The sequence below is a fragment of the Poecilia formosa genome, unplaced genomic scaffold (genome assembly GCF_000485575.1).
Source record: "Poecilia formosa unplaced genomic scaffold, Poecilia_formosa-5.1.2 Scaffold169, whole genome shotgun sequence".
In the NCBI taxonomy this organism is placed as follows: Eukaryota; Metazoa; Chordata; class Actinopteri; order Cyprinodontiformes; family Poeciliidae; genus Poecilia; species Poecilia formosa.
The window spans coordinates 415,796-487,884 of NW_006800108.1; positions in this window are offsets into that span (position 1 = coordinate 415,796).

Consider the following 72,089-nt stretch of genomic DNA (forward strand, 5'->3'; position numbering starts at 1 on the left):
CAAAAACATCCTTTTGATTCCACATGTGAAGCTACTGAACACAATTCTTCGGCACAAAGCCCACGTCTCATGAATCCTCCCCACCACCCGAGTAAAATTGGTGAAATTTTGCCAGGTGGGATACAAAATGGCTGCCATAAAAATGGCTCCAGATGGAGTTGTGACATCCAGGCCAATATGGTGAGGGACACGTTTCCCCAACTTGAGGGGGGTTTATGGGGACCTGGCCAAGTCTCCATTAGACTGTAATGAGCTCCAAAGCCCTCCAGTCTCATAAATAATACATGTGTAGATTGAAGGCTGCTCATGTTCAATTCAGCTTTCACACAGAAACTTTTCACATACTAGTGGAAGTATGTAATCATTCTTTTGCAGGGTGGGGGAGTTAAATTATATTTAAGGATACAGGGCACCTTGTATAAATCATCTTGCAGTATATACCCATGGTTGGCAAGCACCTGCTTGTATAAACCTGTTTCATACCTCAATGCTGGCCAAAACTGGTGATAAAATTTTGAATAGCACAACACAAGTCCCAAGTCATTGACGGGGTAGTCATTAGGTGATTTCCATTTTCCTTTGTATCCTTCATTATTTCTGGTAATCCTGGCAGACAACAAAAAAGCCTTAAAATCAGTTTTTAGGAAGGCGTCCCGAGTCCAGCATGTCACTCTCTGCTGAAGTTGTTAATCAGGGAAGTCTGGGGATTTTTGTGTGCACCTCCCTACCATCCTCCTCAACATGCATGATGGAGCCCTCATTCGGGCTTGTCAGTCATGGTGCTAGTTATCTTAATCTTTACTTATTATTGATCTGACTGGATACCAGCAGTTTCAGGCGAGTAGCTACTTTCTTGTAACTTTCGTCTGACATGCAAAGACCAAAACAAACACGTGAGCACGATTTCTTGTCTTTCCCAAAAAAAGCTGCTGTGAGATATTAAATTATGCTTATAAAGTGTCATCAAAAAAAAAATATCCACAATTCTTTTATTTTTGTGATTCAGAAGAAAAATTATCACGAAAAAGAAAACTTTTTCAGGTTGAGTAAATACATAATTCAGTTTTCAAATAATTTTATCATCTGAAACACTGAATGTGTTTCAGGCAAAACACAACCTAAAAAGTCAAGAAAAACTTAAGTTTTTAGTTTGCTTTCTTAATATATTCATGTTTTACATGTCTTTCTTGAGAGCAACCAAAATCAAATTCAGAGTTTTTGTCCACAAACTTTGATTTGTCCGTTTTTATTCTGAAACAGGACATTATAGAGTCCCTATTTGAAAAGTCCCTTCACACTTATTGCTTTGAAAAATCCGAAGTCGTTGCGTTTTGCACAAAATGTCAGGGGAGAAAATTGATGCGATGCTGATTCCATTGTTGAAAGCAATTATTTACGTATGTGAAGACACATCCTCTGCAGATTCTCCGTTTTTGTCGTGACCTCCTGTAAACAGATCTTTTAATGTAGCCAGTCTGCCTGGTGTTGCTAACCATTTGACAGCATTTATGAGTGCTGCTGCAAATGGGATTTGTGGACTTTGTTTCCAACTTGATAAACACCAGCTGGTGGTACTAAAACACCCACAAAGGTAGTTTAAGAATGCCCAAATTACTTAATGTGTATTTTTTTCCCAATTTGTGGGAGTCTGAGTAGCTGGTATAAAAAGGTACACATTTAAGGAGGAACACGGGCAAATTTCAAACAAAATAACGTTTGAACTAACAACCGTCTCGTAAGACAGTAGCAACCACCATAGCACGATAAATCCCAATTTAGCCAACTAGCAGTTTCTTCAGTTCCAAAAACAGAAAGAAGGCACATTGTGAAAACTGGAGATTTTTTTCCATTTCTGGAATTATAAAAGCAAATATCTGTAATTGGCTTCTGTTATTGCTGTGGAGGACAATTTTTTCCTTTTCAAAATTTACTAGACAAATCTATAGTACAGTGACAACAGCAATTTTTGAGTTGTGACAATTCAGACAGTTTTGTTGATAGATCTGTAATTAATTAATCTACAAGTAAGACGGAAACTGAGAAATTTGTCATATTTTCCCACTTTATACATGAATGACTTAATATATCATACAAGAAGTTGCACAATATTTCCAAAAGTTGTGGCCCACTTTCCTTTATTAATGAACTTGAATAACATTTTAATGTGCTTTTAAAATTGGGATTTTAAAAGCACATTGTGACCAAAATTGTAATATTTTAAGAGCATTTTATGGCCAAAACCTTTGGCATTGAAACCATAAAGTGTTTTGTGTCAGGTGGCTAAGTTAAAGTAAATACAAACACAAATATAACCTCATTTCAAATGTTTTGATGAGTACATTATTGAAATAAAAATCAACCATTGTTTACGTCCTCCATCTTTAGCCACATTTAGAGCAAAGACAACACTAAGTAAATTTCTTCTGGTAGTAACTATTAAGAAAATCAAAGAGGAGTCTCGATCTTGACGTCATGTCCACCACCAAGCATCAGAAAAGTCATTGCAGTACGGCGTTTGGCCCAGTAATTTGGCTGCCATTGATAAAATAGGTGAAGAAGAGGAATTTGCTGTGGTTGAGGATGAAGGACAAGCAAGCACCAACGACATTTATCAGCCCGTGGTAACTCGTATTACCACAGCGGCAGCAGGCTTGTCAAGAGGGATTATCAAGTTCAGTGAGACAAGGAGTTCCTGTGGCTGTGAGATAAAAATGTAAAAATTTTCTGTAGAAAAGCTAAAATGAACCAAGGATTTGTCCCAAGGTCTCTAAATCAGTGATGAATAATCACAAGATATGTCAGAGTCACATTGATGCTTTGAAGGCAGCCAACCAGAGAGTAGGATAATGACATAAAGCAGACACCAACAGAGAGATAGCGCAACACCAAGGTGCCTTATCAGGGTTTTACTGGAATTTTACATATTAAAGTAACTTTAAACCCCGTTTTCATCAGCAGCAGATTATTTTGGAGTGTTTTTTTTTTTAATAATGACTTGTCCAGTTCACTCAGTTTTAATGGGGGTGGGGGGAAAAGCACAGCTTTTACAGAAAAACCACAAAATAAGATGTTTATTAAAATAATTCAGCTAGAAATTTACTTTATCCTAGCATTTTCTTAACAACTGATGTGTTGATATGTAATTCACATCCAAGATATTTTACATTAGACATAAATTTGGAAGAAATGATGTTTGTTTCTTCTAACATATTTCAATTCTTCAATCATGTTCCTCTCATCATGAAATCTGATCTTTCCCTTTGTATTACGCATAGATCTCTTCTCTTATTCTATTATCCTTTTTCCACATGTTATGCACCTCCCTTACACATGTGATCTATGCATATGCAGTATGGTACGCATCATGACTTTATTTTAAAGAAAACTGTAACTTTCTCAAATGTTCTCAGTCTGCCTAAAAGATGGCTGCTGGTCCTCTTGTCACTTTGCCTATTTATTTTTTACTTTTGTGGTTTTTGATCGTTTCACATCTGACTTTTTTCTGAGGGCAAAGACAGCTGTGTCCCATTAGTCATTTTATGCCATCCACGCTCAATTCATATCCACCCCAGGGATTTTTGTACCTCCTTTGATAAATGATTATTTAAAGTAATTTTCTGCAATATGCTTCTAGTCTTCTGTTAGGAACTGTGGTTATAGGACTCAGAAGTATATTCTTTTCTAGCTCTACTTGCTGGTTTGAAAAATATCCCTAAAATTATTTCTAAAATCCTCACATAATTCTTGTCACCTTTCTTTACACCGACTTCTGATTCCCTTGATGGCTAAAAGCTTCGACATCGAAGTTTCCCTTTTATAATGAGTGTCACGCTGCGCGACTGAGATCGGATCTCTCCTCTTTATTGGCAGACACAAAGGAGGTCGGAGTAAAAATGACTTTATTCATTCTCAAACACAACAACATTATCTCGTTATTGCCGTAATGTAGTTACAGAGGGAAAGGAGTGGATATGAAAGCTTTGCGGATAGCTCATTTGAACATCTGACCATATGCTGTGGCACTGGGGACTTCTGCCACATGCCCTCTTGTCTCAAATCTTTCCGGCTGCCTTCTGTAAACAATAATTATGAAGTTATCTCATGGTTTGCAGTTTAACTGTGCTCAGTGATTATATCTTCAACCCATCAGGAACAATTGGGGAAAACAATTAGTTGGCTTTGTAAGCACTGTCTGGATTAAGACACAGGTAGACTGTCTCGACTAAACTTGTGGGACGATAGTGGCGACATGTGGAGCGGCTTGATCCGCGCTCTGTCGATGTGTCATAGGGTTAGATACTCCACCCACCTTGCCTGCTGGTGGTGCCGCTGCTGCATGGCAACTTCATTTCTGTCAGACCGAAGCTGTAGCTACTACCCAGTATCTTATCCCCATCAGCGTGTGCGTGAATGGGTGAATGACTGACTCTAGTGGGAAACTTTCGGGTCCTCGAGACTTCATGAAATGCTATATAAGTGCAAGTCATTTTCCATTTATAGGTATGAGGCAAGGCTCATGTATATTACTCTTTATGTTTATATATGAAATAGTCACTTGAAAATACAGTCAGGTTAACATACTCAGGTTAACTTTGATGTTGAAATTTGCTTGAAGATCTCAAACATTTTGATGCGTCAAAAAAGCAAAACCAAAACGAGATCTATAAAGATGCATTGTAGTAGCTCGCAAGTTATTTTTCTTTTGTCTTTTGTGGAGAATTTATCCGTTCTCCATGATGAGTTCTTGATGTATGAGGTTGAAGAAGAGTCAGTGAGTTGAATTCATGAAGTCCATTTATTAATACCAAAATACAGCTGGTCCATTTCTCATGCCACCTAAAGGGGGCGCTCCCTAATGTGTCATTTCCTCCAACCCATAGCCCTCACTTGCATTTCCTAATATGTCATTTCTTTTTAGGTTTAGCTTAGCAACTAGCTAAAAGGAAAACACAGAATTATTTATTCTCAACACTTTCAAGACAGGTGAAAGTCTGTTCATTTTTCTTTCTTTTCAAATGACTTTTTACCTCTGACCACTATATTTAAATGAGTTAATTTTCAAGACCAACTTGAGGTTTTGAGACAAATTTGATTAAACTTCCTTCAGGCATTTAGGTTACATGCTAATCTCAGGAGCAGGACGGACTGCCCTACAACTTTTGACAGCTGTGCCTCCGGCTATGACCGTCACTGCGACAGATCCAGGAAATTAATGGAGACATGAAAAAAAGAAAAAAAAAGTGAAATTGAAGATGTCCATGATGCGCCACTGAAAACAAATGATGAAAAGTCATTTTCTGATGGCTCCTCTTAAACATGTCCCATTAGCAGCAGAAACCTAATATTCCAGCCTTTTCCCCCTTTCTCTGGGGGGGTTAAGAGGTTCACAAAGAGCATGATTGGTCAATCGAGAGACAAGGATGGAGAAGAGACAGAGAGAGAGAGAGAGGGGGAAAGAAAAGATAAGGAAGGCCTGGAGTTAAAAGACCTTTATATTACTTCATCTGCCTCATTACATACATGGTTTACTCATTTCGCCACAGTGAATAATGAATTACTCTTGAGACTTCAATTATTAGTGTCCTTAGGAACAACCAGTCGAATCTCTTGTGAATAATATGTTTCAGTCGGGCTTGTGTTGAAACCTTTTCCCATTTTAGTAAGTGGAGTTCAGATGTTTTGTGTGATGGTTCTGTTATTGTCAGGCAGCCCATTCAGAGGGCTTGGACGGGATTCAGCCACCAGCCAACTAAGCCGGTTTAAAATTTGAATAAATTGATCTAATTAAGTTTTTATGAGGTAAAAACTGAAATATTTGGTAAGTGCACAAATCAAACATAATTAATATTTGTTCTTCCATTAAGTTTATTGTCTCTGAAGTAGTCCGTTTCTGTGCTTTTTACTTTTAAAATCATGCAACATGACGCATTTTAAATAATGCCTTTCACATGGAAGTAAATTAAAACCATCAATAACAAGAACTCAATGCTGCCATTGTATTTCAGCCATTACAGGCAAATTTTTAGCAATTTCTCTAAAACAGCCAAGAAAGTTACGTCACTTCAATTATTTAACTGCAAGGTGCATAAATTTTGTCCGAATAGGGCAATCTGGACTTTTAACTGCTGGCTGCATGTACATACAGTGGTTTGAAATAGCATTCATAAATTCTTAAAATTTATGACATAGTTAAATATATTTTAGTGGGAATTTATGTGATAGGTTGACAAAATGGCGCGTAATTGTCAAGAGGAAGAAAATGGGCGCATGGTTTTGCAAACAAACATCTGAAAACAAGTGAAGTCAAATAAACTGCAGTAACACCATTGCCTTCAGAAGTCAAGAATTAACAAATAGAGTGAAGTGTGCAGTTAGCAAATAGCACGACAGCCAAGGAACACACCAAAAGGGTCATAGATCCAGTTGTACAGAATTTAAAAGCAGGGTTTAGTTATAAAACAATATTCCAAGCTCAGAGCATTTCCTCAGCCAGCCACCATCTGAATATGGAAAGCATATGGCACAACTACACACCTACAAAAACCTAAACTGACAAGCTGGGAAAGGAGAGATTGAGAAGCAGCCAAGAGGCCTAGTTTAAGCCAAGTGGTAAAATCTGTCTGCAAGACAACTATTGCTCATGCACTCCACTAATCTGCCCTTTCTGGAAGAGTTGCAAGAAAAGAAAGTTGTTGTGGAAAGAAATCCAGAAGGAGTTTCACTTGCAGTTTCCACATACAGGACACTGCAAACTTGAGACCCGTGCAGGACAACCAGTCGCAAGTGGTTGTCCTTCCTTCGGGACATCACCCATCTACATCTACATCTACGTACAGCAGAGTGGTTTTGTTCAAAGATGCGCATCTCCAGTCTTTGCCCTGCAACTTTTCAATGCATCCCTGTTCCACTGAGCCTGAATAAAATGAATGGCACGCTGCCAGTCCTCTGCAGAGCTCAATGACACGCCAATGAGAGAATTAAGCCATATGATTCAGGTGTCTTGCAGCAGGCATGCTTTTAAAAGTAGTAGGATTGTAAATCTGGAGGACAGGGCTTGTATACTCCCAGTTTCCAAGTCTTGTATACTCACTTTGACTTGCCAGTCAAACTGAAAAACAAAGTCCAATTGCAAAACTGTGGCCAGATTTGACAATGGATGCTCAAAGTTTAGCTCCATCCAAGATGAAAGACCTTCATCTAATTGGAACAGAAGATTGAGCAATGATTTCCATTTATGGAAATGTAGAAAAACTCAAACATTTCTACCTGGTGCAATGAAAATATGCTGGCTAAATTCAAATGTACGTCACATTTTTTAAGCCATTTCCTAATTTCCTGGCCTTTCAAAATTGTAGTAATATTGCCACGGTGAACACCACCTGTCCCCCAATGATGGCTGGAGATGAGCCTCCACCCTCACAACCCTGCAAGATAGAAATTCTGCCTCACCTTACAGGATATTGTATACAAATTATGTTGTACCAATTCAGTTATTGTTTCATGTCATCCAGAGAAAACATCTCGTCTCGAGATGAATCCAACAAATCAAACTGCAAAGTAGATCTTCACTTCGTCTGAACTTTATTTAGAGCTGGGATCATGTTTTATGCAACACAATTTATTACCGTTGGTTCATTTAAACCATTTAACCATTCCTGTTGAAACTTCCATCTCCATTTAAAAAAAAAAGAAAAATTAAAATTAAACATTTCATTTCATAAAACGGCTTCATCAGAACCAATGAATCCGAGAACATCAGTGAATTTATATTCATAATTAGTGTGAGTGCCTGCAGAGCACAAATGGATTCTCAATGGAAGTTTCTCTAAGTGCAGCAAAGAGCAGAATCCTAATGTTTGTGTGCACGTGATTCGTCTGACTGCTGCACACTCAACAGTAACTGGAGAGCTAAATGTATTGAACTAGGCAGAGTGCAGAGACGGAGTGAAAGAGAGATGCTCTAATTGCAGAATGCAGTTGTTCATCCTAAATGACTGGAACATCCTAATCACTTATCACTGATTACACTTCTCCCTCTCGGTCTGACTAGTTGATGGTAATTTTTTTCTCTTCTTCTTCTTTCTGGCTGATATCTCAAACTGGTAATTTACTATTAGCTTGCTGGCAAGCTGCTCGGCCCTCGGTTTTGCTGCCCGACTGACCACTGGGCCACATAACAAATCTGCTCGGTGGCCAACTTCATAAGCAGCTGCTCGCCGGTTTGATTAAAAGGATATTTATGGAGTGCAAAGGGGAATCTTAACCTGAATTGTATTACCTTTCGTCTGAGTGAGAGGGAGTGAATCACCAAGCTAACATTTTCATTCTGACTGGATGGAAGCGAGGGGGTATAATGGCTGTAATAATGAGTAGAAATGCAACAGGAAAATGAAAATGGAAGATTTGATTACTTGCTTTGGCAACTGAGAATGGCATAATGTGTGTAATAACATCAGAGGGTCTAACAGCAATAAGAGTGAGGTAATGCAGGTTAGCACACTGGCTAAAAGGTGTAATTAGAATAAAAGGACAGATGCTAAAATATATTAATTTCTGACGACTGTTGATGTGAAAACCAGCAGGATATCACACTACTTGGAGTCACTCGATAGTCTAGACTGGTAGACAGTTCAGAAGATCTGGGAAGGATCTATCAACAAAAATTTAAAATAATAAGACAACTATAAATTACAGGGTTTATGCAGTCTTGAAAGGTTCGTAACTTTTTTTTTTTTTTTAACCTATTTTCCAGTTCTGGATAATTATATAAAAAGAAAATATAGCACTAAAAATGTTACATTTTTCCAGACATCATCTCTCACTTCATTTTTTTAAAAATAAATCTTTATTTGCAAAACTGCTGCAGTGATTTGTAATGAGATAGATTTTTTTTTTTTTTTAATTTGCCACATTATACTTCAGGTTTCACACGTCACTCAGCAGTTTTTTAGGTTTTAAATGACCTCCTAGTAAAAACCCTCTAGGCGAAAAAGGTGTGGTTTTCTTTCTGTTTTATCTAAACAACAACAAAACTGCATGTTTACTGACAGAAATAAGTTATTAAAATTCACCAGCTGTGCTTTGATGGATATACATGTAGTGTAGGATAAGTTCATTCTGACCAATTCAACGGTTGGATACTTTGAAGTAGAAGGAATCTAGCATGAAAAAAGTTGCTTATTGGCTCTTTGGCATTCTGTCAAATCGGTAGCCAACTTCAGGTAACGGATAATTTCCGTAATCTGAATTCCATGCAAACATGAACAGATTGTTCAAGTCACAGGAAAGTATTTCTATGACATTAGGTTTCTGACCATGTAAACGCACTCCACTGTGAGATCTGACTGGCTTGGCTGCTAGCTAGAAAGTAGCAGCAGCAGCAGCAGCTAAGGTCCCCTTCACATAGAGAAGATGATCCAAATTGTTCACATAGGTTGGAACAGGCTGCTTGGATGTCTGAAAATGACTATATTTCAGAGCCTTGGTGTGATGGGATCATAGTTTTTAGCTAAAAACAGAAGGATGTTTCAATTTCATAATTCCTTGTCCAAGTCATGTCCAACAACTTAAATATCTGATTTGAATTGTTGGACAGGATGGACGCTCTGCGGTGTGCTGCACTCTGTACAGAAACTCCTTCTATTCTTCTGAGAAGCTGATGAACTTTCCTCCTCCATGATGATGGAGGTACAAAAACCTCCCATGCAAACATTTTTCTGCAAATTTTAAAGAGCCACAGTTCAGACGCGATACCCCTGGCTGTAAAGGACAACAGTAAGAGGGGTTAGGAAGCTGCAGGAGGGGAAAAAAAAATCCTATTTGACAAGAACTAAAAATGTAGTAAGATTTTGATTGCATTCACTTTAAAATTTGATTTTCTATATTTGCCCTGAACCAATAGTGTTCAAATTGCGTTGGAGGTTCTGGAGACTATATAACAGCGGCTTATGCTGCAAAACCCCACTGTTTGGTGGACTTTTATTCATTTATTTATTTATTTTACAGTAAGTGGCGCTGCATTATTGCTTCACCACATAAATAAGAGCAATAAACTGGCAACAAGAAATAATGTCACCAATTTCCTGATGTCCAGAAAGCTACTCCTGCATTCCTCACATTGAGACGTGATTAGCTTGTTAGGCTTCTTTTTTTAACACTGCCCAGAGCCTATTCTGTTCCACATAAAGAGGTAGGATCTGTGTTTGATGCACAAAAACAAACTGTTGCATGCTAGGCACTACAAAGACTTCTTGCTGTGACTTCAGCACAGCAAATGTTGTGGTCATCCAGTAAATTATAAATCAAATGTTTCACTCTAGGCCTACGTGTCAAACAGGAAAACTTGTAAAGATGTCTGACCGCAGTCTGAGCATGTATGCAGCAAGTACTGAAGTATAAAGTTAAATTAACGCAGTATGATCGGTGAAAAATTCAGATTTGAAGAAAATTCAAACAAGCCGTCATAAAGCATGCAGGCAGAATGTCCAGTGATGTTAATAATACATCACATGTACAGTATACTGCACACTCAATGAGAAAATGAGGGAGGGACTGATTTTGAGGAAATTGATTGATGCTGTTTGAAGAGGTCCAGATGGTGTGTGTGTGTGTGTGTGTGTGTGTGTGTGTGTGTGTGTGTTAAAAACAGCACTCTCTACAGAGAAACACAAACACAACTGCACACACACAACACATCCAAAAAATAAACATTATCCTTCATCTTTGTTGAGCTCACTGTAAATTGGTTCCTCAAGGACTCTGTTCAGATGTTTTGCTAAACTATGCTTTCCAAGAAATCTCATAAAAAATAAATAAATAAATAAAAAACTCACATTGCTTTTGTTGCTGGCATCAACACATCATGATCAAATGGAAAAAAACATGAAAACAAGTGAAATCAGGTAATTTACTTAAGTTTTGATATTTCAGACAATGTAAATTTGGAACAGAAAAATAAAATATAAAAAAAAAAAGTATAACAAGAAACAAGTGCCCATGCACATGCATTTTATTTATTTTTTTATCTTAGCTGGAGTAAACAAATATCCTCACAGCTAAAGACAGTGATTCAACCACACTGCTTTCCCCTAATCACAGCTGATCGTTAGTCAGAAATACTGTTTTATTAAAACTGTAAACATTGTGACTTGTTAGTTGTGGATCTAATTGACCTCCTTTGTTTTACTGAGACGGGGGTCCAGTTTTGCTCGAGATTTAAAAGAATTTAATAGAGTCTTATTGTGCAATTCTTTAATTAAACCACTGATGAGTTAAATAAACATCATGTCAGTGAGTCAAATCAGCACGTCTTTCCACTGGTACCCAACTCTATTGTGAGTGATACAGAAGCTTGTGATAAATAAGTGTTAAATGTTTAATAGGATAGAATACAGCTAATATACCAACTTATGCACACAATGTATATAATTACAAGCACAAATTAATGTGCCACTCTGCATGCATTTTCTATAATAGTAATTAATCTTTTCTTCAATCTAATGCTTGACTTATTGCTGTTTTAAAAAGAGAAAAAAATGGAGCTGCTTGCATTAAGCTGGTGCCCACGGCCCTCCAGCTGTGTGTGGCTGTTTTTTTTTTGTTTTTTTTTCTTAAATATGCAGACTGCATGTCAGTCTCCTGCTGAGGAGCTCCGTCTCCGTCTGACAGTACAAGTTATGCCTTTTAGCAAAGCAGAATTGGCCTCAATTTTGTGCTCATTTCTCTGATTTAGCGGGTTTTTAAAAGTACAAATTAGTCAGTTAGGAATCATGAGCGCACGTTTTTTCCAAGAAAGAACATGGAGTGATTAAATAAAAGGAGAATTAAAAGAAAAAAAAAAAGGTTTGCACGGAGGGGTTTCTCGTCATTGCTTTATAGCTTTTAATGAGAATATGAGGTTTGTCAAGATGATTCATCAGTGTTTTAGAAATAAAGTTCTCAGATCACAGGACTAGTGCACGCAGATGTCAACTCTATTTTCAAACACTTTAAACCTCAATGATGAAATACAAGTGTTCAAAAAAAAAAACAATACTTTATGAAGCCATAAAAGTACAAAGAGATAGACCAGTCTGATTTTTTTTTTAAAATGTGAATATATTTTACAGTTTTGACAAATCTAAAAAGGGACATATATGTTCAATATTATTCACTTTAATATCCCTAAAAAAAAAAAAAAAAGTCCAGTGACATCAGCTGTATTAGAAAGAAGCCAATAACCTGATTTTGTATAATTTTGGGACAAAAAAAAGCGTTAAACCAGGACTCAGCCTCTGAAAATGGAGGTTGGCAGAACTGCAAGCCTAGTCGGGTCCAGTTGTCCGCCTAAACTGAACATTAGTCAAGAGCCGTGGTAATGATGGAGGAGCCGCACAGCTCAGGTGGCAGAATCTATCATAAGGATCTCTACTGACAACACACTTCATAAAACTGCCTTATAGACAGAAACATGGCGGAGGCGGCATGGTGCTGTGGGGATGATTTTTTTTTTCTTGCAGGGACAGGGAAGCTGGTTACAGTGGATGGGAAAATGAATGGAGCGAAGTTAAAAAGAAAAACAAAGAATTGAGCAGAGGTTCACCTGCAAGCAGGACAACAATCCTAGAAATGCAATGGCTGAAATCACAATTAAAATTTAAAAATTCTTAATTTATCCCAAAGGTAAAGGGCCGAGTCAAAGTTGCCGATGCTCTCCATCCCATGTGACTGAAATTGATCTATTTTGCAAAGAAAAACGGAGAAATAAATCAATCTGCCCATTTGCAAAGATGCATATCTTGAACACATTATTATTATTAGTTTATTATACTGATAACCTAAATTAGTATAATCTGGATACAACGCATGTTTATTATTATTTAATAAGAGTCTTTCTGGTTACATTTTGCATGGAAGAAGATCAAACGCGTACAAACTTTGGGGAAAAAGTAATAATCAGTGCAAGTTGAAAAGGTTTCACAGAGCATTTTTCAACATGCAGCAGATGCAGACATGAGCCTTTTGGTGTTTTTTTGTTTTTGTTTGTTTGTTTTACAAATTTTTCCACCATGTCAGTCTCACAGAACCGTGTTTGTTTTATTAAACACAACATCCATATTGCTAATTTAAAAGTAGCGCTGCCCACACACACACACACTTGCCCATATGTGCCTGCCTGCCTGCATTCACCTGTTCCTTATAAAGCTAATTTAGTACAGTTCTCACTTAGCTGTATCAAATCAGCTTGTGTGTGTTCCTAATTTGTTAAAATACATAGCTGTGAGCAACATAAACTTATAAACATGGGCCCACCGGAGACCGTTTTATTGAGTTCAACGGAGAAACTTTCCGAGAGCGAAGGATCGCGCAACATAAACAGCACAACGAAAACAAATGCATGTCTGCAACTAGATACCAAACAAGCAGCCTGCCATTTTCTGTCTGTGTTCCACATTCGAAGTAATGCAATAAAGATTTTGTTTTTGAACTGCCCTAAAGCGCAGGGGAAAATATGTTTTAAACCAAGAACTAAACTAATGGTGTGCAGAAATCATTATTCATTCTTGTGGACTCACAATTACACAAATTGGTGAATTTCGATAGTAAGTTTTCAACTATATTGCAGTTAATTTCAATATATTGCATAAAATACACTATATCAAGTCTTGGAAAATTAGCTCTGGGTCTAAAGGTGAATCGGTATCAATATTCTGCCGTCGGTTCAGATTTAGCACGCAAAAAGACGCGACTGTTTTTAATTAATCCTGGTCCCAAAACCAAGAAGGCCTTCACAAAAAACACACACAAGACGTTTGCCAGTTCAGAATAAACTCGCTGGCGTTGTAAAACAAAGAGAAAACGAAAAAAAAGACTCCTGTGGAGTTGAAATGAAAACGGAAGCTGGATAATAACCTCAACTTTCAATCATGTGGAGGAGAAAAGGTAAAGGAAGTCCCGATGCGAATTTGGACTGTGCAAACTGTCGCAGGAAGATAAAACTGAGCAAAAGTGTGTCTTTGGTTTTGTTAAATTGGAACTCTTGAGATGTTGTCCGCCATGCCAAGCGGGCTCTGATATTGAAGATTTGCAGCCTGTTCTGCTCAAGTACGAACAGGGAGCCGGGGACAAACAGCTGCAGCTGCTGGTCCAGCTGCTCCTCCTGTCACATTTTTCCTTCTGTACGTTACTTCTTATTGAACCGTTTGTTGCTGATGTGGCCCACCCTACAACACTCACAGATAGCCTAAAACATCTCCTCTTCATCAGTTAAACAAAAACAAATGAAGCGGAAATCTTTCTGCAGTTTGTATTTATTTTTATTAACTTTGTAGTTTTTTTTGCCTTTAACTTTCTGATGCATAAATCTTTGGAGAGTGAAACTGGAAAGTTTATACTTATGTAAAATGTACCTTAACCTTGGTTCCTCACAAAAATATGTATTGCGATCAGTCTCCTTTTTTTTATTCCTTGTTGTGACAAAATAATAAATTGCCTATTAAAAATCTGTGACTTTTAGATAACCTCAATCATCGTTAACCTGAGTACATTTTAGTAAAATATTCAATAATTTATCTAATAATTGAATTCAAAGCATATCATTCATAAACACGTTGCACATTTTAAAAAAATAATTTGATAATCACATTTATAATAGCTTAATTTTTAGCTCAGTTTTGTTAAAACAGTCCTATAAACCCCCATGTTTAGCCCTGAGAGATATGACTCTCTACCCAGGGCGCCATTTTTTAATGGAGCAGTAGAAGCACTTGGGGAAAAAAAAAAGCTTAAAATGTCATCTTCATTCTGTGCCAAAAACAAGTTTTCTGCTTCTTTTTTGTACATCCAATCAATGTAGAGTCATGTTGTGCAAAGTGTAATACCAATCACATGTTAGAAAAATAACTTTGGTTCTTGTAAAGTGATATTACTATCAACACTAAAAATTAACGTCATTACAGGCGTTTTAACCAACATCTTCCCTTTTATCCTTAGATTTTAATAACAAAATATCAGATACTAATTATTTACTGTTATTTTCTACAAAGTTTTGGTTAAATATGTATTTTGTTTGTCCATCCATTTCTGATCAGTAGCAATGGAAAGACTTTTCCCTCCTTCAACAGAAAAAAAAACTTTACCGAACAAAAAAGTGACTGTACAGGTCATTAAGTTAAACCACATTCTCACACGCACACACACACACACACACCTTGGCGCAGGCCAGTTACTGCTCGTTAGTTGAGGTAATGTTTATATAGCATTATCCCGTCCCCCACACACACACATCCATACAAACTGTTATACATGGCTCCAACATGGGCACTCAAAAGTAAAAAACAGAGACATGGAAGGAGGGGAGCGAGCAGAGATCGAGATGTAAAGTTATATTTGAGTCAGATGTAATAGCTGTAATTATATTGGCGATATGGAAGGCCTGAGTCTGGGTCTGCAATGTGCATGTGTGTGCGCGCACGCGTGTGTGTGTGTGTGTGTGTGTCTGCATTTGAACAAAGGGCCGCTTGTGTCAGGGGCCTGCTCACTGCAGCTCTTACCGTAATGATATTCCAACGCTTGCCGTTAGCATGCGTGCATATGTCTGTGTGTGTGTGTGCGCGTGTGTGTATCTGCATGATGTTGAGTCTAGAAGGGAAATGACTACCATGCCTTGCCAGAACCCCCAGCCCCTCCTCCTCTCTCCCTGAACCACACACACACACACACACATGCACACGCACGCACAACACCACACCCCACGGTCCAGCCTTACACACATTCACACACACGCAGGGGATTAGTTGTACCTGCATTATGCAGTTTGATATTTATGTATGAGGGGAAAAAGATGGGGGTGGTCATTTCCAGACTGATTAGGTGTGTGCGTAAAAGTAAGACACAGAGAACTTGCTGTCATCTTCCACTTCTGTCATCTGCTTTTCTTTCCATCTCTTTCTTTCTCTCCTATCTTTTCGAATGGTTCTCGATCTCGTTTCCTCCCTCCCTTTTGGTTCGGTTGGTTTCTTTTTATTTATATAAACAAAACAAAACGGGTCTCTGCACCGAGTGTGACTCTGCGCATCCGTGACGTCATTAGGTATGTGCACGATCCAGATGGATTTTCCACAGGCGATCTCCACGATGGGTGGATTGAAGAAGTAGCCGAGGTAGCATGCCAACTTGCTCTCTTTCTCACACACAGAAACATGCACGCGCACACACACATATTGCTGTTATTTTATCCACAGTCATATGAATCCTTTCACAGTGCATTAAGTCCAGGGGAAATATTTCTTCTCTCCCTCTGCCCCATCTATCTGTCTCTTAAGCTTCTTAAAGAGGCTCTTCTGCACTTGCACCAACAATCTGAAACCATTTTTTTTTTTTTGCATAAAAAAGAAGAACATTCTTAGTAAAAAATAATTGTAACATGAATGTCCCTTTAACAGTGACATTTGGCCTATTAAAGAAACATTTGTATATTTTTACAGCCCATTTAGTATACATAAAACAATAAGAATAACAAAAAAAAAATACTGTAAAAATAAATATGCAAGTTAATTCCGCATCTAAAAGCAACGTATAAAATCATAAGCTGAAATCAGATGACTACAAAATAACTTGGCTAATTTGCAGATAAAATTAGTTCCACAATATAGTGACCCTAACTGAAAAGGAATCAAAGAAATCCACTGGTCTCTTAACAGCTGTTCAATTTTAGCACAAACGATGCATCAGCCAATCTCATCGCAGCAACGCAACGCATTTAAATATCTAAACAACGTTGAGAATAACTTGGTTAACAACCGAATGCAGGAGAAAAGCAATTTAAGAGACTTTGAATGTGGCATCATTGTTGGTGCCAGATGGGCTTATCTGAGTATTTTAGAATCCGCTTATCTACTGGGATTTATGTTGGCACGGCAGAAAACTGTTGAGAAAAAGACAAAAAAATAAAATTAAAATACATCTAGCAGTGTTCCTGTGGACCAAAATGCTTTGTTGACATCAGAGGACAATGTCCAGGTTTCAGACGACAGAAAGGCAATGGCTCCAGTAACAAGGCAACGCCGTCTCCTCAGCAATCGAAACTGTCACTAATTTCTAACAATGAAAAATTCTGACATTTCCTGATGTGAAGTTTCCATGAATTTGTCAGTTGGAATTTGCAATGTACTAAAGAGTATTCCTAGAAATATTTGTAAATGTGCATTTAAGCGTCACAAAACAAAACAAGTGCATCAATTTAAAGCAAATGTTCCGAACTTTTATTTTTTCCCTCAATTTTTTATTTTTATTTTTTTTTGCTGTAACCAGCCAGAAAAGCTAGCAGACAAACCTTTCCACCAGTGCAAAATCTATATTCATTAACATAAGTGCCATAAATAAGGAGAGGTGGACTTGAAGTGAGTTTAGATAAGATCAAACACAACAAGGAATTTAAGGAGGCCACTAAAAAGTGACAGAAGGGCACACACAAAGAAAAAAAGGGTGAATTTACAGAAAGCATCGAGAATGAAGAAAGAAAAAAAATGAGCACAGTATAGTAAGATAAATTTTGAATCCTAATGCCTTCTTTTACCGTAAAAAAGTGTTTTTCTCTGCGGTCGCTACATATTGTCAATATTCTGTTTCCAGTTTAAATGGTTTCAATTCTCTTTGGCAGCAAGATGTAACTCAAGAGTTGCAGTGGGCAAGTTACAGAAAACACAAATGGATACGGTGCGAGGATAAATTATGCACTACATAAACTCTCGTTTCAGCCAAGACGTTCGGTTCTTTATCATGCTTTGAATTCTTATTGATTGTTTTTTGCAGCATCTTGGTGTAGCAGAGCAGATTCTGTCAAATGACAGAAGTCACAGGCTAATTTGGGTTTTTAATTCAATTAGTTGGTAAAGCTCAACTCTAATTACAGTAAATACACTCCATGTTAAGGGAAAACAGAGTCACACAAATGGGGAAGTTGCTTTTGTGGCGCTTTTCTATTCATTAGCTAGAATTCACTTTTGAGGCTGTAGCACAGGTCACCAAAACTTTTATAGATATGCAGAGCCAGCCGAAGAATGGTTTACAATGCCTGTATCACTGTTTTACCTGACTGACGTCGTACACAAGGGTCCAGTTTATGTCATGGATTTTAAAAAATTATTTCGACCCACATGCATCGACTCTGACAGCATTTAAGAAAGCAGAATAAGTGAAAATTCAGAGTAGGTTCAGGCTAAGAATGTGGATATCTTGGGTTTCGGTTTCAGAAAGGCAGTCCAGTTACTTCCACAACTTCCTCTGTAAACCAATCCTTCTTGTTACCAGGATTGCTTGAGTAAATCCTGAGTCTTGCCTACTGTTTTGCTGAGACCTGGCACAAGAAAAGTGTCAGAAATAGCACATCCTCTTCTAGAGTAGCCTGCAGATGTTGGAGAGCAACACTCTGTCGAAATATCTGTCAGGAGAGGGTGATCAGCCTGCGATTTGATGTCTTATCATTCCTGGTTTAATACTTTTGCTTGTAATGGTTTTTTGCCATAGTCAATTTATCTCAATATAATTTCAGCCCGCACACCACTCATATGACACAATGAAGACTAATTCTTTGCGCTGCACTTTGTTTCTACGCCAGCAGCATGTCGTCAGAAAAGTTTGTACCACTTGAAGTGTTGCTGTACTGCAGAGGTGCCCATCAGGATGACCACAATCTTCAGGTCGATTTAGAGAGTGTGATGAAGTCCAATTTCCCATGTTAGGGGAGTGTGTGTGTGTCTCTGCCTGTCACTTAGGACATCAGGGGTCAATCCCTAGCAGGTGTTGTGTAAAGCTATTCTTTATTTTCATCTAGCGCAAACAGTTTAGTTTAAGGTTTGGTTTTCAGACAGGAGCGCTCCCACTGTAGGGAGGTAAATCATTGTGACTCAGACGGCTAGTGTCCAAGTAGCGGCAATCTAAAAATTATGGGTGCCGATGCTGTACAGTTTTGCATTGTTCCTTACACAAACCAACAAGACAAATAAAAGAACTCCACAGAACTGCAGGTGTCAGGGAAGCAGTAATGTAGTCTGTATCACATTTTGAGACTTTTAAGCATCGTCTTTTCATGCATTTGTGGATGTCCAGGCATAACTGGCTACAGAGATGGTTCCTTTGCAAAATAAAGGAGAGTACGTTTTATTTTAAATGACAGTTTTTCCATCTGCCCAACAAGAATTTATACCAATCCTCTCAGCAGTGTCATCTGCACCTCATTTAATTAATCTAAATATAACTTTTGATAACTGCCATGTTCAAAAATAAATGTATGTTAATTCATTCTATTCTATCCTGTATTAAAATATACTTAAACCAGTGCAAACATAGTTGACATAGTAGCTAATTGTAGTTCTCTACTCTACTGTCTACATCAATGATATTTTGTTCAAATAAAAATCATCCACTTTATACAACTTTAATTCTCTGTCAAATCACTTTCACACATTGACTTGGTATTGTGTTTTTGTTAAATATTTCTTGATGTTCTCCTTATGGCGTAATTAAGATTTCCAAGAAATGCACACTTTTGAGGCTTACTTCTTTCAGTTGGTATGGTGATCATGTTATCCATGTTCCACTGGTGAGCGCTTGTTAAGCCTGCTTTCTAAAACAAGGCCCAGGAGGCAGAAGAAACTTTTAAAAAGTTTATAAAAGAAGAATCCGAATAACAGTCCAAGTCCGGACCATAATTTGTCCAGGGTATGCGAGGAATAAGAACACTGAAGGGGAAAACAGATTACAGGTGACCTGTGGAAGTCTGTCCGGGAGATTATGAGAATATTTGATATGTTTACTGTAGCTCGAGGTGTAGTCTGCCAGGGAGGGATGGCTTGGGAGATGGCCCATGAGATGGTGCTAGGCCTGCAGGGCGTAGAAGCTAACAAACGCAGGAGGAATGGAGTAGTGAAGCATTGGAGGGCAGACAGATGATGTTGGGGGAGATAGCAGGCACTTCAGTGGTTGTAGGAAATGAACTAGAAGCTTTTGTTGTTTTGGTCTTGGTATCAGAGAACAAGGAAACGGAGCCAAGTAACAGATCTGAGGTACAACACAAAGGTAACTTTAAAACAGATGAAATCAGATCAGCACACACATAAACAAGGAAAAGAGTTACCACAATGGTAAACGGTCAGGGATCGAGCAATGGTAACCAGCTCCTTTTAACTTCCAGATATCGAGGCAGATTGATTGCAGGTGTGCAGCCACACGCCTGCCCTCTGGTGGAACAGAGAATGCTGCTCCGTTGCTCCCTCTGGTGGCAGGCTGCAAATACACAATTACAACTCCCCTGACATCCTGGCAGTTTGTACATGTCAATAGTAGATATTAAGACACTGGAGAAGAGTTTACTTGAATTTTTGAGCCATAGTCTCAAACAGAAAGCCACACACATCTCAATAATTACAGATGCATCTCATTCAAAAATTATGGATATATTTTTCAGGCCTACTTTGACTTTGGACCAACACCAGTTAATTCTGTGCCTCACTAATCTTCATCCAGACTCTGACCCTGATTTTCGTATCAAATGCATTTTTTCACCAGGCCCAGGAAAGGGGCTCCTGGCATTGTCTTTGACTCAGGGGTGGTTTAACACAAGGANAAATTAAAATTAAACATTTCATTTCATAAAACGGCTTCATCAGAACCAATGAATCCGAGAACATCAGTGAATTTATATTCATAATTAGTGTGAGTGCCTGCAGACCACAAATGGATTCTCAATGGAAGTTTCTCTAAGTGCAGCAAAGAGCAGAATCCTAATGTTTGTGTGCACGTGATTCGTCTGACTGCTGCACACTCAACAGTAACTGGAGAGCTAAATGTATTGAACTAGGCAGAGTGCAGAGACGGAGTGAAAGAGAGATGCTCTAATTGCAGAATGCAGTTGTTCATCCTAAATGACTGGAACATCCTAATCACTTATCACTGATTACACTTCTCCCTCTCGGTCTGACTAGTTGATGGTAATTTTTTTCTCTTCTTCTTCTTTCTGGCTGATATCTCAAACTGGTAATTTACTATTAGCTTGCTGGCAAGCTGCTCGGCCCTCGGTTTTGCTGCCCGACTGACCACTGGGCCACATAACAAATCTGCTCAGTGGCCAACTTTATAAGCAACTGCTCGCCGGTTTGATTAAAAGGATATTTATGGAGTGCAAAGGGGAATCTTAACCTGAATTGTATTACCTTTCGTCTGAGTGAGAGGGAGTGAATCACCAAGCTAACATTTTCATTCTGACTGGATGGAAGCGAGGGGGTATAATGGCTGTAATAATGAGTAGAAATGCAACAGGAAAACGAAAATGGAAGATTTGATTACTTGCTTTGGCAACTGAGAATGGCATAATGTGTGTAATAACATCAGAGGGTCTAACAGCAATAAGAGTGAGGTAATGCAGGTTAGCACACTGGCTAAAAGGTGTAATTAGAATAAAAGGACAGATGCTAAAATATATTAATTTCTGACGACTGTTGATGTGAAAACCAGCAGGATATCACACTGCTTGGAGTCACTCGACAGTCTAGACTGGTAGACAGATCAGAAGATCTGGGAAAGATCTATCAACAAAAATTTAAAATAATAAGACAACTATAAATTACAGGGTTTATGCAGTCTTGAAAGGTTCGTAACTTTTTTTTTTTTTTTAACCTATTTTCCAGTTCTGGATAATTATATAAAAAGAAAATATAGCACTAAAAATGTTACATTTTTCCAGACATCATCTCTCACTTCATTTTTTTAAAAATAAATCTTTATTTGCAAAACTGCTGCAGTGATTTGTAATGAGATAGATTTTTTTTTTTTTTTAATTTGCCACATTATACTTCAGGTTTCACACGTCACTCAGCAGTTTTTTAGGTTTTAAATGACCTCCTAGTAAAAACCCTCTAGGCGAAAAAGGTGTGGTTTTCTTTCTGTTTTATCTAAACAACAACAAAACTGCATGTTTACTGACAGAAATAAGTTATTAAAATTCACCAGCTGTGCTTTGATGGATATACATGTAGTGTAGGATAAGTTCATTCTGACCAATTCAACGGTTGGATACTTTGAAGTAGAAGGAATCTAGCATGAAAAAAGTTGCTTATTGGCTCTTTGGCATTCTGTCAAATCGGTAGCCAACTTCAGGTAACGGATAATTTCCGTAATCTGAATTCCATGCAAACATGAACAGATTGTTCAAGTCACAGGAAAGTATTTCTATGACATTAGGTTTCTGACCATGTAAACGCACTCCACTGTGAGATCTGACTGGCTTGGCTGCTAGCTAGAAAGTAGCAGCAGCAGCAGCAGCTAAGGTCCCCTTCACATAGAGAAGATGATCCAAATTGTTCACATAGGTTGGAACAGGCTGCTTGGATGTCTGAAAATGACTATATTTCAGAGCCTTGGTGTGATGGGATCATAGTTTTTAGCTAAAAACAGAAGGATGTTTCAATTTCATAATTCCTTGTCCAAGTCATGTCCAACAACTTAAATATCTGATTTGAATTGTTGGACAGGATGGACGCTCTGCGGTGTGCTGCACTCTGTACAGAAACTCCTTCTATTCTTCTGAGAAGCTGATGAACTTTCCTCCTCCATGATGATGGAGGTACAAAAACCTCCCATGCAAACATTTTTCTGCAAATTTTAAAGAGCCACAGTTCAGACGCGATACCCCTGGCTGTAAAGGACAACAGTAAGAGGGGTTAGGAAGCTGCAGGAGGGGAAAAAAAAATCCTATTTGACAAGAACTAAAAATGTAGTAAGATTTTGATTGCATTCACTTTAAAATTTGATTTTCTATATTTGCCCTGAACCAATAGTGTTCAAATTGCGTTGGAGGTTCTGGAGACTATATAACAGCGGCTTATGCTGCAAAACCCCACTGTTTGGTGGACTTTTATTCATTTATTTATTTATTTTACAGTAAGTGGCGCTGCATTATTGCTTCACCACATAAATAAGAGCAATAAACTGGCAACAAGAAATAATGTCACCAATTTCCTGATGTCCAGAAAGCTACTCCTGCATTCCTCACATTGAGACGTGATTAGCTTGTTAGGCTTCTTTTTTTAACACTGCCCAGAGCCTATTCTGTTCCACATAAAGAGGTAGGATCTGTGTTTGATGCACAAAAACAAACTGTTGCATGCTAGGCACTACAAAGACTTCTTGCTGTGACTTCAGCACAGCAAATGTTGTGGTCATCCAGTAAATTATAAATCAAATGTTTCACTCTAGGCCTACGTGTCAAACAGGAAAACTTGTAAAGATGTCTGACCGCAGTCTGAGCATGTATGCAGCAAGTACTGAAGTATAAAGTTAAATTAACGCAGTATGATCGGTGAAAAATTCAGATTTGAAGAAAATTCAAACAAGCCGTCATAAAGCATGCAGGCAGAATGTCCAGTGATGTTAATAATACATCACATGTACAGTATACTGCACACTCAATGAGAAAATGAGGGAGGGACTGATTTTGAGGAAATTGATTGATGCTGTTTGAAGAGGTCCAGATGGTGTGTGTGTGTGTGTGTGTGTGTGTGTGTGTGTGTGTGTGTTAAAAACAGCACTCTCTACAGAGAAACACAAACACAACTGCACACACACAACACATCCAAAAAATAAACATTATCCTTCATCTTTGTTGAGCTCACTGTAAATTGGTTCCTCAAGGACTCTGTTCAGATGTTTTGCTAAACTATGCTTTCCAAGAAATCTTATAAAAAATAAATAAATAAATAAAAAACTCGCATTGCTTTTGTTGCTGGCATCAACACATCATGATCAAATGGGAAAAAAAACATGAAAACAAGTGAAATCAGGTAATTTACTTAAGTTTTGATATTTCAGACAATGTAAATTTGGAACAGAAAAATAAAATATAAAAAAAAAAGTATAACAAGAAACAAGTGCCCATGCACATGCATTTTATTTATTTTTTTATCTTAGCTGGAGTAAACAAATATCCTCACAGCTAAAGACAGTGATTCAACCACACTGCTTTCCCCTAATCACAGCTGATCGTTAGTCAGAAATACTGTTTTATTAAAACTGTAAACATTGTGACTTGTTAGTTGTGGATCTAATTGACCTCCTTTGTTTTACTGAGACGGGGGTCCAGTTTTGCTCGAGATTTAAAAGAATTTAATAGAGTCTTATTGTGCAATTCTTTAATTAAACCACTGATGAGTTAAATAAACATCATGTCAGTGAGTCAAATCAGCACGTCTTTCCACTGGTACCCAACTCTATTGTGAGTGATACAGAAGCTTGTGATAAATAAGTGTTAAATGTTTAATAGGATAGAATACAGCTAATATACCAACTTATGCACACAATGTATATAATTACAAGCACAAATTAATGTGCCACTCTGCATGCATTTTCTATAATAGTAATTAATCTTTTCTTCAATCTAATGCTTGACTTATTGCTGTTTTAAAAAGAGAAAAAAATGGAGCTGCTTGCATTAAGCTGGTGCCCACGGCCCTCCAGCTGTGTGTGGCTGTTTTTTTTTTGTTTTTTTTTCTTAAATATGCAGACTGCATGTCAGTCTCCTGCTGAGGAGCTCCGTCTCCGTCTGACAGTACAAGTTATGCCTTTTAGCAAAGCAGAATTGGCCTCAATTTTGTGCTCATTTCTCTGATTTAGCGGGTTTTTAAAAGTACAAATTAGTCAGTTAGGAATCATGAGCGCACGTTTTTTCCAAGAAAGAACATGGAGTGATTAAATAAAAGGAGAATTAAAAGAAAAAAAAAAAGGTTTGCACGGAGGGGTTTCTCGTCATTGCTTTATAGCTTTTAATGAGAATATGAGGTTTGTCAAGATGATTCATCAGTGTTTTAGAAATAAAGTTCTCAGATCACAGGACTAGTGCACGCAGATGTCAACTCTATTTTCAAACACTTTAAACCTCAATGATGAAATACAAGTGTTCAAAAAAAAAAACAATACTTTATGAAGCCATAAAAGTACAAAGAGATAGACCAGTCTGATTTTTTTTTTAAAATGTGAATATATTTTACAGTTTTGACAAATCTAAAAAGGGACATATATGTTCAATATTATTCACTTTAATATCCCTAAAAAAAAAAAAAAAAGTCCAGTGACATCAGCTGTATTAGAAAGAAGCCAATAACCTGATTTTGTATAATTTTGGGACAAAAAAAAGCGTTAAACCAGGACTCAGCCTCTGAAAATGGAGGTTGGCAGAACTGCAAGCCTAGTCGGGTCCAGTTGTCCGCCTAAACTGAACATTAGTCAAGAGCCGTGGTAATGATGGAGGAGCCGCACAGCTCAGGTGGCAGAATCTATCATAAGGATCTCTACTGACAACACACTTCATAAAACTGCCTTATAGAGAGAAACATGGTGGAGGTGGCATGGTGCTGTGGGGATGATGTTTTTCTTTTTGCAGGGACAGGGAAGCTGGTTACAGTGGATGGGAAAATGAATGGAGCGAAGTTAAAAAGAAAAACAAAGAATTGAGCAGAGGTTCACCTGCAAGCAGGACAACAATCCTAGAAATGCAATGGCTGAAATCACAATTAAAATTTAAAAATTCTTAATTTATCCCAAAGGTAAAGGGCCGAGTCAAAGTTGCCGATGCTCTCCATCCCATGTGACTGAAATTGATCTATTTTGCAAAGAAAAACGGAGAAATAAATCAATCTGCCCATTTGCAAAGATGCATATCTTGAACACATTATTATTATTAGTTTATTATACTGATAACCTAAATTAGTATAATCTGGATACAACGCATGTTTATTATTATTTAATAAGAGTCTTTCTGGTTACATTTTGCATGGAAGAAGATCAAACGCGTACAAACTTTGGGGAAAAAGTAATAATCAGTGCAAGTTGAAAAGGTTTCACAGAGCATTTTTCAACATGCAGCAGATGCAGACATGAGCCTTTTGGTGTTTTTTTGTTTTTGTTTGTTTGTTTTACAAATTTTTCCACCATGTCAGTCTCACAGAACCGTGTTTGTTTTATTAAACACAACATCCATATTGCTAATTTAAAAGTAGCGCTGCCCACACACACACACACTTGCCCATATGTGCCTGCCTGCCTGCATTCACCTGTTCCTTATAAAGCTAATTTAGTACAGTTCTCACTTAGCTGTATCAAATCAGCTTGTGTGTGTTCCTAATTTGTTAAAATACATAGCTGTGAGCAACATAAACTTATAAACATGGGCCCACCGGAGACCGTTTTATTGAGTTCAACGGAGAAACTTTCCGAGAGCGAAGGATCGCGCAACATAAACAGCACAACGAAAACAAATGCATGTCTGCAACTAGATACCAAACAAGCAGCCTGCCATTTTCTGTCTGTGTTCCACATTCGAAGTAATGCAATAAAGATTTTGTTTTTAAACTGCCCTAAAGCTCAGGGGAAAATAGGTTTTAAACCAAGAACTAAACTAATGGTGTGCAGAAATCATTATTCATTCTTGTGGACTCACAATTACCCAAATTGGTGAATTTCGATAGTAAGTTTTCAACTATACCGCAGTTAATTTCAATATATTGCATAAAATACACTATATCAAGTCTTGGAAAATTAGCTATGGGTCTAAAGGTGAATCGGTATCAATATTCTGCCGTCGGTTCAGATTTAGCACGCAAAAAGACGCGACTGTTTTTAATTAATCCTGGTCCCAAAACCAAGAAGGCCTTCACAAAAAACACACACAAGACGTTTGCCAGTTCAGAATAAACTCGCTGGCGTTGTAAAACAAAGAGAAAACGAAAAAAAAGACTCCTGTGGAGTTGAAATGAAAACGGAAGCTGGATAATAACCTCAACTTTCAATCATGTGGAGGAGAAAAGGTAAAGGAAGTCCCGATGCGAATTTGGACTGTGCAAACTGTCGCAGGAAGATAAAACTGAGCAAAAGTGTGTCTTTGGTTTTGTTAAATTGGAACTCTTGAGATGTTGTCCGCCATGCCAAGCGGGCTCTGATATTGAAGATTTGCAGCCTGTTCTGCTCAAGTACGAACAGGGAGCCGGGGACAAACAGCTGCAGCTGCTGGTCCAGCTGCTCCTCCTGTCACATTTTTCCTTCTGTACGTTCCTTCTTATTGAACCGTTTGTTGCTTATGTGGCCCACCCTACAACACTCACAGATAGCCTAAAACATCTCCTCTTCATCAGTTAAACAAAAACAAATGAAGCGGAAATCTTTCTGCAGTTTGTATTTATTTTTATTAACTTTGTAGTTTTTTTTGCCTTTAACTTTCTGATGCATAAATCTTTGGAGAGTGAAACTGGAAAGTTTATACTTATGTAAAATGTACCTTAACCTTGGTTCCTCACAAAAATATGTATTGCGATCAGTCTCCTTTTTTTTATTCCTTGTTGTGACAAAATAATAAATTGCCTATTAAAAATCTGTGACTTTTAGATAACCTCAATCATCGTTAACCTGAGTACATCTTAGTAAAGTATTCAATAATTTATCTAATAATTGGATTCAAAGCATATCATTCATAAACACGTTGCACATTTTAAAAAAATAATTTGATAATCAAATTTATAATAGCTTAATTTTTAGCTCAGTTTTGTTAAAACAGTCCTATAAACCCCCATGTTTAGCCCTGAGAGATATGACTCTCTACCCAGGGCGCCATTTTTTAATGGAGCAGTAGAAGCACTTGGGGAAAAAAAAAAGCTTAAAATGTCATCTTCATTCTGTGCCAAAAACAAGTTTTCTGCTTCTTTTTTGTACATCCAATCAATGTAGAGTCATGTTGTGCAAAGTGTAATACCAATCACATGTTAGAAAAATAACTTTGGTTCTTGTAAAGTGATATTACTATCAACACTAAAAATTAACGTCATTACAGGCGTTTTAACCAACATCTTCCCTTTTATCCTTAGATTTTAATAACAAAATATCAGATACTAATTATTTACTGTTATTTTCTACAAAGTTTTGGTTAAATATGTATTTTGTTTGTCCATCCATTTCTGATCAGTAGCAATGGAAAGACTTTTCCCTCCTTCAACAGAAAAAAAAACTTTACCGAACAAAAAAGTGACTGTACAGGTCATTAAGTTAAACCACATTCTCACACGCACACACACACACACACACCTTGGCGCAGGCCAGTTACTGCTCGTTAGTTGAGGTAATGTTTATATAGCATTATCCCGTCCCCCACACACACACATCCATACAAACTGTTATACATGGCTCCAACATGGGCACTCAAAAGTAAAAAACAGAGACATGGAAGGAGGGGAGCGAGCAGAGATCGAGATGTAAAGTTATATTTGAGTCAGATGTAATAGCTGTAATTATATTGGCGATATGGAAGGCCTGAGTCTGGGTCTGCAATGTGCATGTGTGTGCGCGCACGCGTGTGTGTGTGTGTGTGTGTGTCTGCATTTGAACAAAGGGCCGCTTGTGTCAGGGGCCTGCTCACTGCAGCTCTTACCGTAATGATATTCCAACGCTTGCCGTTAGCATGCGTGCATATGTCTGTGTGTGTGTGTGCGCGTGTGTGTATCTGCATGATGTTGAGTCTAGAAGGGAAATGACTACCATGCCTTGCCAGAACCCCCAGCCCCTCCTCCTCTCTCCCTGAACCACACACACACACACACACATGCACACGCACGCACAACACCACACCCCACGGTCCAGCCTTACACACATTCACACACACGCAGGGGATTAGTTGTACCTGCATTATGCAGTTTGATATTTATGTATGAGGGGAAAAAGATGGGGGTGGTCATTTCCAGACTGATTAGGTGTGTGCGTAAAAGTAAGACACAGAGAACTTGCTGTCATCTTCCACTTCTGTCATCTGCTTTTCTTTCCATCTCTTTCTTTCTCTCCTATCTTTTCGAATGGTTCTCGATCTCGTTTCCTCCCTCCCTTTTGGTTCGGTTGGTTTCTTTTTATTTATATAAACAAAACAAAACGGGTCTCTGCACCGAGTGTGACTCTGCGCATCCGTGACGTCATTAGGTATGTGCACGATCCAGATGGATTTTCCACAGGCGATCTCCACGATGGGTGGATTGAAGAAGTAGCCGAGGTAGCATGCCAACTTGCTCTCTTTCTCACACACAGAAACATGCACGCGCACACACACATATTGCTGTTATTTTATCCACAGTCATATGAATCCTTTCACAGTGCATTAAGTCCAGGGGAAATATTTCTTCTCTCCCTCTGCCCCATCTATCTGTCTCTTAAGCTTCTTAAAGAGGCTCTTCTGCACTTGCACCAACAATCTGAAACCATTTTTTTTTTTTTGCATAAAAAAGAAGAACATTCTTAGTAAAAAATAATTGTAACATGAATGTCCCTTTAACAGTGACATTTGGCCTATTAAAGAAACATTTGTATATTTTTACAGCCCATTTAGTATACATAAAACAATAAGAATAACAAAAAAAAAATACTGTAAAAATAAATATGCAAGTTAATTCCGCATCTAAAAGCAACGTATAAAATCATAAGCTGAAATCAGATGACTACAAAATAACTTGGCTAATTTGCAGATAAAATTAGTTCCACAATATAGTGACCCTAACTGAAAAGGAATCAAAGAAATCCACTGGTCTCTTAACAGCTGTTCAATTTTAGCACAAACGATGCATCAGCCAATCTCATCGCAGCAACGCAACGCATTTAAATATCTAAACAACGTTGAGAATAACTTGGTTAACAACCGAATGGAGGAGAAAGGCAATTTAAGTGACTTTGAATGTGGCATCATTGTTGGTGCCAGATGGGCTTATCTGAGTATTTTAGAATCCGCTTACCTACTGGGATTTATGTTGGCACGGCAGAAAACTGTTGAGAAAAAGACAAAAAAAATAAAATAAAAATACATCTAGCAGTGTTCCTGTGGACCAAAATGCTTTGTTGACATCAGAGGACAATGTCCAGGTTTCAGACGACAGAAAGGCAATGGCTCCAGTAACAAGGCAACGCCGTCTCCTCAGCAATCGAAACTGTCACTAATTTCTAACAATGAAAAATTCTGACATTTCCTGATGTGAAGTTTCCATGAATTTGTCAGTTGGAATTTGCAATGTACTAAAGAGTATTCCTAGAAATATTTGTAAATGTGCATTTAAGCGTCACAAAACAAAACAAGTGCATCAATTTAAAGCAAATGTTCCGAACTTTTATTTTTTCCCTCAATTTTTTATTTTTATTTTTTTTTGCTGTAACCAGCCAGAAAAGCTAGCAGACAAACCTTTCCACCAGTGCAAAATCTATATTCATTAACATAAGTGCCATAAATAAGGAGAGGTGGACTTGAAGTGAGTTTAGATAAGATCAAACACAACAAGGAATTTAAGGAGGCCACTAAAAAGTGACAGAAGGGCACACACAAAGAAAAAAAGGGTGAATTTACAGAAAGCATCGAGAATGAAGAAAGAAAAAAAATGAGCACAGTATAGTAAGATAAATTTTGAATCCTAATGCCTTCTTTTACCGTAAAAAAGTGTTTTTCTCTGCGGTCGCTACATATTGTCAATATTCTGTTTCCAGTTTAAATGGTTTCAATTCTCTTTGGCAGCAAGATGTAACTCAAGAGTTGCAGTGGCCAAAAGTTACAGAAAACACAAATGGATACGGTGTGAGGATAAATTATGCACTACATAAACTCTCGTTTCAGCCAAGAAGTTCGGTTCTTTATCATGCTTTGAATTCTTATTGATTGTTTTTTGCAGCATCTTGGTGTAGCAGAGCAGATTCTGTCAAATGACAGAAGTCACAGGCTAATTTGGGTTTTTAATTCAATTAGTTGGTAAAGCTCAACTCTAATTACAGTAAATACACTCCATGTTAAGGGAAAACAGAGTCACACAAATGGGGAAGTTGCTTTTGTGGCGCTTTTCTATTCATTAGCTAGAATTCACTTTTGAGGCTGTAGCACAGGTCACCAAAACTTTTATAGATATGCAGAGCCAGCCGAAGAATGGTTTACAATGCCTGTATCACTGTTTTACCTGACTGACGTCGTACACAAGGGTCCAGTTTATGTCATGGATTTTAAAAAATTATTTCGACCCACATGCATCGACTCTGACAGCATTTAAGAAAGCAGAATAAGTGAAAATTCAGAGTAGGTTCAGGCTAAGAATGTGGATATCTTGGGTTTCGGTTTCAGAAAGGCAGTCCAGTTACTTCCACAACTTCCTCTGTAAACCAATCCTTCTTGTTACCAGGATTGCTTGAGTAAATCCTGAGTCTTGCCTACTGTTTTGCTGAGACCTGGCACAAGAAAAGTGTCAGAAATAGCACATCCTCTTCTAGAGTAGCCTGCAGATGTTGGAGAGCAACACTCTGTCGAAATATCTGTCAGGAGAGGGTGATCAGCCTGCGATTTGATGTCTTATCATTCCTGGTTTAATACTTTTGCTTGTAATGGTTTTTTGCTATAGTCAATTTATCTCAATATAATTTCAGCCCACACACCACTCATATGACACAATGAAGACTAATTCTTTGCGCTGCACTTTGTTTCTACGCCAGCAGCATGTCGTCAGAAAAGTTTGTACCACTTGAAGTGTTGCTGTACTGCAGAGGTGCCCATCAGGATGACCACAATCTTCAGGTCGATTTAGAGAGTGTGATGAAGTCCAATTTCCCATGTTAGGGGAGTGTGTGTGTGTCTCTGCCTGTCACTTAGGACATCAGGGGTCAATCCCTAGCAGGTGTTGTGTAAAGCTATTCTTTATTTTCATCTAGCGCAAATAGTTTAGTTTAAGGTTTGGTTTTCAGACAGGAGCGCTCCCACTGTAGGGAGGTAAATCATTGTGACTCAGACGGCTAGTGTCCAAGTAGCGGCAATCTAAAAATTATGGGTGCCGATGCTGTACAGTTTTGCATTGTTCCTTACACAAACCAACAAGACAAATAAAAGAACTCCACAGAACTGCAGGTGTCAGGGAAGCAGTAATGTAGTCTGTATCACATTTTGAGACTTTTAAGCATCGTCTTTTCATGCATTTGTGGATGTCCAGGCATAACTGGCTACAGAGATGGTTCCTTTGCAAAATAAAGGAGAGTACGTTTTATTTTAAATGACAGTTTTTCCATCTGCCCAACAAGAATTTATACCAATCCTCTCAGCAGTGTCATCTGCACCTCATTTAATTAATCTAAATATAACTTTTGATAACTGCCATGTTCAAAAATAAATGTATGTTAATTCATTCTATTCTATCCTGTATTAAAATATACTTAAACCAGTGCAAACATAGTTGACATAGTAGCTAATTGTAGTTCTCTACTCTACTGTCTACATCAATGATATTTTGTTCAAATAAAAATCATCCACTTTATACAACTTTAATTCTCTGTCAAATCACTTTCACACATTGACTTGGTATTGTGTTTTTGTTAAATATTTCTTGATGTTCTCCTTATGGCGTAATTAAGATTTCCAAGAAATGCACACTTTTGAGGCTTACTTCTTTCAGTTGGTATGGTGATCATGTTATCCATGTTCCACTGGTGAGCGTTTGTTAAGCCTGCTTTCTAAAACAGGGCCCAGGAGGCAGAAGAAACTTTTAAAAAGTTTATAAAAGAAGAATCCGAATAACAGTCCAAGTCCGGACCATAATTTGTCCAGGGTATGCGAGGAATAAGAACACTGAAGGGGAAAACAGATTACAGGTGACCTGTGGAAGTCTGTCCGGGAGATTATGAGAATATTTGATATGTTTACTGTAGCTCGAGGTGTAGTCTGCCAGGGAGGGATGGCTTGGGAGATGGCCCATGAGATGGTGCTAGGCCTGCAGGGCGTAGAAGCTAACAAACGCAGGAGGAATGGAGTAGTGAAGCATTGGAGGGCAGACAGATGATGTTGGGGGAGATAGCAGGCACTTCAGTGGTTGTAGGAAATGAACTAGAAGCTTTTGTTGTTTTGGTCTTGGTATCAGAGAACAAGGAAACGGAGCCAAGTAACAGATCTGAGGTACAACACAAAGGTAACTTTAAAACAGATGAAATCAGATCAGCACACACATAAACAAGGAAAAGAGTTACCACAATGGTAAACGGTCAGGGATCGAGCAATGGTAACCAGCTCCTTTTAACTTCCAGATATCGAGGCAGATTGATTGCAGGTGTGCAGCCACACGCCTGCCCTCTGGTGGAACAGAGAATGCTGCTCCGTTGCTCCCTCTGGTGGCAGGCTGCAAATACACAATTACAACTCCCCTGACATCCTGGCAGTTTGTACATGTCAATAGTAGATATTAAGACACTGGAGAAGAGTTTACTTGAATTTTTGAGCCATAGTCTCAAACAGAAAGCCACACACATCTCAATAATTACAGATGCATCTCATTCAAAAATTATGGATATATTTTTCAGGCCTACTTTGACTTTGGACCAACACCAGTTAATTCTGTGCCTCACTAATCTTCATCCAGACTCTGACCCTGATTTTCGTATCAAATGCATTTTTTCACCAGGCCCAGGAAAGGGGCTCCTGGCATTGTCTTTGACTCAGGGGTGGTTTAACACAAGGATTGCGACAGTTGTAGCCCATGTCCTGGATCTATCTGTTTGTGTTGGCTCTTGAAGTGCTGACTCCAGCTGTCGTCAACCTTTTGTGAGTCTTCTCCAAACTCATGAATGGGCTTTCCTTTGACTATGTTAATTTTAATCAGAAGAAGAATAATTAAAATCTTTTGACTCGTTTTATTCTCTCTTCTGTCCGGATTCCTTGATGCCGTCATTGTATCAGCTGAACCATAAAGACAAAGACAAGCGTTTTCCCAAGTCCAAACATAACATTTATTAGATGAACAACTAATGAAACTGACAAAACTCAATAAAATCACAAAACAAGCATCCAATTCAATATTTACCTCACTCCACAGACATCCACACACCAAGACAAACTTACGGGGAACCATTTCACTGACGCACCGTTCCCCGGAGACAGCATCCCGGGTAACCCCGGAGCGATCTGAAGTTAAGGTTCCGGGTCCTATACTTTTAAAGGGAGGGCGTGTTTCCCTTCTCTGCTGTATTCAAATTAGGGGAGTGTCCTTAGCTGAGTTCAGTAAAAACCTGTTTTTAAGATCAAAGAAGTGTTATTTTCTTTTGAATGAAGACAGATGTTTTTATGACCCTGTCCCGAGAGGACGCTCTACTCTATTGGCAGGACCACATCGTTTTACACCAGCTGTTAAATCTTATCAAAGTGGTCAAAAGGTTAAACTCACACACAGAGCCACGACCCCCTGTGAATGCCTGCTTAGTCAACAGAGAAACTAGCTGTGTTCTAAATTATAGAGAACTACAAGCTAAGTTATTTTAATTCAACTTAGGATATAATTTGGAGTGAATTTTCTTATTTAAAACACTATTAATTGTATCTAATATTGAACATATGGTTAAGTTTTTACAACTAGCATATTTTACATTTATTTTCTTAACAGTACCTAGAGCACCTTATTCTACCACTCTTTTTCCTTTCACTCAACTTTTCATTGTTTTTGAATAAGGTATTCAATAATCTGGCGCGGTTCGTCGTGGGTACACACGCGGGTAACCTGCCTCAGTTGTTATATCCATCCCAGCTTGTATTTCCAGTGTCAAACACTTTCCCAGTTCAGATATTCAAACATAGCTATTTCCGGATTATAGCGCCCCCAAAAGGGAGTCATGTGATGACGCAATGACGTTGTATTAATTGAGCGCTTTTCTATTAAATTTAGTATTTGTTTTTCTGGACAAGCAAAATGGACACTTTCAGAAAACGCGTGAACATGCCCACAGGAAAACGTCTCCAGAACTTTGTGCTATCAAATTTCATTTTATAGTAGGTAAAACTTGTATTTACAGCCTTATTTTTTTCTTTCTTTCTTTCTTTCTTTTTAGCCCGTCATGTAGAGTTACATAAAAAATAAACTAGAATACTGACAGGGGGAAATATATCATCGTGTGTTATTCCTCTGTCATGAGTATTCCAGTTTTGCACAAATATTCACATATGTTTTCTGGAATAAATTAATTTCAAGCAGTATCGCAATGTATTGAAATGCAATATATTCTTGTGACAACTGGTTATAGAAAAATGTTGCTTTGCCTCTGACATATAAAATACAAATTATCTCAAGCTGTATTGGGATTTAGCCATAGGAGAAACAAATGCTACAAAAAACAATTAACCAGTTTATAAATAAACAATATTAAACGAAAAATAAAAGTACCCTTTCAAAAGATTGCTAACCTCTCCAAAGATGAATTAAATTTTTATAATTTTTTAAAAACTCAGCTCTAATTATGTTGGCACACCAGAAAACTACTCCAGTGGTATTTTTTTTCCTCTCTCCACATTTCAAGTGCATATTTCTTATTTTTCCGACATTTCTGCAGTGCACTTCAGCTTAATGAGGTCAACATATAACTAGCATCCTGTTTACTCGATTATTGCAATGCTCATTATTTTTTTTAAAAAATAACCAAAATGCTATGTAGACAAACAGCGTTTTTTATAATGGCAAAAACTTTATTTTGTTTATTCATACTAAAACAAAAAACAAAAATATTTGCCATTGTTGTGGAACTGATGCTTACCATGACCAAGTTACAAGATGACTAGTGAATGATCCCACAGTAATCCATTTTCACTCCATAGGCACCTGTTTCCATTCTCAGGTTGGCCTGTTGACAGGAAGCTCTCTGAAAATCAATCTGACGTTGCACTTCTGCAGCATTGATCACGACTTAACAGAGAACTCAATTTTTCTCGTCTTTGTCTTATTTTCTACTTTACTGTGTTTCTTCCTCCTGTTTTCCTTCTTAATCCGTCTTTGTTTATTTTTCTCCCTGTGTCTGTTTTGATTTTCCTTTTCCCTGTTTTGCCACTTCGTGAGAAAAAAAAAAATAAAGGGAACAGTGGCACCAAAACTGGAGACAAATCTAAATTTTCATTGAACACCAAAAAAAAAAAAGAAACATTTTAAATATTCACAGTGCAGCATGGTTGCACATTCTGAGTTGGACCAATATGTTTCTTTTCATTGTTTTGTTTTCATTTTAAGATGGCTCAAGCAGTTCTTCTGTTCCCTTTTGGTACAAAAAAATTGCAAAAACAAAACCAAGTAAAACTTCTTTTGATAATTGCAATTATCATGAGCTAAACAATAAAAAAAAAAACAGTGTCACAAAAATGCAGCATACAAGAAATTCAGATCAAGAGATGAAAAAAAATCCCGCTCTAGGTTCAGAATTAACTTTTTAACCTATAATTTGTCTCTGAGTTTAATGTGGTTTGTTGTAATCGTATAATAACGGACTCCACGAGGACGTGTTTATTATTGGTCTGACAACTAAAGAAGAGTTTCTGATTAATTCATCATGGTGTTCATGACAATTTAAATTGAATTACTTAATTTAGAAATGTACGATTTCTGACCAACAGGAGAATCTTTCATTTGACATAAAATGCCCTTTTCACTGAGTTTATCCAAGAAAACTGAAGACTTCTTCTATGTTAAAACTCTTTATTAAAAAAAATAATAATAATACCTGCAGCGAAGGATGTGCCAGTCTTAAACTGTGGTCCCACAAGTGCTGTTTCTTTCTTGACAAGGAAAGAGCGATACAGACCAACATTTATTTGTTAATCAAAATGGTCTGCCTCCATAAAGGCATAGATGGAGGTGGAACAAGCAGAACCAAGACCTTGCAGAGAGCTTCCATTTCACGCTTTCTATCAGATGGAGATTTTGGGTCAGACTTGATGTCTGTGATACCAAGACTGACGGTTTGAATATCAGCACACTTGATACCAGAAACTGCATTTAAAGGTCTAAACATTGATGGATGCGCAGAGGTTTCTGTGCAGAAGTTCAGTTGGACATGTGGGATCTTCACAAACAGGAGAGAGGGATCCTGAACTTGCGCTGAAATGGTTCAAACATTCCTCTCAAAATGTATAATGAACTGTTGAGATGTTTACTTTGGCTTCCTTTGTGTTTCCTGCTTTTGGGTCAGGACCTTAACAGAACGCAACCTTTGGGTCACCAGTTCTAGACTCTTCATTTTTTTTCAGTAGTTTTAATCTTTCACCGGCTGTGATGTGAACTTTGCCTGTGAATGTGGAAAGAAAAGAAACCCGGAGGGAGATTGCCTCTTTAGCGTAGAACAAAAATTGAAATCTATTTATTTTGAGAAATAAATAGATCTTTTTTTTCTCTCTCTCTCTCTTTAAAGTTCTCATTGTCCCAAGGCTCTAAGTAGGGCTGCTGCCCGGACATGTTTTTCAGCCAACCTTTTCCTCTAAATTCTGTAACTGAAGACAGCCAAGCCAAAGGCCAAATGGTTGCAATGTCCTTCACTGACTGACGGGTTGGGTTCTTGGCAGCATGCAGTCTGAAGGTCTTTAAAAGAAAAATATATTTACCCACTGGGCCCATATCTGAGTGAGATTCTTATGTCACACTTAGAGTATTGGTAGAGTCTAATGCACAGGTTGTTACAACGCAAAAAGGTGTCTGACAAACAAAACTATTAACTATTTTCTTTAATTCTTCCCCGAGAAAACCCCTCAAAGCATAAAACACAGGAAATCCAAAATTAAAAATCCCAACGCTATTTCAAGGCATAATAAATGTATTCCAATAAGTACTAATATAAAACATGTCTAATGGAACATTAAGGAACCAAACACAACCCATGAATCAGAACCTTTAACGATGACCACAATTTATTAAAGACTCATGTGATGCCTAATTTAAATTTGGCATTATTGAAATAAAAACAAAACTCATTAGTTTGAATTTAAATTACATTCAAATTAATGACTCGATACTAGGCCTCTTCTGAGCTGATTCAGAGGGAACTCAGTCATTTGGGAAAGGATGCATCTAGAAGCTAACAACAGCTGCATTAGGCCAACCCTGTTTTCGAATATTGCCCTTTGAACAGGTGAAACAATAACATTATTTAGACACTGGAAGAGAGGACATGTTTGGCCCAAACCAAATATTACATTCCAAGAAAAAGAACCTCACGCCAACAAATTTGAAGCACAGAGCTGGAGGGAATGGAAACCCTTCAAACATCTCGCATCTGAAAATGAGTAGCTAGACTGGAAACAGGCTACAATAAGTTTAGTTTCTTATATTTAGTGAGTAAAAAAGGCTTGTTTTTTGGTATTTATATTTGTCATTTTTTCCCCCCCGTTTTTTGTATGAGTTTTGTATGTCTAAAAATATAGATTTGTCAAACAATAATTTCTGCTAGGACAAAATGTCCCTGACAAGAAAAAAAAAAAAGATCCCACAGGGTGCAGAACATTAATCGCAGAGGAGCATAAACGGCACTGGATTTTAACAAAAACATCAGAGATTAGTTTTTAAATTTGGCATAATTTTGCCCCCCTTCTTTCATCAGTCCAGATTAAAGTTCTGCTGGGGACATCTCCATTTTAAACCAGAGGTGACAGGAACATTGTCACCCTTTGTTTGCAATTGTATCTCACACGTGGTTTGGCGAACTAATCCCATCCCAAAAGAGCTTTTGTCCCCGTCTTTCTCTTCTTCTCTGCTCAGTCAAAACGGCAAAAATTGCCAGTAGAGTAAAGAAGAATTATTTTCACGCCGTGATGTCACTGCAATGGAAAATCGCTGATTATAATCACTGTAACTCTTAGCTCCAGGGTAAGTGTGTATATTTCTACTGTAGGAAATGAGGATTTAGCATCCAGGAGACACGATAGGTGGACAAGGCAGTGAAGGAGAGATAGGGTGGATTGAGAGGTATGAAGTCCAGAGGGGGGAAGAAAAGAGATTTAGGGTGAGAGTTCAAGATTAAGAGACATAGACGTGGTGAACAAGAGAATAAAAGAGTGAAAAACAGGGAGGGAATGAGAGAATGAGACAGAGTTGTCCAGCACTCTATCACAGCAAACAAGAGTAATGTTAAGGCCTTAAGGGTCTTTCACACACTTGATGGATGGTATTGTGCGTGTCCAGGGATGTGTGTGTGTGTGTGTGTGTGTGTATTTAGTCCTGCATGTGTGTGTGGGTTTGAGGGATAGAGCGAGGAGGAGGAGGAGGAGGAGGAGGAGGATGGCCAAATGTGAGCAACTGCTGCCTCAAGTGGCAGAAGGTGGTGATGCCTGCAGTGCTGTGCACAAATGAAAACCACAGAAAACACATACAATATATATCTTACATTTATTGAATGTTTTTCAGTTCTTTTAGACTTTGCAGCAACTGCTTCCTCGTCATAATCTAAATGTGCTTTCGGTGGTGCCATAGCTGTCTGCAACATAAAATCCTCCCACACAGCAGGATAACATCAGAGCCTTAATTATGTTCTGTAATCATCAAGTTAAACTTGTTGAAAATAGAAAGAACTTATATGCAAATACAAAGAAATTATGGGTTTGATTAAAGTGTGAAACAAGAAAATGCTTTTTTCATTTACAGAAAAAACTAATTGAAGTCCCCCCGGGTCAGAACGGACTGAAATAACCACAACACTTAGTCTTAGTTTGACTTAATTCTCCTGGAAAATATTTTACAAATTTGTCTTTTTTTTAAATAGGTCTCTCTGTTTTTGCTTTTCCACTTTGTTCATTAAGTATTTTTTTTTCCTTTTTCCAGTTGATTGTGCTCGTCTCAAAGTAAATTTCAGACTTCTGTATCCTGTCTGTGCCACTCACCCTCTGTTTGAGCTCTGACAGGGATTTGTAATTATTTTGTCTTCAGAAGTCACATAGCATATTCATCTTTACACAAACGAGCATCAACACCCCCTACACACACACACACACACACCCCCACACACACACACACACACTCACACATATAAGTCTTGTCCTGTTTGTAATTATCAATCCATTTGGGAATTTGAGGATTTTATCTGTTAAAGTTAAAGGGGTTGTTTTTCTGTTCAACAAAACCACATCAGAAAACATGGACACACAAAGCCATGACGACGCACTTGCACAAACAATTCTTTGCCATCGTATGCTCTCGCACGCAGATGCACACAAACAGGCGCCACAAGAATCTCCAAGGAGAGGAAGCCGCATTGTTTGACGATAAGGAATTTTCTCCTCTTCCTCATCTTCTTCAGTGGCTTTTTTTCCCCCTGGTTGCGTGCAAAGTCTTGAGCGTTTTATGACAGATGAAGTTTTGAGAACTTAATGTTATGTGACAGATTTGTCAAAACTGAGGCATTGCAAAACCTCATTAGTTACTTAAGATTTCAACATGCTTTCATTGCCTGCATATGCAAAACCAGTGATGTTTTCCCATTGCTCACACAGTGATCGTTCACCACATTCTTTGACTCTTCAGTCTATATTTTCAAACTTTAATCCAACATGCGGTTTCTTCACTGGTTTGCTTGCACTGCACTATATTTTCATGTAAATGTATGCAATTTTTTTTATTTTATTTTCATGAGGAATGCATTGCTATATTATATTCCCTGAATTTTGATACTAACAAATCTCCTTAGTAAGTATGTCCCTATGAGTGTGTCCTCTGTTCTATGTGTTCTTTTTGATCGACCTATTTCTCGTTGCATTTATCTTTTGAATTTGGATCTAGTTGTTGTTCATGCAAGTACTACAAGCGCGCCCTCAAAATCCAGAGCTACACAGGTTAGATGTTGATACAGTAAATTATACTTGCACATAAAACAGTAGCTGAGTCGTATTTTTGTTTTTTTCTTTGAAGAATGGTTATTTACTCTACAGTGACATCTGTTGTTTAGGAGAGAGAAGTGCAGTAAGACGTGTCGTTATCTATAAATAAAGTTTTTGATTTCTTAGTTATATCATGTTTGCCAATACTGCATGTTATGGCTTTAATTGTTTAGTTCATAGCCCGATTAGTTTATATGAATGGATCTATAATGTCTTTTGTAATCAATCTGAGAACCTAAAGCCATCAAACGACCATCAACAAAACAGTTGAGAGGCTAAAGAGAAAGCATCTCTGCAAGCTGAAATAAGAAAAAAGCAAAATGACTATGACTTTAAAAACAAACTTGTGGTCTTCTGCTTACCTGGGGTTGGGTCGTTGGGTCAATAGCCTTAGCAGAGAGGCCCAGACGTCCCTCTCCCCTGCCACTTGGGCCAGAATCTCATGGTGTTCCCAGGGCAGCCAAGAAACATAGTCCTTCCAGCATGTCCTGGGTCTTGTGAAACCAAAAGGACCACATCACCATGATTCTAAAACCACCAAAACGAATCCCCTCAACACCTTGGCTGCATGTAGAAATTCTGTTATGAACTGAATTTGTGACAAAGAGCAACTCAAATAGGGTTACCCGAGGTACATGGTCAAACGCCTTCTCCAAGTCTGCAAAACACATGCAGACCGGCTGGGCAAACTCCCATGCCCTCTCCAGGACCTTGCTGAGGGTGTAGACTACAACAAAAATCACACTCCTCTTCCCAAATCTGAGATTCGACTGTCCGGCGGACCTTCCTTTCTAGAACCCAGGGAAGCTTACAAGTACGATCCCCCTGTAGTTGGAGCACACTCTGTGGTCCTCATTTTTGGATAGGAGAATCACCTCCCCAGTCTGCCAGTTCAGAGGAACTAAACTGAATTCCCATGCAATATTGCAGAGTCATGCCAACCAACAGTTCTTTAAGGAACTCTGGGCAAATCTCACCCTACCTTGGGATCCAACCACCGAGGAGCTTTTTAGTCACTTCGGTGACTGCAACGTCAGAGGTTGTAGAGCCTCACCCACAGTCTTGTGGCTCTGCTTCCTCACTGGAAGATGCTCTGGTCGGACTGAGGAGATTTTGAAGGATTCTGCCCATCTGCCCATGACACAGACTCGAGGTCAGCAGCATATCATCCCGACCATAAACAGTGTTGGTGGCTGAATTCCCTGTGAAGTACTTCCAGCATTTTTGCACTTGAAGCTTCAAACAGTGCCAGCCAAGGCTTCTATTTGATTGTATGAAAAATGCGTTTTGAATTCGAACTGTAGCCTGAAATGCTAAATTCCCTTTGTGACGCAGCATTCGCTCTACATGTCCAATTTGGGTATATATTTCCCAATAGAGGTAAGCATTACACAAGAAGTGTGAAATATACTGATCTCCTTGTTGCAAAAAAACTTTTTGTTTTGTATAGACAGGATGAAATGTTTGTTTCAGCAGCTTGGTAGAATCATTTTTATTCCAACCAGAGCAGGGGCAAGAAGTGATGCGCATAGCAACTGTGGTCCAAGAAGGATTAAGTTGTGGCCTTGGCATGAGGCCAGTGTGGGCACTCCCTGTTCAAATTCTCTAACGACCAATTCACACAGATGCTTCACATCCCATCGAACAGGTAGGACTGCTGCTGCTACGCTCCCCCAGGCAGCACCAAGGTTCCTATAAAGATGCAGCCCTCGTAAAAAAAGAACGACCACAGTCTCGCTGTGGAAGTTTTGAAGAGGCTTCAAAAACTTTGCAAATTCTTCCTTTGTTTGTCTTTCATAATGACAAGGGCATTCTTTGCCCTTCAGAAAATTTTTTTCAAAGATCTTGGAAAAACATTTATTCTTCACAGGTTTTTAATGTGACGCAGTTAGACATGGTAGTTGACTCCAATCTTAATTAGATATTAAATCTTTGACACAAATCAATTCATATATCAGGAGACACTTATATCTTTATTGATTTAGTTTTATATTAAGTCAGTATAGAGTCATTTAAGTCATTTTGTTGGCAGTTGATGTTTATTTTTCTTTTCATCTTTTCCCTGTCAGAGCTTTTAGTTAACGACGGCTCCGAAACTCTCAGGCAATTTCATATAAAACGGGTAATTTGATCAAATATCACTTTCAAGCAATCCTTATATTTGTGAGATGATATAAAGCATTCACTGTAAATACATTCTGTCCAAACTGGATTTCCAGGGATTTGGGTGACTAAGGGATACTGCAACTTAGTGCAGTGCTGAACACATGTTCATTCAGTCAGCTTTTTCCCTTTAGAGCCATAAAAATACGCAGCACTCACCTAGTGAGCATTGTGTGACACTGCAAGTTTTGAAAACCATTCATCATCTTTGCTTCATGTTTTCATATAACAATGAAACACACACACACACACACACACATACAACAACTGTTCGTCCAAAGAATGGGATGAATCCAGAGGACAGCCAGACAAACAAAAAATGGGAAAACAAAGCATTTTTATGAAGCTCGAATGCCAGTGAATTGATTACAGCCCTTGGTAAACCAGAAATACAACATCAAGGTTTAAAAGCACATGCAGCCTCTTTATGTGTTTTGTGTCTGCATTCAATCATAACCTCAACAAAATGGAGGTTCAGAAAGCCATCTTTAAAACGTTTTTTTGGGTTTGTTAAGCCGCTCAAGCAACTCTTCTTTCCCACTTGAGAAAAATGGAAGATTTTACAAAAATGAAAATAAATTATAAACAGCATAGCAATGTCCAGCCTTCGTGTGACTCAGGGAGGAGGCCGGTTCATTGTCTCGGTGAACAATCAGTGCATCAACTCAGAACAAGTTAAACTACGCATGTAAAAACTACGCATGTAGTTTTTTTTTTTTTTTTTTTTCCTCCACGTTATTAATTGTTAGCATAAAATAAAGACTACTGAATTGGAAAACAAGATACTGCTAATCAAGAATAGTTTAATTTCAACATGTGTTTAAATAGCTTTGTTTGCATAAGCCTTGAGAAAGCTGAGTTTTTTTGTTTTGTTTCGTTTTGAAACCAGACATTATAGTCAAAAAGATAGTTTCGTTCTTATAATCAAAAGCTGTACATGGGTCACAAGGTGCCTCAGCTGAGCTTCTACATGGCACAAGTGCTATTATAATTTAATGAGACTGAGTCCCCAAGCGAGAGACTGCATCCACTCAGGTTGGCTCCCCGTGAGACTTCAGAAATAATTCGTTTTAATGAATCCTCGTTGGTGAAATGACTACATGCACTCATCCGGACTCCAAGGCTGAGATCTGACGCACGGGTTCCTCAAATGACTACTTCACTGGCGGAGTTATTTCAACACAAACTGAAAATATTGACAGAGCAGAAACAAAAGGGGTCCTCAAAGATCATGTGTGTTTGCATCTTAAAAAAAAAGAGGGGAAAAAAAGAGTGGTTTTAAAATTGAAAATAAATTTCTCACCACTTTACACAAAACATAATTCAAGGTTGGGATTCACATTTATAACATTTTAACTATCATGGACTGAAAAGCATTTGGGTTGGCTTTCATTCCCTATACATGTTCAATAAGTAAACAAGTGCTTATTTTCTATTTGAATTACCTTTACATAATTGATTTTGCTGCTGGGTAACTCCTTCAGTGTCCTTCAGCTTTACAGATAAAGAATTATGTACCCACTGTTGCAAAAACATATTAATTCATTTCAGGGTTTTTATTTTTGGTCAGGAAGAGAGAGAGAGAGAGAAAAACATTCAATCAAATCCCTGAGCTGGGCTCCAACTAGCTCTTTTCCTTCCTAGATTTGCCCTTTGGTCAACAACATCCCTTTCAGTTTCATTATTATTTATTTGATTTGTGTATTTGATAAACAAGTAAAGCAAATGTCACCATTTGAAATGTCACCGTCTCAAGACAATGTGCTGCTGGCTTACATCTGCCGAGGAGGTGATTAGTGACGCGGGAACTAGGTGAGCACAATCACAGAATGCAGGGCAGCTTAGTGAGGCCCTAAACTGAGAAGGGAAATGTCTAATTAACACAGAAGTGAATAAGCTGACTTCTAACAGGACACAAAAAGGATCTTATAAAACAAAGGTTTAAGTGACACACTAAAATAGAAACCCAAAACCAGAGGCACAAAGAGCATAACACAAGAATGAACTAAGAATCTCTAAACCAAAATATATATAAATATATATATATAATGTAGTATAGAAACAATCACAACCTAAGATGAGCTGAATACAAAACTCAAACACGTATGATTCATGACATTATCCACTATAAAGCAATGGAATCTCACTTATCATCTTTGGGAGGGTTAGAAACAAGTTTTTCCTCGGGGAATAGAGGAGAATTGCAGGACAGAGTGAAATACTGAGGTCAGCGTCTGGACAATAACAACGAGTTCTTGTTTAAATACTGAATATTATTTGGCAGTCAGGCCAGGAAAAACCCGTTTCTATCCTACCATCGTAAATGCAAAAGTTGGCTAAACTCCACCGGGGCATTGACTGGAAATGTTGGACAATAAATACACGGTGCGGAATAAATCAACACGTGGAAAACTACGCCCACTGCTGAGCATGGTGGAGGGTATACCATGAGGTCGGCATGCTGCGGTGCGCTTCGTTAAAAACGCCTTGAAATGTTGGAACGTCTTTAAAAAATCTCTGTTGGATCCTACCAGTAAACTGAAAAACTGGATGTAATTTAGTTTTTCAGCAGGATAATAATCCACTAATGTCCTTCAATACATTGTTAAGGGATATTTACAGATTATTATTAACAGTGGGCCTACTAATAATGTTTGCACATTCTTCAATATAAAAGCATCACCTTTTAATTTCAGATTTTTTAACGAGTATAAACAAATTAAAGTTGTAAAATCTTCAGTTTTTTTTTTTTACAAGTAATCTTGAAAAATACCTTTTATCACTACCCAAACAACACACAGATAGAAAGACATTTAAATGTATGCTACACTGAGATGACTGTATAACTCACCATCGTTGGAATTTGTCTTCAGTAGAAGATAGCCAACAAAAAAATAAATAAATCTGTATTTTTAAATGCATAAAACACAAACAATTTAGATGTGATAACTGAAAAAGTACAAATTTCTCTCCGAGTTCCACTTTTCCTGCTTTTGTTCCTCGGCCAGTGCCGACGTTTTTTTCCCCCTCTCCGTCTCTCTCTTGCCCTTTAGTGTCAGTTCTCTGTTCTGGCATTTAGGAGACAAATGCTACTGTGTCACACCTTGTCACTCATACCTCACACACCCTCTCTCGCACACACCTACATTTGTGGGGCTTAAATGCTAGAGTGTCAGCAGGCCTGTCAAAGTGAGCGTCGCTGTGTAGGCACCTCTTGGTCGGGCGGGACACACACGCTGACATGCACAGACATATGCAGACAGTGGCAGAAATAACACAGAAGCACGCAGAGACACATGGCCAGACGCAGCGAGAGAGGGAAATTAACAATATGCAAACAAGTAGCCCACCATGGGCTGTTGACACTTAGACAATGGAAACACAATTACTCCTGCTCTCAATCAAGCACACATACAAAGCACCAAACAGCATGAAGTGAGAAAAAGATTAAACCCCGCCTTTGTGTTTGGGACCAAAAGTAGATGATGACAGAACTTGGCAGCAGATGAGGTTTGGTACCAGAGTGATGTATGGAAAGCCTCTGCCATTACTTCACACTAGACAGTTTAAACCATCCTGCTTTGAGTAATAGCTGCCCTACTTGCTTCCACTTTTTCCAAGTTTATGCTCCTCGCTTTTTTTTTTTTCTTCCCCCCTTTTCTGTTTCTTCAAAGGAACATTTATGTTTTGTTCAGCTTTCCTACAGCAACCATATCATTTTTCACGCGACTTTACTAAAATTGACCGTATCCCTCTTTATCAGCTGTAACATTTAAAAAGCTTACAAGGTAACTTATAACCCTTGGATTTTTCCACATTTTGTCACGTCACAAACCACAAACTTTGATGTATTTTATTGGGATGTTATACGATAGATCAACAAAAAGTAGCGCATGACTGTGAAACAAGAAAACCAGGATAGATGTTTTTTTATTATTATTATTATTTCTTACCAAAGAAAAAAGTCTGAAAAGTTTGGCTCTCTTGTATTCAAGCCTTCTGAGTCTATACTAGAAGCACAATTTGCTGCAATTACAGCCACGATGGTTGAGTTCTTTAACATCTTGGATCATTTGAAGGCTGATATTAATTTTTCTTTGCAACGCAGCTCAAACCAAGTCCTCAGTCCTCTTCCCCGCCCTCGCTTTTTTAATGCAGTTCTAGTTTACGTTTCTCCATGCAGATTAGCCTTCATTTAAGGGGAAGATGACCAGATTTGTCATGTTGGTGGGTGATTGTGGGTCGATTCCATCTACACATAAAAGTAGATGGAGTCTATTTGCTTCCTGAAAATCTCAAAAGTTGTCCGGTAGATGATCAGTAGGTTAAGTGGCCTGGCGTAACAGCAAAGAGTCTAATTATTGTAACACTGTGCGATGGAATGAGACTGAATTTCTGTTGTTTGCAAATATGAGCTACAAAAAACCCCCCACAAAAACCCATGTTCAAATCTCAGTCAGTCTAATTAGTCAAGTCTTGTAACTTGTCAGCTTAATTAACTTAATCTGAATACGAGCACAGCTGGAATGTCTTGGGGACAACTCACTCCACATCTGGAACACGAGAAACGCTCCTTTAAGGTCAAAAAAGGTGAAAAAAGAAAAAGGTTTCTCAGTGTTTCACAAAAATTATTATGAAACGCAAACAAAGCTTTTCACCAACTGAGATTTAAGTTGATAAATCTCAGTTCCCACTCAGTCAGACACGACGGCTTTGGGGAACAGTTTCCTTAGGATCAGGTTCTCTTATTCTCTTTATTTCATTTCACAAATAAAAATCACAAAGTACTTCATAGATATGTTGGTTAAATCGTGTTTTTTGGTCCTTTATGTCTAACATACTATAGTACTAACAGGCACACACACACACACACACACACACACACACACACACACAAAGGCAGAGTGTGACCAGTTGGCATATGCGACCTGACAGCTTTTAGTGACCAGGTAGGAGAGGGAAACTGTGCAGCGAGGTGGAAGGAAATGCAGTTCTGACTTTGTAAAGAAAGTCAGAGAAAGGCATCTTAAACTAAGTCTAGCGTCACACACAACTTTCAAAACTACACACAATGAGAAAAAAAAAAGTGTGAATGTGCATCTGTGCATCATAAATTGTGTTTGTGCGTGGAGGGAGGGATGACCCTGCATTTAGAAGTAGGCAGCAGGTAAATTGAGGTCAGGTGAAGTCAACGGAAAAGCGAGACAAAAGTCCCACACAGACACACAGGTACACACACAGAAACGTCCACGCAGACGTAAATCTATAATTATAAACTGCGGTTGGGTTAGTTCATTTGCTCAGCATATTTTAGAGTGGTTGAGTCAGAAGATCATTCTTCATCTTCTGTGTGTGTGTGTTTGTGTTTTGTTATTTTTTCCTCGTGTGTGTACTCAGTTTGTCAGAGAACAAAAAAAAAAAATCAGGTTTTGTTTTTAGCAGAAAAAAATTTTTGGGACTCTAGATTTTTTGTAATTAAATCTGGCAAAGTGCAAACAGGACTTCTTGTGGCTTTCTTTTTTCAACAATGACTTTCTTCTTTCAACTTTTCCACAGGAGCAAGATTTATGNCTATTTGAATTTTGTGCCTCGTTGTGCTGCAGCTTTAGCAACAGGGGATCTGGATAGTGTGTGCCAAACATTTTGATATTATTTGTTAAAAAATAATTGAAAACCATGGATCCTTGTTATGAGACTAAACAATAATGAGATACTTTGTGGTCTGTCACATAAAATCCTACTAAATACATTGAGGTTTATGGCTCCAAAGTGATAAAATAAAATATAAAATAAACACAAAAGTTACTGAAGATTAGGTCCGCGTCTGCAGTTTTGTTAGCTCGACATTTTTATTAAACACCGCAGTGCTGCTCTTTGCTTTTGTACTTTCCACACCCGTTTGTTTTAAAAACAATAAAAATGTAAATGTGAGCGTAAGTAAGGCAGCACTGGCAAAAACGTAACTCAAAGTCGTGGGAATCCGATGATGCCAGGACAATTAATGAACCGCTTCATTGCAGAATGTGTCGGCTTTCAGGAGGTGTCCAGCTATCCCGCACAAAATTACTGCCAACATGGATATTAAACCCTCTGTTTCTGTTACACTTTTGAGGTATTTTTTCATGTTTTTTCACTGATAAGGAGGTGGTAATTAACTGGCATGTTGTACCTTCTCTTACAAATCACTGCATCAGTGTTATATTATGATCAATTCCAGGATGTCTCTGCAGCAGTGACTTGTTTTCATGCCTTCTCTCTGTCTCTCCTACCTATAAATCGATAAAAGCCATCAGTATGTGCGTTATAAATGATGCCATCTCAAACTACGGTAATAAATACACGCTTTGGTTCACCAATAGTATTTATTTTCATTTGTCAGGTGTGCAAAAATAAACTTTTGACCCTCTGGTTATTATTTTATCTTATTTTTTTTCACATTTGTTGTCACACTCTAAGCACCATGAGGAACTACCTCAATACCGAGTCCTGCAGAAAGAAACATTCAAAGTTTGAAAGAGCAAAATAAAAAGTCATAAGAGCTCTGATAAACACCTGGAGGAAGAGATTGGATGGAGATGTTGTGCATCGACCGGCACTTGAGCTCCATCACAACACATAAAAACTCAGCGGTGGCAATCGTGCAGCTGGGAAGAGAAGGAAGGGGAGTTGACAAGATAAAATACCGAAACGATAGATACAGAGGAGGGTTCGCCGGGCAATCCAATGAAACAAAGATGGATCAGGGTTTTACAAGCAGGAGTAGGGGATGCAGTGTCATAGAAAGAACACAGATGTGACCATAAACATGAGAAACAACAATTGTTATGGGACTGTCACTTTGGAGGTAAACCTGGTAACACAAACTGTAAGTCTGTGCAGAGGAAATCAAAATAAAAGTCAGCATCGGTCCCATTCAAACCCGCACTGCCGACGTCCTGAGCCACTAAAAAGAAAAAGTGGGCAACAAAAGAATCCATCAGCTGAAATGTGGCCTGCTGCTTACACAATTACAAAAAAAAAACTTTGACTTGTGGATGGTGTTTTTCTTATCATCCGCAGCCTTGCAATGCTACATCCTTGTCATCTTCTATACAGTGAACAAAGATATAATTTAGATGTTGCTGAAATTATGGCTGTTCTTGAACTTTTTGCAGCGCTCTAAACTTTCGCCTTTGTTAAAAAAAACTGAACAATTGTGAGGTGAATCAAACAGAATGTCGTTTTTGGTTTTTAGTCTTTATGTGCTCAGTGCAGTCCCTCCTCCCTCTTTACTTTAACATCTATATTTACGATGTGAATGTGTGACTCTAACGCTAACCCCCTAATAAATCTACACTTTTTGTTTTTACCTGTCAGCCGCCATCTGGTTCTCAAAAGGCAAGATGTCCCCTGAAGTTGGTGCCCTGTCAGGTAGTATGCAAAAACACACACGTAACACACACACACACACAACCTGCAAATGCAGGAAAACAAGCAGAAATACTGTTTGGGTCACTATAAAAATAAAAACGGATCAGTGTGAGCAGATTATTTGACTTGCATGAATGTGGAGTGCATGCTCACCTGTGATGGTGGTGCACGCCGCTAAACGTCTAGATTTTAAGTGAATGCCAAGAGCCTCGTAAATTCATCGTTTGAGTTTTTAAACTGACGTAACTTTTTGGTGGCGGCGGTGCGTGTGTGTGTGCGTGCGTGCGTGCGTGCGTGTGTGTGAAACCATTCAGCTTCAGACCTGTAATTGCAGCGCTGCTGGAAAAATCATTTCTCCATGCAGGTGCAATAAGGCAGAAACGAATCAGAGCAACAGTAATTACCAAAGGACACACACATATGTGTCCGTTACATGCACATACCGACGCCTGTGTTTGACACGTGCTGATGCCATGAGGGTCATTATGTGAGTTTTTATGGTCACACACGCAAAAAAGTCCTGCTAAGGTGTGCAGGCTTGCAGGCATTGCTAAAGCAGCATTTTGCTCATAAAGTCTATTTCCATTGTTGTGTTGTGATGAATGGGGCTCAGGTGAAGTCAATGAGATAGCACATCGCCATTATTCAATCCAACACACACACACACACACACGCACACACACAAGCATAGTCACGCATACTGACATGCACAGAAGTGCAGTTCATAACTCAAGACTTTTGCATGCGCACAAGTTGAGATACACACTCGCGTTTGTGCACAGAGTCAATGAGACCTCTGTGACCATAATTTACTGTAAAGATAAATGCCTAGTGTGCATTCTCCATGAGGCTCCAGGTTTGTGCTGTGGGTTTGCGTTTTAATGTTTGTGTTACAAAATGTGAGAGGAACTTGCTGTGTTTCCCAGTCAAGGTTATGTCAGCAGATCATTTATGTTAAAGTTTTGTTTTATTGAAAAACGCATTCCATTTACCTTGTTTGGCTTAGGTGTTAGTCTGGCTTCAGAACTTTTTTTTTTTTTTTTAGATTAGATTAGATTTATTGTCATTGCATAGCATTTTTAGCAGTGCAACAAGATCAATTAATTAACTTCCTGATTCCCTTAAAGATATAGTAATGTTATGGTTTTATATACACTTTTTGATAACATGTATTATACACTGTGCTTCTTATAAATGAACACTATGTTGCCAAACATAAAAAGTCCTTCTTACAACTGAATGAATTGTTCTTGTCTACCAATTCTTCTTTTTCCAATGGCATATCAAATGTTTCAGATAATTATAATTTCCAAATGCTAAAATCTGTAAGTTGTTCTTTTTAGTTATTTACTTAAAACTTTTAAACTTAATATAATTAATTTAGCTTTGTTGTTATATTTTTCAGCTAAATGACAAAGCAAATAAAAAAGTTAAAACCTGCAAAAAAAAAATTAAAAAAAAAAAAAATCTGCCTATTTTACTTCTGTTTTGCAAATAAAGGTCAGACTTACTTATGATTATAAAACAGGAAAACCTGCAAATGCATTTGTATTTGCATTCATTTGTGGAAACTTTACTTCATGGTCCTAAATAAATAAAAAACTATTCAAATACATGGAAAAAAAAAAGTGGTTTGTGTTTTTATATTTCTGGCTTTTTTGAAAGAGGAAATTGCTTAAAATTTCCTTAAATTACAACATCCTGTCCTTAACCAAGCTGCTTTACACAAGGAGAGAGCCAAATGTTTCAACACAACATTTCTTCTCACTTCTTCTGGAGCCCCATAAGTCAAACTTTGTGAACTGTAAAAAGGAAAGCAGTAGCTTAGATGGTGATTCGTTATCATTTTTCGACCATACTTAAATACATAAATGCACGCAACGCAAATACTTCAATTCAATTTGTTTCTTATTGGAGGATATGTGGTTATTTTTTTTCATACACCCTAAGATTGTTTAGTATTTTATTGATCCAGTGAGAAATCTTGTTCCTGGGCTTAATGGCGCTGTAGATCCAACTTAATTACAAAATTGCACTTAAATAAATCCATCACCCACGCAAATTTCACATCATTATAAACATGCATACAACCCCCATGCAAAGTATAAATCTCTCTCCCACTGCTAAAATCCATTTGGGAGGGGGATGCTTGCACGACTGCTCTTGTTGTTGGTTTTAATACAGCTATATTATAAGCATCCATTTGGGAAAATGGAGTTTAAGAAAGAAAGCAAGGTTGTTCTGCTTCACCCAGGTGCTCTGAAACACGTTACTTGATTTTTTTTCCCTTCTTCTTCTTTTTTTTTTTTTTTTTTTTACTGTTGTTGAACTCTTGCACTCCTACAGAGAATGATAGCACACTCTCCGATGCAGAGGTGAAGCATAGTCGGTTGGTCAGGGCCAAAGGTCCAGAAACAGAGGCTGTTAATCATGCTTCTGCGTTGGCATCTCTTCATTTTCCACCACTTATTAAGTCTCTCTGGCAGTTTATGCCTTTTTAGAGGATAAACTTTATTGCCTCTTTAGGGAAATACTTGTTCAAATGCAATAAAAAGGAGACACAATGAATTATACAGCAATTTAAACCAAGTCATCACTCCCACTTGTGTATGAATCACATGCTCTGGCCAATGCATGGCCTCAAACATGCGCGCGCGCACACAGAGAAGAAATTAAACCTCCAAAGACTCGGGCTTTCAAAGAAATTCTAAAACATAATCTCTGCTAACCCTCCTTTTGAAAATTCCTGTGATATTTCAATAAACACGGCAGAAGTTGAATTTCATCTCTCAGAAAAGGGCTAAAATGTAAATAAATAAAATCGCATCTTTCTCAACTAACAGCCAAACTGCTTCAGGTAGATCTTTGAAATTTAACATGTTGGTGTCTAATTCATCAAACCATAATGTATTTGTAAAAAAAAATATACATCTATCGATCTTGTTTTACAGATTCTGCCCTTGTTCCTGCTACATGTCATTTACCCATTGCCAAGAAAAACTAAGACCCACTTTCACAAGTAAGTCATATTAAAGCCATAAATAAAGTTTTCTCAATATTGTCATCTGTGGTATTTTAATAACATGCAAAGAGGCTGTTGCATATTAACTCTGGTCTTTGTTGCCGTGTTTGTGCCATAATGGCATCTGAAATATATGTTTTATGTAAAATATACTTTTACTCATATTGTGGCCTAAAATTGAAACTGGAAATGCCTGGCGGTCTGTCATTATCGTGTTTTAGGTTAGGAAGGACCCAGGAGGCGGACATGCCGCGCGTTAAAACAGAGTACCTTCATGAAAAGGAGAAAACACAAAAGAAAACTGCAGGCTGAGCAAGTCATGGGACACAGGCAGTTAAGCCGAATAGTTCAGCTTTAAATAGTGGCTTAGTTATTGATGGAGGGACGGGAAAAGTGACATCGGAGTCATATGAACTAATCAGAGAAAATGTGGTACAGCTGTCTGTGGCAGGAAGAAAGCAGAGAGGAAGGGAGACTGCGCTAAGAGTCAAAAGGGTCTATTGGCCAAGGGGGAATGACTAAAACAGATCAAAGAGAAATCAGTCTAAGTGCACAAACATCAAAACACAAGTATAAACTAATAAACACAAGGGAACAAACCTATGTGGCCGTGTCTTACTATCAGTAATGAACAGAGAAAATCACTGAATATGCCAACATAACTGAACAACAAGGAAATGATTAAAACACAAACACCTGTGGATTGTGACAATTGTTTTAATTTGCAAACAGCCTGTTAATTTACTCCAAGTAGTTGATCATTTTGAGCAAACTTTTAATTTAGAATCTGCTTAACTGAAATAAACATTTAAGAAATTAACCGGACCTCAAATTCAAGTCACGGAGGTTGGCCTATAAAAAGCTCTCACTCCACTTGAACTCTCTCATGAAGGCTCGTGCCAAGATCCGGTCACTGCGGTCATCAAGCGACTGCTGCTGACACAACACATCAAGACAATCCAGACTGCCGCCTCACGACGGCGGATCAGCTCGCCAAGAGCCACCAGAACAGGGGCATCTCTGACTCTTAAAGAGCCGGTTCTTCAGAGCTCATCTTCTACACTGTACCTCCATAACCCCCTGCTACCGCATCCACTCTGCAATCCCCCCTGCTTGTGTTTTATTTATACGATCACACCCACCGCCTCTGACTGAACCCGACTTCCTTCTAAGTAGCTTATTGTTAGCTTCAATAAAAACCGTACTGCTCTCTCCTAATTTGTAAGTCATGTTTGTGATGCATAAACATGATGAGTCGTTAAGAATTAACAATGATGGGTAAATTTGGCAGTGAGCTGCATTATAAAAGGAAGCGAATTAGTGGTGACTTTGTCTTCCTTACCTATTTTCTTGTGAGTACACACTCCAGCACATTCCTGCCTGTTTAAACTAAAGAACCATCCTTTTAATTGCCTTTTAAGATAGAAAATCGAAAAATATAAAATTTATTAAAAAAATGCTATTTCTCACTTCTTTTGGAGTGAGAAATTGTAAACATTTTCAAAGGAAAGCAGATGAAAAATATTCCCATTCGTCTTTGATCTCCACACAAACCTAATTGAACTTAATTAGCACCTTAAAAGTTTTCCAAAAAAACAAGTCAATCTATTTCCTGATGCACTAAACTTTGCTCTACAAAGTCCTCAAACTGGGCCATCCTTGTTAATCTGGAAATCAAGGTTTCAAGTCATCGCTCGAATCTTTTGACAATTACGTTTGCCCCGTGACTTCTCGGAAGCGTGTATGTTTTCAGTGGCTTTTGTTCCGGGAGGAGCGTTTCTGAAAAGCTCTACTTGCACTTGACAACATGACAGACTCCCTCCTGATTACATCCACAATGGCCAGTTTAACATGTCACAGTTAACGCTGGTCTTCAGTAACAATTATGTTCCCTGATAGGCCCCCTCATTATGCAATCATTGTTCACTCGTGCGGAAACACAGGCACACTAACGCTGCAGCACCTGTGTGCAGTTTCTGGAAGCTCGCCGTTGTTCAGAAATCAGAGATGTGGCAGGCGACACAACAACGTGATTTTTTCCTAACTGTGCTGCCTCGAAGCACATTGATTTATTTCACTGCTCCCTTTTTTAGTCTAATGTCAACAAGCGGTCAAAGTAAAAAAAAAAAAAGAAGAAAAGAAAAGGAGAGAAAAGGAGAGAAAAGAAAGAAAGGTCTGGTGTTTTAACATAGAAATTATCCTGTTTTCCACTGGTCATAAATAAAAAGAAAAAAAATTGCACATGTAGAATTATAGATTCAACATGCTGCATGTTCAGAGACACAACTTAGTTGTAATAAATGGTTATTTTAGCTGCTGTTGCCTTTGTATTATCCCTTTCAATTTTTTGTTGCATGCTCGTTGGATTGTTCTCTAGTTCAGATCATTCTCTTTAAAGGCAGCTCTGTGTGCAGATCCAAGTTGATCAAATGCTCAGAACTATTATGCTCTGTTCAAAGCCATTTAAATCCCATTTCTTCACCATTGCAATGCTTTGTTTAAGCTTCAATAAGTTGTTTACACTTTAAACAGGTCCATGGACCTTTGGATTTGCAGCAGTGTTGTTTTCTGATTCACTGTTTCTTAACAAGCATCCGTCCGTCTGTCCTTGTGTCCATGTCCAGCAGTCGTTGGGTGAGAGGTGGGGAACAGCCTCGACAGGTTGCCTTTGCGCGGCGGGGTGAAGTCCACTTCTTATTAGCTGAAAGAGCAAACAGAAAAGGGGTTTTAAAGCGGCCTAGTCAACGTCCAAACTTAAATCTGATTGAGATTCTGTGGCTGGATCTGACTGACCAGGTCATTTATCCTGGAATAGATTGCTGAAAAAAATAAAAACCTTCCAAAGTGACTTAATTAAACCATTTCCACAAAGATGAAGGAGGCAACGTCTTTTTCCCAGCTAATAAATTCAATCATCGTTCGAAACATATTATCCATGTCTGACGCTAAAATGTGTTTGACGGTCAGAAACAGTTAAGTTTGAAAAAAACAGTCAAAGATCTGTGACTAAAGCAAATACAGGTTACAGTATTTTGCATAATAATTCAGTTTGCGCTGATTAGCACATTTACATTTGTTCGTTTGCGCAGAGAGACGGGAGTGTTACTTTGTCAGCTGTGCATAACGCCATACAAAGCCTGGTGGAAACACACCAAGTTAAGAGGATTAATTCTTCTCTGAAACCAGATGCCTTGGTTTTTCAAGAGCAGTCACACTTTCTAATCCTACAAACAACGCCTTTTTATATCATCTATTTCATAGCGGTTAGCGGCAGCTTTGCTGAAAGTGGAAGACAAATCTTTCTGTGTTTACATAACTCCTGTTGAACGTGCCATATGAAAGGAGCTGTGAAAAAAACAGGAGCTTTCAGATTAGCCCCCTGGAGACAGACTAGAATCCATTTTCTCTAATTCAGCTTTAAAAGTTCAGTCTGTGAAGCAGCAGTAATGGCAGAGTTTAGTAATGATTCATATTATCGTAATGATTCGTTCTCATCCCACTGACGCACACACACACACACACGTGCGCAAACATTTATGCTTATCCTTGATAAAAATCCCCCAAGCACAAAAACACAAACACAGAAGTTCATTCGTTGGAGGAATAGACTGCTGAAAAGCATAATTAATGGAGCTCTTTGCCGCACCTTTAAAAATGCACAAACAGACGCAGATATTAATACTTTCTGTTTGCTCCGTCTCTGAGCACAGCATATGTCGCTGGTTGTCATTCATGTCGACGTTCCTCGCCTGTAATTTGAATGAGTGCGCGGCGTTGAAAGCCTGCTTGGAGTCCGCTGACCCGAAACTTGTTAAATGACAAAGTGGAGCTGGTGAACATAATGACACAGGGACACAAGATAAGCCGAGCCTTTCAAGAGGACTATCAGAATGCTAATCAGCGGCAGAGATTCCTTTATTTACCCGGTGTCTGTTTGCTCGGGCTTTGCTTTCTTCAATAGCAAAGTGGCGCTTAGCTTCAGATTATAACAATGGATCATGATGGTCAATGTCACCTAAAGGGTGCTTTTTAAAATTAACATTAATAGTGAATTTTTAAAAAAATTGCACACCTTATTAAATTCCTTCTAAAAAGTGTAAGAATCTGAAGAGGAATTTTTTTTTTTTTAATGGTTGCATTGTGATTTTTCTGCCTTCAAAATGTGCTACTTTAGGGGTGACATGTTCAGTTTCCTTGTTTTTAAGAGAGCATCTACATTGGATCGTCAAAAATATTATCTATATGATAGATTATTATTCTGTTACTCTGTAAGTTTAAAGTTATCTGCCTCCCTTACCCTGGATTTCTGAATCCCACTTTACTTCGCTGTTCCTCTGCAGACTTGGATGGAACATCAGACTCTGATTGGATTTGTATTTTTTTGCATAATAAGCACAGATTCTGAAGTCCCCAACACTTGGTTTTCATCTGTTCCCACTCAAAATATTTCTGCCTTTTTAGCTGCCAAATGTTCCAGTGAGTTCACCAGCTTGTCACTAAATTTGTTTATCTGTCCCGCTCTTTCACAAAGAGTGTGCTTTGGGACTATCGAAGCCTTCAGTGGAACAGCTATTTGCTGCAAGAGAACCAGCAACACCACTGAGAGTGGAAATACAAGCAAAACACTGCGAAACTGTGTGCTATGAAGTAGTTAAAAACAATTATCACAACTAAAATTCAGTCTATCTATTGTAATGGATTGATTTTCAATGTCCATACTAATGCATATGAACAATCCTTCTTTCATGTTTATTATCTGTCAAATTATAATATCCTTATTTCCCAACAAGCAATTTTTTTTTTTTACAAATAAAAACGCAAAGAGTTGTTTATCTTCAAAATTAACACTAAAAACATTTCTAGTAAATTTAATTGCATTTAATATGAGTTTATGTATATTCATTTTTCATCTTATTAATATTTTTTTTAACTAAATGTAACAGGAACAAAAATCACACAACACAGAGCACATTGGTCAACAATTATTCTACGCTCTACTTCTACGGAGGAAAACCAAGATTTCTGATGCAGGAATGAAAAACTCAAACAATTTGCTGAGATGATTAAAGTTGTAATCTATAACAAAAGGTTCAGACCTCTTAAATGTTTACAGAATGAGCTGTGGGTCCTGATTTGGTACAATTACAGCTAGCATTCAAAGAAGGAGAGGAGAGAAAATCATAGGAGGAATCACGTATGATAAAACTTGGAATCGTGCCTCAGCTGGTCTGCCATAAAGCTGTCGTTTATTCACAAAACTGACTGGATCCCTTATTTTTTTTTCATACTTAATATTCAAAATATTAGGTGTAAAGGTGTATTGACAAGAGTTGATACTGTTTCTTTTGAGTGCATTAAGTGCCATTAGGACTTTCTTGCATCTGAGAAAATTTAGGAGGTCATCTACATGGACGAGAAAGTTGCTTTTGCTAACCTTATTTGTTTAAACATAAAATAAAAACCTTGATCACAATCATGTCTAAATTGTGCTACAGCTTGCTTTGCCCCATCAAAATTTCAACAACTGTTATCTATTTACCAAATAAACCACAGGAGGCCTGAAACAACCAACAGGAACGTTAATGTGCCTTAAACATGCAAATTAACACATACTCACACTTCACGCAGTTTGATGGCAGAGAGGTTTTATGGAGCCTCAGAAGAACTCCTGAGATCTAATTAAGTTTTTTGTGCTGAATGTGTTACGGTGACAATTATTTGCATTATTTTTGTCCTATACCATGTAGGTTTAAACAACCAATCCTGCTAAAGACTAAAGGAAAAAATTCTATCTATCTATCTATCTATCTATCTATCTATCTATCTATCTATCTATCTATCTATCTATCTATCTATCTATCTATCTATCTATCTATCTATGCCTTGACTCATGTATATTTATGATCAATCATCTCTGAGTGCAGCTAAGCATGGCCTATCTGATCGTGCTGTAACACTCCAGGATTTGCAAATTTAAATTCCTGCTTCAACGAGTAAATAACTGATTCACCGTCTATTTCTGGCCTATACATACACACACGCGCACACGCGCACACACACGCTCAAAGGTGTTGTGCCAGATCACAGCCTCTCAGTTTTAATTAGATGTTTAGGATCCATTTCTTTCACTACTTAATCCCCTCTCTATTCCATACTCCCTGTTTCTCTATTTCACTTTGCTAGTAATATCAGTAACTATCCTGGCTCCTTCCCAATAGTCTGCCTGGAATTGAGTTTTGCTGCTGTTGTGCGAGTGTGTCCTCCAGTGCAGATTTCTCTCTGCCAGAGTAATTGCTTGTTAAGCCGTTTCAAAAGCAGGTGCAGTGTGTCTGAATGAGTTCTCTGTTTTCTGAGTAGCTAACCGCCTTAACCTGCCAATGTACATGTGTGCACGTGCGTGCATATTCGTGTGTGTGTGTGTGTGTGTGTGTGTGTGTGTGTTTGTATGCACAAATGTGAAATGTAGGCGACGTTAGGCTTCATGTCTGACAGCTTTCTTCTCTGAAAACACACCTAAGAAAACACACGCAGCCTGGCTCACGTGTGGCGGAGAAATCGGGATCCTATTAAAAAAACAAGGGGTGGGGAGGGCGCCCAGGGCTTCACGGCCACACATGCATGTGTACGAGCAAATACGGATGCAAACACTCTCTTGTTAAAAGACAACACTCACCATATGTTTCTCACAAATGAAAAATCCCACGTCACAGAGAGTCAACATTTCCTTCTCAGAACTTATTTTGAGACTTTATGAATCTGCAGCTTGTGGAAGTGCTCAGACCACTAATTCTGTCACGCAACCCTCACCTACCTTTTCCAAGATTAGCCGGCAGCTCGCCTCAACATTTAGAGCGGGTCAGAAACTTCTCCGCAACCTTACAACAACCCAAAACTTCACAGACGGTAACGGTGAGAGAGGCGACCGAACAACACACCTCACGGGGGGAGACACAGACTCTCTGTGACAGAAACGCCTGTCAATCAAACTAATTTTGTGCCGTGTTTTGATTATTTCATCTGTGAAAAGGCCATCTCACAGAGTTAGCTGGAGCCAAACTAAGCTTTGACCTTCAGGACGCAGGAGGAGAGGAACTGCCCCTAACAGTAGCCGTCCCCCTGACCTGACTCGAGTGCCAATGTCACTGCACTTCAGTTATTTCCACATCCGCTCCATTTAGCAAGGAAATAACATCCTGCAATGTGACAGCTACAGTTTCAGGGTGTCAAGGGGAGCAAATGGGTTGGTGATGAACTTGATGATGAAGTCCATGTTGTGCGTTTCTGAAATTGTGTGCCAAAGTCTCATGATGTAGAAACTCTATAGATTGTGATGGACTGACAACCTGTTCATCACTAATGTACAGCGTACTCCTCTCCAAAAGGAGCAAGTGAATATTTAAAATGGATATATTCCAGGGGGCTGGTTTGATTTAAGTATTTTCCGTCATCAGATTTAATGAGGGAAAGCAATGCTGTTTAGATGGAAAATAATTACTACCAGAAAATATTTAATCAAGCTTAAAGATAGTTCTCCCAGACATTTCACAGTAAACATGTTTGGGGGGCGAGGGGAGCGCCTTTTGCACTAAATTCTGCTTTGCATTTTGAGCAATTTTTTTTCCTGCAACTTTTGCAAGATTTTCCTGAAGCTAGCAATATTTTTCTCAGACGTCTAGCAGGAAGGAAGTCTTGCAGCTTCATTAGCATGTCAATCAATAATTGCAAAACCACTGTGTTTGTCAAATGCAAATGATTTTCTACCACTTTTTTTTTTTTATTATTGCTGCAAAGTTAAGAATAGGTATGTGGGCTCTTACACACATAATCTTTCAAACTTACAGCATCAGAGCACAGAAATAACCCACCAGACCAAAAACAAAAACAACAAAGTAATCCACCCTGAAACATATTTTGCAATGGTTGCTTCTTATCTTGTGAAGCAGACAATTTTGAGAAAAAATATTGATGATCATGTTTATACTGAAAGTCTCTTTACACATTTTAAAGTCATTTTCGCCCCCAGTTGGTTGCTTATTAGACTGGTTTGTAAAAACTATAAATATTCTAAAAAATATTCATTCTTAAAATTAAAAAAAAAAAATTAAAAAATAATTCTAAGGCCCCAAAGTGTGTAAAGAATGGTGGAGCATAAAAACCAGAGCCTTGGCATGCAGACTGCTTCTTCAAACATTTGTCAAAGCATGCGTTGCTCACAGTAGCAATGCATTCAGTTGTGAAATTTTATGTCTACTTAGTATTCCAAAGTCAACTATTAGTGGCCTTATAAAAAAAAAAGCATTGGAGTCACTGGTGTAGAGCATGCTGCCATTGCACTAAATGAAGAGGAGATGTGTTCTCTGGAGGGATAAATGCCTCTGACTGATAATCCAATGGATGAATCAGGGTTTGGGAGTTAAAAGGAGAATTACTCTTTCCTGACTTGCATTGTGTCAAGTGTAAAGTTTTGTGCAGAGGGTAATATTGGGCTACCCTAAAACTCTTGATGCTTAAATTACCAAGGCTTTTTGGACAAGTCCATACTTGTGGGAACAATTTGTGGATGGCCTCTATCTGTTCACTAATCCACAAGACAAGGTACATAAAGACATGGATGAGTGTCATCTGCATGGAGTCCTAACATCGACCCAGAAGAACATTTACAGTCAGAACAGAGACTGAGAGCCAGGCCTTCCCACCCAACATCGGTGTCTGAGCTCAAAAATGCTCTGCTGGAGAAATGGTCAAAAAATTTACATCAACCAGCTCCTGAACTGGAAAGTTTTTTTTTCTTTTGAAAAGCTAAAACTGTTATAGTTACAAAGGATGGTCCAACTTGTTACATAAGTTCATATGTGTGTCAAAGCAGATCATAAAGGTGTTTTATGAACAGAAGAGACCGATTAAAGTATCTTTAATAAAGCAAATAATCAATAAACAAGGCCTAACATGTATACAACTCAACAGTTAAGCAACTTGTTGCTAAAAAATATCTTCAAATAAAACTTTTCAATTTTGAAAATTGAAAAGTTTGCTATTGCTATCTTCCTGATAATAACTTTTTATAAGCAGTATTAATTAAATTATTTTAGACAGCTTAGATACACTCTTTGTGCTAAAAGAAACAGACAATAGGTTTGACACTCAAACTTATAGCGAAACAAATCCAATGAGAATCTTATGGATACAAGAGTTAGTAGGTCAGAGAGGAAAAAAAAACAAACAAAAAAAACTTGGGTTTCCTGGTTTCATGCTTGTCTCATTCTAAATCTCCTCATTTAAAAAAAAATGGTGAAATTCATTTCTCACACAGATGGGAACAGGCAAGACTGATTTCATTAAAATACCCATCTGTTGGAGAGTGAGACGAGTGGAGGGAGGCAAAGAGAACGAAAAGGAGAGAAATAAAAAACAAACAAGGGTGAACCAAACAAAACACTTCTGTCGGCCCGGAATAATTTGTTTCCCCCTCCGATGATGTGAGGTGTGTGTTTTTTGGTACTGATGGGTTTCAAATTTGAATGGACAGGCAAGAAGAGCCAGTCAAAGGGAAAAACAGACACATGTGAAATAGGGCAGAGTGGTGGTTGGACTGGAAAAGGTCTGAACTCAGGATACCTTGAAATAACAGAAGAAGAAGAAGAAGAAAGCCAAAGTGTGGAAAGTGGAACTTTGGTTTAAAATTGCTATTGTAGTCCTTCCACCTAGTGACAATTCTGAAAACAAAAACTTGATTAACACATTTATTTTGCCCCAGAAATGGTACCAAAGACTCTTTTTGAAATTCTTTTTAAATGAATTGTCACCTGCTGGGTTTGAAGTGGCACATGGGTTGATGATGAGCTTTAAAGCCCTGTTTTACAATTAAAACTCATTAAAGTGTTTTCACTGATATGAAAAATATCCCACCATAAATAATGTTGAATCATGTCCTTGCCGTTTTTAACCCTTTCATGCATAGGGGTCACTGCACTGGACAGCTGTCTAAAGGCCATTTTCTAGAGTTTCTTGTGGATTTTTATGTTGTAAAGGCACACAGACCACTGAAGTGGACACTAGTGCAAAATACAATACACACCACTGGACATCCACTGCAAGTGCAAGAAATTTTTTGTTAAATCCAACATGAAAAACCATGCCAACCAACCCAGTCCCTCCTTCTGCTGTAGATGACGCTCGCAGGTAAAAATAAAAAATAAAAATTAAAAAATTAAAAATTGTGACATCAAGTAGCCAATAAAGAACAATACTACTGATGTATTTTCCAAATAATAACTTTGTATTTGGAGAAAATTAGAAAAAAAACATCCTGTTTTTTTTTTTTTTTTTTTTTTTACAAAATCTTTTTCCCCACCTTTTTCTATGCCTTACGAAAATCAAAAACACTTTGGAAAAAAAAAATCTTGACATAAAAAAAATCATAATTCATGCATTTAAATTTATTTTACTCATCTAACATTAAAGATGTATTTTTTTTCTTTGTGTGTATTTAGGTTTATCTTTGAGCACATTTAATACTTTTCTAGGGGTTTCAGTTGTAATTAATTCTTCACAAGTTTTCCATTTTGGCCTAATCTTTATTTTCTACACATTATTAAGCAGGTGGGTGCCACTCAACTCAGGTAAGAACAGGAAACAATTTAAACATGCGACACAAAATAGAACAAGAAATTGGTGTGATGAACCTCAAACTGAGCTGCAACATTCAGATGACAGATTTACAATTCGATGCAGAGAACACAAAAGCATCTGGGTTTCTTGAAGACAACAATCAGTTCACTGGAGTCCAGTGGTTTCCATAGTCACCAGATCTTGCACGCTGTCTGACGGATGCACAGGTAAGAAATCTGTAGCAACTTTGTGATGCTGTCATGTCAATGTGGACCAAAGTCTCAAAAAGACATTTCAGACACTTTGTTAAACTAGCAAAGCTAACAAAATGGCTGGTGAGTTTACACTACGCTCCTGAGCTTTGAGATATTTTTGGTCTCTAGACAATTCCAGTTTTACTGGGCGTTCCTCCACAGTTTTAGTCTCTTGAGGTTCAGCCGTTTCTCCCCGAGGAATCATCTGACTTTGAACAGCCACTGGTGGAAGAAGCGTTTCTCTCCTTAAAAGGACTTCAAAGTTTATTTTTGATAAAAGCATGCAGGGCGCTTGTGTCTGGTTCCTGACAGCAGAGTGACAGTGATCAGATGCTTTCAGTCCCACTTTACAACAGAACAGATGTCTGTCTTCTTGCACAGCTTTTGAAAAGAGTGGAAAAGGATTGTAAATACAGCCTTTTTATCTAGAAAGGACTTACTTGCGTGCTGTTCTAACTGCCTGCGTCCTTCAAAATGTTCACACTTGTGGTTATGTCGAGTCTTTTATCCGATTCTAGGCTGTATGTGAATTGCATTGAGATCTCTGGATTCTTGTAAAGGTCAATTTATGAAAGTTTTTTTTGCGTATTTTGAGACGTTGTACGACAGTTTGGGTTTTCTGTTCAAGCTCTAACCCAGCTGATATTTCTAAACGGACATGTCAGACCTTGTCTATGTGTTTTCCTACATCTACTTGAGTCTCTCACTTCCTCAATCAACAGTGGACACAATGCATCAATGGAAGGCAATGATGTCTACAGTATTTGCACCTAATCACCTAATCTTGGATATTATTTGTGGTTAATTTATCTACTTTAACGCCGCAAGCCAAAAGTATTCAAAAAATACTCCAAAGAGAAAATGCAACTTGGAAAGGTGAGATACTGAGGTTCAATGTAACTTGACACACTATTTGTTAGTGTTTTCAAAGCAGCCAATCCAAGAGCTCCATTTATTTTCCTTTGAGCGGATTGGCTACCCCCTTCAAGAGCAGAAATAAAAAAAGACAAGATGGTTTCCACTGTGCGTATTAATGCACATTAAGGTATTTTTGGTACTTGAGAAGTACAGGGGGGATTGAGCTATTCACTGAAGATTTTCTTTTTCTTATTTCATGTTTTGTCATTACAAAAAATTATTTATTTTCTTTTTATTGTCTATGGATGAATTTAGACATTGGATCTCTCCAGAACTTGATAATTCAGTCACCTGATATGACGTTGTGTGTTGATTTCTTTTACTCGGATTCTGTGCAACAGGATAAAAATCAAAAACAACACAAAACAAACAATCAACAGCAACAACAAACCAATTAGTAATGGAAAAACTGTCTTACTTACTGGAAAAACTTCTTACTTCCAAGGATTTGCGAGACGTTTTTTACTCGACAGAAACTGTTTGTTGATAACATGTGCTAAAACAAACGTGTTTATGGGCTCACACACACGATGATGCACAGTTTTCCGACCCATGTTCTACCAGCGCTCTCCTCACATATAAAGTCCTGAGCTTTCACAAAGGGTGACCAGATCGTTTTCGGAGGCAAAGAACTTCCCATAGGGATAAAGAATCTAAACGTATTTCCCTCCGTGGGATTTCAAGCAAAACATCTGCTCATGTGTGTCTGCATGGTCCCCACGTCTGCGTCTAAGCAAAGCGTGACTGTTGAATCGTCCTTTTAATGAGTTTAATAGTTACATCTTTTCTTCATCAACCATCAACGCTGGTGTTCCCTCACACACAGACACACACACACAAACACACACACACACATGCAATCACGCACACCGAGACCACGTTGGTGTTCCTCGTTATTTACTTCAGCTGGGAGGAACATGCCAGTCGGACAAGTGACTGAGCAGATATGTGCGTTTGTGTTTACGTGTCTCCTTCCCAGATAAATCTGTTTGGTAATCTGACAGTGGAATTTAATTATGTCATCATAGGAACATGGATTAGGTTAAGGGATGTTTAAAAATGCTCAATTAGTGTTATTACCGCAACATATGTGAGTTGAAAACAAGGGAGGCAGAAATGCATCAAGAAGAAGAAGAAGAAGCAGAGATTCTAGGGTGGAAATAAAAAAAAAAAGAGGATCAAAAAGATCCAGTTTGATCTTTGACCTACTGAAGGTAAAGAAGCAAATATATTTTCACAAGATCAAAACTGAAAAACATGATTGTTTTGGAGACCAACATCAGCAGCAGCTCACTGGCGAGAAGCCTTCGTCCATAACAAACAACTCAAGACAGATCGAGCAACATGCAAAGATAAAAAATGAGACAAGAAGGGGAGAGAGAAACGAAGAGAAGAAGACTTCAAAGAATCCTTTTAAGGAATCTGTTTAGAATTTTAAATCAGCAGTCCAGATCCACCACAACAAAAGATGAAACGATAATCCGATAATCGTTGCATTGTTTCACAGAGACGAAATGTTTCTGAATATATCTATGTGTTTATGCGAGTGAACTGTGCTTAAAGCATGATAAAATGTTTCAGTTTGGTTTAAGCGTATTTGTTTTTGTTTCTTCGGCTTGTTTTGGTTGGCCCGTTTTCTGGTTACGGGGTGGGGGGGCATCTGGACATGCGCATGTTGTAGGCAGGAAAACAATAGTTAATGGAAAAAGAGCAATTGTTTGCATGTGTGTTCGTGTACACTGTACATATTGTTGTATACACGTCCATATACAACATGTACTGTACAACCCGACTTTGATTTGCTCACATCCTCACATGTAAAAGGAATATTTGAATCCTCCTAGTTGAACGGAGGGTTTCAGGAAAGCTATCCAACAGTTCATAATTAGCATAACCTATTTGGCAGTTTGTAACACCGTCACAAAGAAACGCAGGTTCAGGTTTAATTACTTTTTTCTCAAGGATTTAACAAACAATAGGTTTTAACACAGTGGGGAGTTTTTTTTTTTAAACCCTGGTTTTCAGGACCCACTGTCCTTCGTGTTTTCGGTGTCTCTGCTTCAGCACACCTGATTCCAATGACACCGTTAGCTCCAGCATGCCATCAAGTGCGTCACAGGCCTGTTAATCAGCCATTTATTCAGGTCTGGTGTGTGGCAAAAGGGAGACACTTAAATCATGCAGGACAGAGGGCCCTGCCAGGCAGATAATCAGAGCCCAAAACAACATTAGGCTGCATGTATTTATTAAAATTGACGTTTTTTCTGTTAAAAATACCAAGTGTAATATAAACATAAGATGTAATTTAATGTAAACAATAAGCACCATTCTACTTTGATTCCTGCTCAGATTTTTTTTTTTTCGAAAAGACAATCAGAGAAACACCACAAAAGACAATTACGCTGATCAACAGGTGTAACATATAACCAATAACATACATTTACTGTGCAGCTGACTCGAAATATGGTGCATGCCTATCAGAAAAATGTTTGTGAGGAATCATCAAATAAGAAACGGCTACTCACAAATGTTTGAAGGATTTCTGCGATGAGCCACACTGACAGAAATAGAAACGACCCCACTTATTTCATTGAAGCATTGAATGTGGGCAACTTGCAAACCTGCAGAACAATGGCTCTTTGCTATACAGCACAGGAAACTGTAATTTTCTACAACAGGGAAATTTCAAAAAAAATCATAAATCATGGCTGGTAAAAGTCATCGAAAAGTTGCAATGAACTTTCCACAAGAACTTCTGGAGCCCTTAAAGTTAATTGAGCATAAGGTAAAAACAATGTAATCAATGAATTGCAAAATGATTATTGCTCTAGTGAGTAGCACAGGTAAAAGATGAGATGAAAACATTGAGTAGATAAGTATCCAAAACATAAATGTAAAGGTAATAAGTAAACAAAGGTAACACAAATATAAATGTGTAATTATAATAAATGATGACTAACATATTTTACCAACATCTTGGTATTATGTGAAAATATAATTATAGTAAGTTTTAAAAAAAAAAAAGTGCCAAGCATTGAAGATCAGCAGTAGAATCATTAAATTTATTCCAATTATTTCCCAGGAAATGATGGGAAATGAGGCTAAGACAACAGTGACAGTGTAGTTCTCTACAGTATTTAATAAATTAATGGATTTTTGGCAGAAGCAGGTGAAGAGGCTGTGACGCTGTTTGAGGTGTGAGAAGATGTAGCCTGTCTTGTAAGGCCATGTAATCTCACACAGAGTAAAAGGAGCTGTTCTTTTATGCTGGGAGGTTAACAGCATGTTGGTGGGGCAGAGTGGAGTTAGAGTGACTGGGAATGAGACAAAAAGTGGGAAAGAAAAAAGGCAGAAAATAGAGGGAAGCACGAAAAAAAGGATGGATGGAGAAGGTGAATAATAGAGTGATTGGAAAATTCATCACATACACAATCCTAACGGCAAAGATTACTCAACAGAGCAACGGCAAAAACTGCCTCGTGACCCCCGGGGCGTTTTACCCCGGGCAGCTAGCAAGTTTAGGCCACTGCTGCTTAGAGGCCCCTGGGCAGAGATTGAATAATACAGGCCAAAATATGTGTCAGTGTAGTTCTGAACCACAGTGAATAAATCATAGCATTATGTTGTCAGAGAGCCTGCAGCGAGTTCCCAAACTGTGGAGTTTGGGGTTTGCCAAAAACTAATAAAGAGGGAAGAAAGTCATTCTCTTACAAAAAATTATGCCGACTTTATTATTCCTGCTTTTCCTCTACAAATCATTCAAATTAGTATTAGAAAGAAAAAAAAAAACATCCATTTGGACTAGCAGTACAGATTCAAACTAGACTCGCCTCTTTGATTCATTGTTGCAGTCAATGTTAAAAACTTATCAGATGATTTGAGATTTACTTTGTAAAACTCGAATTAGTGTCTTGTTCTACTGTTTGATTTTTCTCATTGAGAGTTTTTCAAAGAGTGAAGCTGATACCATGAGAACACAGGAATAGTTTTTCTTCTGCATCGCTCTAGTAACTCCTATGTTTTGCTATTGAAGACTGGAAAAAGACTGCCCTCTATCAGGGTAACACTTGAAACAAAGAAAAATCCATTTGTAAACCAAACCAAGAGGCTTCATCTGTGTGTGCAAATGTGCATAAAATATTTTTAAAAATAGCAGATTTTCCACATTTTCAGCTGTGCACAGGTTTGCTTTACACAAAAGTAACCTGCTGCTGTAGGTTTGCCAGACATCCAACACCTAATTTTGATCTAATATGAAGTTAAATTCAAATGCATTCACACCTCTGACAGGTAAATCTGCATTTTCAATTACCATTTTATTAAAAAAAAAGATATATTGAACTGTTTTCTTCCCTCCTGAAAAATTATTATTGACATATCAGCATTCAAACCGTTCTCATAACTGCTGACCAACTTTTTTTCCATGTTTTCACTGACTTTACTCAGGAGAGCAACACTTGGTTTCCTNTCTGAGTGCAGCTAAGCATGGCCTATCTGATCGTGCTGTAACACTCCAGGATTTGCAAATTTAAATTCCTGCTTCAACGAGTAAATAACTGATTCACCGTCTATTTCTGGCCTATACATACACACACGCGCACACGCGCACACACACGCTCAAAGGTGTTGTGCCAGATCACAGCCTCTCAGTTTTAATTAGATGTTTAGGATCCATTTCTTTCACTACTTAATCCCCTCTCTATTCCATACTCCCTGTTTCTCTATTTCACTTTGCTAGTAATATCAGTAACTATCCTGGCTCCTTCCCAATAGTCTGCCTGGAATTGAGTTTTGCTGCTGTTGTGCGAGTGTGTCCTCCAGTGCAGATTTCTCTCTGCCAGAGTAATTGCTTGTTAAGCCGTTTCAAAAGCAGGTGCAGTGTGTCTGAATGAGTTCTCTGTTTTCTGAGTAGCTAACCGCCTTAACCTGCCAATGTACATGTGTGCACGTGCGTGCATATTCGTGTGTGTGTGTGTGTGTGTGTGTGTGTGTGTGTTTGTATGCACAAATGTGAAATGTAGGCGACGTTAGGCTTCATGTCTGACAGCTTTCTTCTCTGAAAACACACCTAAGAAAACACACGCAGCCTGGCTCACGTGTGGCGGAGAAATCGGGATCCTATTAAAAAAACAAGGGGTGGGGAGGGCGCCCAGGGCTTCACGGCCACACATGCATGTGTACGAGCAAATACGGATGCAAACACTCTCTTGTTAAAAGACAACACTCACCATATGTTTCTCACAAGTGAAAAATCCCACGTCACAGAGAGTCAACATTTCCTTCTCAGAACTTATTTTGAGACTTTATGAATCTGCAGCTTGTGGAAGTGCTCAGACCACTAATTCTGTCACGCAACCCTCACCTACCTTTTCCAAGATTAGCCGGCAGCTCGCCTCAACATTTAGAGCGGGTCAGAAACTTCTCCGCAACCTTACAACAACCCAAAACTTCACAGACGGTAACGGTGAGAGAGGCGACCGAACAACACACCTCACGGGGGGAGACACAGACTCTCTGTGACAGAAACGCCTGTCAATCAAACTAATTTTGTGCCGTGTTTTGATTATTTCATCTGTGAAAAGGCCATCTCACAGAGTTAGCTGGAGCCAAACTAAGCTTTGACCTTCAGGACGCAGGAGGAGAGGAACTGCCCCTAACAGTAGCCGTCCCCCTGACCTGACTCGAGTGCCAATGTCACTGCACTTCAGTTATTTCCACATCCACTCCATTTAGCAAGGAAATAACATCCTGCAATGTGACAGCTACAGTTTCAGGGTGTCAAGGGGAGCAAATGGGTTGGTGATGAACTTGATGATGAAGTCCATGTTGTGCGTTTCTGAAATTGTGTGCCAAAGTCTCACGATGTAGAAACTCTATAGATTGTGATGGACTGACAACCTGTTCATCACTAATGTACAGCGTACTCCTCTCCAAAAGGAGCAAGTGAATATTTAAAATGGATGTATTCCAGGGGGCTGGTTTGATTTAAGTATTTTTCGTCATCAGATTTAATGAGGGAAAGCAATGCTGTTTAGATGGAAAATAATTACTACCAGAAAATATTTAATCAAGCTTAAAGATAGTTCTCCCAGACATTTCACAGTAAACATGTTTGGGGCGAGGGGAGCGCCTTTTGCACTAAATTCTGCTTTGCATTTTGAGCAATTTTTTTTCCTGCAACTTTTGCAAGATTTTCCTGAAGCTAGCAATATTTTTCTCAGACGTCTAGCAGGAAGGAAGTCTTGCAGCTTCATTAGCATGTCAATCAATAATTGCAAAACCACTGTGTTTGTCAAATGCAAATGATTTTCTACCACTTTTTTTTTTTTATTATTGCTGCAAAGTTAAGAATAGGTATGTGGGCTCTTACACACATAATCTTTCAAACTTACAGCATCAGAGCACAGAAATAACCCACCAGACCAAAAACAAAAACAACAAAGTAATCCACCCTGAAACATATTTTGCAATGGTTGCTTCTTATCTTGTGAAGCAGACAATTTTGAGAAAAAATATTGATGATCATGTTTATACTGAAAGTCTCTTTACACATTTTAAAGTCATTTTCGCCCCCAGTTGGTTGCTTATTAGACTGGTTTGTAAAAACTATAAATATTCTAAAAAATATTCATTCTTAAAATTAAAAAAAAAAAATTAAAAAATAATTCTAAGGCCCCAAAGTGTGTAAAGAATGGTGGAGCATAAAAACCAGAGCCTTGGCATGCAGACTGCTTCTTCAAACATTTGTCAAAGCATGCGTTGCTCACAGTAGCAATGCATTCAGTTGTGAAATTTTATGTCTACTTAGTATTCCAAAGTCAACTATTAGTGGCCTTATAAAAAAAAAAGCATTGGAGTCACTGGTGTAGAGCATGCTGCCATTGCACTAAATGAAGAGGAGATGTGTTCTCTGGAGGGATAAATGCCTCTGACTGATAATCCAATGGATGAATCAGGGTTTGGGAGTTAAAAGGAGAATTACTCTTTCCTGACTTGCATTGTGTCAAGTGTAAAGTTTTGTGCAGAGGGTAATATTGGGCTACCCTAA